General features: G+C 42.2%; 3 protein-coding genes, 1 long non-coding RNA gene and 6 other non-coding genes across 12 annotated transcripts; 6 read left to right on the top strand and 4 right to left on the bottom strand.

The window, feature by feature from the left end:
• The first annotated feature begins 33,802 nt into the window (after positions 1–33,802).
• On the top strand, positions 33,803–42,075 carry ctps1a (CTP synthase 1a). Of its 2 annotated transcripts, none has more exons than XM_062410012.1 (18): positions 33,803–33,937; positions 35,559–35,740; positions 35,848–36,018; positions 36,115–36,215; positions 36,729–36,845; positions 37,332–37,415; positions 38,169–38,249; positions 38,333–38,484; positions 38,627–38,759; positions 39,496–39,584; positions 39,668–39,762; positions 39,869–39,931; positions 40,940–40,983; positions 41,070–41,166; positions 41,247–41,302; positions 41,407–41,503; positions 41,589–41,733; positions 41,821–42,075. In XM_062410012.1, the coding sequence occupies exons 2-18, from the start codon at positions 35,572–35,574 to the stop codon at positions 41,903–41,905; spliced, it is 1,779 nt and encodes a 592-aa protein (XP_062265996.1). In that variant the 5' UTR covers positions 33,803–33,937; positions 35,559–35,571; the 3' UTR covers positions 41,906–42,075. The 2 variants fall into 2 exon arrangements, with proteins under 2 accessions (XP_062265996.1, XP_062265995.1); XM_062410011.1 differs by having other exon boundaries at positions 33,809–33,992.
• A 198-nt stretch (positions 42,076–42,273) lies between these two features.
• On the bottom strand, positions 42,274–44,050 carry LOC133972512 (uncharacterized). Its single transcript, XR_009924460.1, has 6 exons — positions 43,954–44,050; positions 43,380–43,436; positions 43,089–43,137; positions 42,864–42,914; positions 42,585–42,659; positions 42,274–42,414 (listed from the first exon to the last, which is right to left on the bottom strand). It is a non-coding gene; the product is annotated as an uncharacterized LOC133972512 (long non-coding RNA).
• Positions 42,477–42,551, bottom strand: LOC133973031 (small nucleolar RNA SNORD99). The gene has a single exon (XR_009924520.1). It is a non-coding gene; the product is annotated as a small nucleolar RNA SNORD99 (small nucleolar RNA).
• Positions 42,697–42,827, bottom strand: LOC133973016 (small nucleolar RNA SNORA44). The gene has a single exon (XR_009924507.1). It is a non-coding gene; the product is annotated as a small nucleolar RNA SNORA44 (small nucleolar RNA).
• Positions 43,214–43,349, bottom strand: LOC133973032 (small nucleolar RNA SNORA16B/SNORA16A family). Its single transcript, XR_009924521.1, has one exon. It is a non-coding gene; the product is annotated as a small nucleolar RNA SNORA16B/SNORA16A family (small nucleolar RNA).
• Positions 44,051–44,608: 558 nt separating the features above from the next.
• rab42a (RAB42, member RAS oncogene family a) lies at positions 44,609–54,637 on the top strand. The gene is made up of 2 exons (XM_062410494.1): positions 44,609–44,994; positions 50,727–54,637. Exons 1-2 carry the CDS (start codon positions 44,780–44,782, stop codon positions 51,166–51,168), a joined length of 657 nt encoding a protein of 218 aa, XP_062266478.1. The 5' UTR covers positions 44,609–44,779; the 3' UTR covers positions 51,169–54,637.
• Positions 54,638–55,729: 1,092 nt separating this feature from the next.
• Positions 55,730–55,864, top strand: LOC133973026 (U11 spliceosomal RNA). Its single transcript, XR_009924515.1, has one exon. It is a non-coding gene; the product is annotated as a U11 spliceosomal RNA (small nuclear RNA).
• A 438-nt stretch (positions 55,865–56,302) lies between these two features.
• On the top strand, positions 56,303–56,437 carry LOC133973027 (U11 spliceosomal RNA). Its single transcript, XR_009924516.1, has one exon. It is a non-coding gene; the product is annotated as a U11 spliceosomal RNA (small nuclear RNA).
• A 441-nt stretch (positions 56,438–56,878) lies between these two features.
• Positions 56,879–57,013, top strand: LOC133973028 (U11 spliceosomal RNA). Its single transcript, XR_009924517.1, has one exon. It is a non-coding gene; the product is annotated as a U11 spliceosomal RNA (small nuclear RNA).
• Positions 57,014–60,002: 2,989 nt separating this feature from the next.
• Positions 60,003–70,381, top strand: gmeb1 (glucocorticoid modulatory element binding protein 1). Of its 2 annotated transcripts, none has more exons than XM_062410380.1 (10): positions 60,003–60,288; positions 62,215–62,407; positions 62,731–62,783; positions 62,891–63,006; positions 64,453–64,556; positions 65,680–65,828; positions 67,018–67,137; positions 67,224–67,361; positions 67,635–67,757; positions 69,249–70,381. In XM_062410380.1, exons 2-10 carry the CDS (start codon positions 62,277–62,279, stop codon positions 70,100–70,102), a joined length of 1,788 nt encoding a protein of 595 aa, XP_062266364.1. In that variant the 5' UTR covers positions 60,003–60,288; positions 62,215–62,276; the 3' UTR covers positions 70,103–70,381. The 2 variants fall into 2 exon arrangements, with proteins under 2 accessions (XP_062266364.1, XP_062266363.1); XM_062410379.1 differs by having other exon boundaries at positions 67,620–67,757.
• The last annotated feature ends 606 nt before the right edge of the window (positions 70,382–70,987 follow it).

Below are 70,987 nucleotides of genomic sequence, written 5' to 3'. Positions count from 1 at the left end.
CCAAACATCACAGCTCCCTTAGTTCTCTGTTCATGTTCTTTTCTTATTTCATGCCTCAGCAACTTAATGGCCAGCAGCTGATCTGCTGCAGGTTACAAAAACACTGGGTAAGTGGTTTTAGTTCAAATGTGACCTGCTGCATTTTAATAGAGGAAGAGACCAGCAGAGGAGAGTGTCAGAGCAGTCTCTTCACTTGCCACCATTCTACGTTTCCTCCCGTGCAGAAGGCCCCCAGTAAATGACCTCCCACCGCTCTGCAGGCCACCGTCAGCCTGGCCGTGGGTTTAGGCAATCTGTCGCTTGTTTTGCTGGTGACATCTGATCCCGCAGGGACCTGGGATTGTTTCTCCTTTCTTTTTTCCGAGCTACTGAATATAAACCTGTGCTTTGTTGTATGTGGGAGGGGATGTATTTGCTTGTTTCAATGAGGATGTGGTCTGTTACTGACAGTAATACTTTCAATTGATTACTAATATTGCATTCACCACCAGTAGTTGAGGCTGATGCCATTTATTTCTTCTGGAAAAGGATCACGTGATAGAAGTGTGAGGAATCAGGGAAGGAAACCTTGTGACTGATAAGTCAGGAAGCGAACATGGGTGTCAGCTTCATCGTCTCCATGCCTGCTCAGATTAAAACCGTTCCACCCTCAAATGGAGCCAGCACCATCCCTGTCAGTCTCTATTTAGGGGCTTGGAAACTCAAATGTAGTGTGGAAACCAGGTGTGGACATAGAAATAGTGATGTTGAAAAGATTAGCATATTACTGTAGATGTAGGCCTTCAAGAAAGCAAGTATTTCCTACGGCATTGGCAGGCTCTAGCTTTATTATAAGAATGGGACACTGGGGTCAAAGATGGAAGATAATAGTTTAACAGGAAAGTATTTTACCAGTATGTGGCACTTTTATCATGATAGGATATGTTATGATATGATATGATATGATATAATATGATAGACTTGCGTGTACAGACTACCCACCCACAGCTCTGTTTGTAATCGACATTATCCACTTATTCCTACATTTTAGACACATTTTTAAGCTACACATCTGAATTATTAGGTGTTTTAATAGTAATGTTAAATAACCTCAAACTTGATTCAAGATTCTCATCTCCAGACCAGTTCCCTCACATGGCCTGGGAATGGGGCGTTTCATCAGGCTAATTAGCCTGAACACCTGGCTGTCCTCAGCCTTTGCCGCTCGCCTTTCGTGGACAATTCTAATATCTTCTGTAAACGGGCGGAACTTTTTGGTCCAAATGGTTTTCATCCGGACAGAGCAGAAGCTCGGATGCTGTCTGCTAATTTGTCGTATGGACTCACCTGCCCGAACACACAACACAGAATTACACAATCATGCCACCCCTTAACTTAAGTGCCTGCAAATGACCAGCCCATCAGCGACTGTTGTCCGTCAGGTCCCTCTCCCTATCGGATGGATCCACATCAAATATAGTAAATTTTCCTTCCAGAATTGGACCAGACAAGGATAACTCCAAAATACCCCTAATAATCACTGCTAGCTGATGAAAGGGCTTTAGAAAAAACAATCTGGCGCCTGTCACGAAAATCTCATCTCTATTAAAACCCTCCCCTCAACTCTTCTAAACATGTCTAGTCCCATGATCACCATCCTTAGACCTTACAGACCCTCGGCCGCAAGCTCAAAATCACAGCCCTCTTGTGCAGTTTATAACTAATTAATTCAAGTACCTGCCTACACGCTGCCTTACATCCTCAGGTGGAGCCCTGCTTGCTGTTCCAAAGTCAAGGCTGAAAACTAAAGGTGGCTGTGCTTCTGCCGACAGGGCGCCTCAGCTTTGGAACAACCTACCCGAGGATCTAACGCTCACAGAGTCAGTGACTTCTTTTAAATCACTTCCTAAAACCCATTTTTATAGACTTGCTCTCATGCGATGATGTGTTTTTACTGTATTTTTTATCGTTTTCTTTTCACCTTTTATTTTAATTGTTCATTTTTTTATCTGTCAATGAGTAGCAAAGGTTCAGGATTAAATAAAGCTGCCGCCGTCATAAAAACGTCCTCAGGCAACGGTTTTATATAAGATCAATCCTCCCATTATGAATCAGTTCCCATGCTCAAATTAAGCTATATGAACCTGGTAATAAGCTTGAGTATCCTTGAGCTGCTCCCCCCGCGACCCGACCCCGGATAAGCGGATGAAAATGAGATGAGATCCTTTATATATTTTATTCTTATTGTATTATTTGTGTGAAGCCTAACTTCAGGTTAAGTCCTCAGTAGCCCTCTTGTCTTCTCTTGTTAATGTGCAGAGCAGCGGAGCAAGCACAAGTTAATGTAGACTGTTCACTGTATGTTCAACATTACTCTTACCTTCACATTTACAAACATCTCTTATCTTTGGCGTCAATTTGACCCCAGCAGTTTAAACAGCTAGAGAGTATTTTGAATTGTTACCCAAGTGTGTTGGGTACTTGATGTAGCTTTGTTGACAAAATAGCCCTCTCACTAAAGCATGCTTAGGTTTTGGTAAATGGTTACGAGTCTCCATAAATGATTGTCAATATCAATGTAATGTCCTCTGTAGTCATGGAGACACAGCAGAGTGATGCTACATACAGTAGCACCACAGAATTGTTGACTGGTATTTTTATGACCACAACAAAAGCTCCCTGAACTGGATTATGACTGAAAATGCAGTACACTAGAGGAAGTGGAGGCAAACACAGTGACTTACAATGTCCCATGGGCTGTGAAACAGAAAATTGTGTGTTACGTATTCCTTGTGTGATGAAACCGCGGTGCTCTGAACCCAACTTACTCTCAGACAGGATTCCAAAAATCTGACTGCTCCCTGTACAGCAGATCCAAGCCAAGGAGCCTCTGTGGATCAAAACAATTATGTGTGATCATTACCACAAATGGAGACAGAAAGGAGGGAGGAGGAGAGGCTGGCGATGGAAGGGAGAAAAGAGCATGTTATGGCATCATTTCAGATAATGGCATTTAGGAGTGATGTAGTATTTAATTAAAGGTGGGTAAAACATGACCTCTGGTCAGTTATTATATTTGCATTACTGACATTTGTCAACACCCCCCTTTTCCTCCACAGGTGTGTCATAGCCATAGGTCATAGCCGAAGTTTTCGGTTTCAAGGTACAACGTGATAACAGCATGAAGTATCCAGCCCCCAAGGAAACACAGGATCAAATCCCTGTTTTCTAGATGCTTCTCTCTCAACTCTTAAGGGAAAAGGAACAGTTTTTGATTTTAATTTGTTTATCTCACTGTTTCATAAAATAGTCAAAAAGTCATGATCTGTCCCTCTAAAGTGATTCCCGTCTGATTCTTTATCGATATCACTTCCCTGGTGGTTGTTGGTTGTGTTAATTCCTGTGTTTGTCTAGTTCTCCTGCTTTAATGATAGTCTGTCCCACCCTGATGTCTTTCACCAGGGTCCAATTATCCCTGCCTCCCCTGTGTACTCTGTCTCCGTGCTCCCAGTCCTCCATGTCAGGTCGTCTGTTCAGCTCCCGTGCGTTACCTCGCGCTTCTGTTCTTTTCCCCATGGCTCCCTTGTGTTGTTGCTCTTTTGTGTTCCTCAATGTTCCTGAGTTTGATTCACTGTTTGCATCTGCCTGCCTGTCTGCCAACCAGACGCCTGTTCATTTCACAATAGAGGAATGGATTCGCTTGAGTGGAGCAGCAGTGGCGCGCAAACGCAGATGTGTGTGGGACGTCAGGCTGTAGATTTTGCCAAATCAGAATCGTCTATGCTGAAGACGCAAAAAAAACGCCACAGTTTTATGGACAAGTCATTTCGGTTTTCAAAGAGGTATCAAGCAAGAGATGGCAGGAGGGGGAGAGGGAAAGCGAGAAGCCATTGTAAACTGCTTAGCTAAAGTAGCACGTCTGAATAGCTTTTAAATAGAACATGTAGGAATAGTAAGAAATTTGATCAAAGAGGAATATAGCTATTATATTAGTTCTAATAGTAAAATTAACAGGGTTGAGATAAGAGTAACAAAACACACAAACAGCAGCACAGTACCCAGCACATAAATGACGACTTAATGTTACGTAAAAGGATTTTTACTGAATTCAAATTTGTCGTGTAAGTATGCTCTGATCAAAGTACAAAGTAAGTCATTCCAAGTAGATTATGTAGTATATGTTACTGTATTTTAGGCCAGTGACTTCAAGTTTTATTGTAATTAACTACAATCCGTTGTCTTGTCAGTTTATTAGGCATGATTGTAATATTCAGGTTTTATCAAAACAGGTAGAGAGTTGTTCGATCAACTGTTTGAACATGGATTTGGATGGATTTGTATTTATATAGCGCTTTTCTAGTCTTGATGACCACTCAAAGCGCTTTACACTACAGTTTCACATTCACCCAATCACACACACTTTGTTATTCTATGGGGGGCCATTCAGGGTTCAGCATCTTGCCCAAGGACACTTCGGCATGCAGATTGTTCAGACTGGGGATCGAACCGCCGACCTTCAGGTTGGAGGACGACCACTCTACCCCTCAGCCACAGCCGCCCATACATGTGAAAGGTTGTGGTGTGTGGTTCTGTTGAGATGTATTGTACTACCCAGAGAGAGAGATGTCCTGTATCTTACCTTCATTGATATAAAAGGGAATGATGAAAGAATAGAAAGTACCTCAACACCACAGCCGGTGTGTGTTATGTAGCAGTAGTATTCTGTAGGAGTAAATGTTGTTGTCATATTTTTGACTACAACATCTCGTCTTTTTTTAGCCATTAGCCTCTTGACGACGCCAGTGTCATAACTGTTGTTCTTAGTCAAGGGCAGGTAAACCAACTTAGATTATTGTTTGCATGGCAACTTTATAAAATTATAAAACTGCATGTCAGTGTTCTGCCCCCAATTCACCAAAACAATCCATCGATGCAACTTTTACACCACACAAAGACATCAATTGGTTTAGGACAATTTTCCTATAAAAAAAATAAAAATAAGACAAGTGTTATACAAAAATATAATACAAGGTCAAAAGGTTTCCTCAGGCAGCGCCACGTGAGAGTGTTTCCGCTCTGCTGAGTTTGCTATGCAGTTTACTTTCCATTTGTTCTGCTATGATGATACACAGTTTTCAGTAATGTGTGCTGGAGTTAGAGGAGTAATAGACCAGAGTAATGAGTGTTTTTACACACAGACCCAAAGACTTAGCAGCGGGCTGCATGTGCGAGACATTGTGTTCTCCAGTGTCGTGCTGGTAGAAACATTTTCTCACACTTTTGGTGCACAAACAAGGTGGAGTCAGACCATAAATGGGCTCAACTGATATACTGCTAATACAGCAGATTGGTATTGGTTTTAAATAAAACATTCAGATAATTTACCACCCAGCCAGGGATTTTTATGCTATATTGCTGAGTTGCGGAGACAGGGTTACACATTTTTGGGAGAGAAGGAGGGAGGGAGAGGTGTCGCACAGTTTTAAAGAGGGCGCCTCTGTACAGTGAGTTTAAAATGTGCTGAGTCTCACAGTTAAAGCCTGTAAATTTAAGCTATAACAAATAGTCAGAAAGGTACATTGTTAATTGTTCCAGATTTTTATCTGGGTTATAAATGGGTCCCATATGAGCTACTTCAAACATTTAAATATTTTAAATAGTTAGCTGTTATTTAAAAAGTCTAGAGCTTGGGACAAATTCAAAGACAAACTGATGACAAACGTGTGGTAACATAATTTCTAGTAATTTAGTCTTTTTCATTTTATGTATGTTTTTAGTTATATTGCACTACCAGTATTGCATAAAGTCTGAAAGTCCAGACCATGGTTAGAACCAAGGTTTATGCCTGTTTATATTTTATCAAGTTAGTTTTGGTTTCACACTGTCATTTAGGGAGCAGACTAAAGACCTTTGTATGACATATGTATGTCACAAGTCTACCTATACTTGACAGGGACAGTTTTCTAGACAGGCCTGGATTTGACTTGTTTTCAGTTCTGCAGTTTCAGCAATTGCATGGAAGCTCGATCCATTACGTCACATCTACAATCTGTGGGTGGTATACACAATCTGTGTATCAAACATATACCAAGTCTGAACCCTTACTATAGAGCTTGAAACTACATATGACTGTGATCTATAACACAAGCTGAGTCAGAAACCAGCCAGTGATGAGTTGAATCGGCCCTCCATCCAGTGGCTTACCACAAATTACATCTATGTAGGACTCTTATTTAACACCACTGGCCAATCAGTTTCTTAATCTAATGAGGAAAATACTGGCTCTTCATTCAACACAGTATTCTTGAGAATTACATTTTATAATTCTGTCATTTAAAAACAATGCCGACATTTGCTGCCAAAGTAGGAAAGAGTAGGTCCTTTATGTTACGATGCTAGAAAATAACTGGTCAACATGTTTCGTTGGCTCACCACGTTTATTGTGACGGTTCCTGCTTTGTTTCACTTCAGTGGAGTCACCTGACTTTCCCTGGCCGTGTGCACACCTGTTCTCTGCAGATCACCCAACCCTGACAGCCACGGCCATCTCACCTGCTTGTCATCTGCAGTCATCTGTATATCTACATTTGTGCCTGGTCACTCCTCGGTCATTTGCTTGTCTCAGTCCTGACTCATATGTTTCTCCGATTTTTCATGACCTTGGCGTTATCTATTCCTGCCTGTTTCACTTCAGTTCAAGTACTAACTGCTTTCCTGTTCGCCTGGCTCCTTAGTACCTGCATTTGGGTCACAGGCATCACAGTACCAACTGATCGTTGTGGTCCCAGTGGAACCAGTTTCTTTGAAGGAGTATGTTGGTATCATGGAGACTTGTTTTGGAAGAACTGTCAAAGCTCTGAACTCAACAGATCAGGTCCCTCATTCTGTAGTTAAAAAGTCTTCAACCTCATGGCTAATAACTATGATGTGATGACTAAACCCATTGTCAGACATGACCTGTGGATAAAGTCCGGAGAACTGAGTCCGGACCATACCTGGAGTTTGCCTTTCACACATGCAAAATGCAGCAGGAGGTTCTCTGCACAGATTCAGGCGAGGGGTGGTGCAGCCAGGTGCAGCAGGCAGAGGCAGGAAGTAATGTATTTATTCAGCTGCAGTGATCACGTGATTTCCTTGACAACATACAGACACCGGTGTTGGCTCGAATTGCCACAAACTCTCAAAACATCTTTGTTTGTGTCTTCTACGTGTATGACACCTGTTTTTACCAGGACATATATATTATTGTTTTTTGCTTTGTTTTTCTCACTTTTGCGTTCCCCCCCCCCCCCCCCCCTTTTGGATATATCATGTGGGGGAACTCCCGTTGTGTTCTCACATCGGATTCTGTGTAGCTTGAGTTCAATGCATGTCTGAAAGCAGCTTTAGTTGGCTGTTTGTAAGGTGATCTTGCAGGCCGCACCGCTTTCTTCCAGAAGCCCCCAAGCTTAAAACCTGGCATAGGACCTGCATGCTTTCAATTAGATAGATACCAGCCTTTTTCTCAGGAAGCTAGGCAATTGTCTCATCCTGACATGGAAAATTCCATGGACCTCCTTTCAGGAAAAACCCCACAAGAAAAACTTGGCTTTGAATGACATTGGTCTTCTCTATTTGTGAAGCACTAGAGAGTTCCCACTGCCCAATGATTAACGTCTAGTCTGAGTTTGGGGGCTCCAATCCAATGTCTTGCCTGCTCCCTTCCAACAATGAGCAGCATACTCCCAAGTTCATCGTCCCTATTGACATACATGCTATTCCTTACGCATTGCCAGCTCCTGAGGCTGTATTCCCAGGACATCCCACCATAATTTCAGGCTGTTCTCATTCATTGCTGCAGCACCTAATTCTCAACTGTATCTGTTAAACTGTCCAAACTGCCTATCTGGACCCCAGAGCCCTACCTTCCCTCCTGAGAGGATCCACCTTAGCCAACAGCCTCCTACCCAATCCTGAGGGGACTAAATGTGTCCCTGCCTTCACCGACGCCCGCTGGCACCCATCTGTTTGTCCTGCTACGAGGCCAACGTTCTGAGGTCCGCAGCTCTCCAGCCACCAGGCCAGTACCCTGAAGCTCTGAAGCTCTGACCATCCAACAAGCAGTTCTGATGCAATGTACTGGCTCCTTAACAAGTGACTCCGACAGCTTGCCAAAAAAAGAGGGAGATTTGAGAATGAAAGTAGTTCTTGTTCAGGCACGTCCCAGCTCTGTGCTTGTTGGACTATATATATTTTATGTAGAACAGAAACACTCCCTCACTCAGATGTCTTTCTGCTCTCTTGCTTTAGAGCACTGTGTGCTCATTTCACAGGTCTGTACATGCTAAATGTATGAGACTAAATAAACGCTTGTCTTCTACCATACAAGATGACATCACTGTGGTCCTTGCCTCTGTAATCTTCAAGAAAACAGAAACAGTATGATAATTTAACTCAAATTAGATATGCCTTTTTTGACAGAACCTACACCAATTGAAGCTGATTGGGATCTCCCTCCCTGCATTTGTTGACAGTGATTATTTATTATCTTGTGATCTGTGAATGATTAAATAACAAAATTATTTCAAAAGGCTCACTTGTTTTTCTTTCCACAAGGTTACATCTATCACTGGTTGTTGAGGTTGTTGTCCACAGCAGAGATGTATTTTAAAAAAAGGGATTTTGTTGTATTCACATATTGCTTCCTGTTTATTTATCTGACTCTCATTTATATAAATTGGCTCAAAAAAAGAAAAGAAACATTTGTCGGTATGTTTGTGACTCAAATGACGAGAATTAAATCAACATCTCTTTACAACAAAAAACTGAACATTATGACCTTCTTTGAGGGAGAATATATTGCACAGTTGTATAAGTCTGCATTAGTGTTGTAGCTGGTACCTATCTTGCATGCAGACATTTCTGTCTGAATGTTTCAATATGATATTGTCATACAGTACTGGGATTCGCCAAAATGATTGAACACAAGCATAATTTATACCAGCAGCTCAGAAACGACTAAATCAGTGTCAGCTAAAGAGGGTAATCTTTATTTTAATCTTTCCTTCACACCTTCTCCAGGTCAAGCAGCTGTCTGTCTCTCGTGCAGCTGTGGAAATGAAACTCTCTGCATTCGTGACTCTCAGCTCCATCGAGGTCACTGCATAGGCCCCTGGGCTCATTCAACTTCCAGCAACAGCATCACAATCATCATTACTTCCCCAACCAGGCAGCAGGAAATAGGACAGATGAGTCAACATATCTAATATATCCGAGCTGCTTAACACATCTACACAGGCCTTAATTGTTCTGTGGCATGTTTTTGGAGCAATCAACACATTTTAGTAGGCTGAAACAATCTCTTTATTCATTAGGCTGTACCTCTCTACTGAGCTGAGTTATATGACAAAAACCTATCCATGGTCCTGATTAGACTGTGGAGAGCACTTTACTGATTTTCCACCATGTCCTTGCAATCAGTGTAGCATCAGGATGAAACAGACCAACTCTCCCCTGACAACTCCCACATCGGTAAATTGCAGCTAAAATCCTCTCACCACTTTGTGTCTCCTGAAAAGTTCTAATTAAGGGGGAAAATAGCAGATGGTAGTGGTTTTGGGTTCATATTCATAGAAAAAAATACTACAGTACAGCACTGTGTCCAAGATTAAATATTCAGTATTCAAAACTACAAAATACCAACAAATCCCCTCAAATTTTACAAATAAATATTGTTGTTGTTGTTGTGGTTGTTGTCCAAAACAAAACATGCAGCCATTTTTTTAACTGAAGACACTGACTAGAGAATATCACTGTTTCTTATATTAAACATTGTATTTGGCACCATGATGGTCAAGATGTGGTTAGATTAAGGCCCAGGAACTAGATTCGGAAAAGATCCTTGTTTGGTTTACTTGGGGACTTTCAACGTCATGGTTACAGGAAGCATTTAGTTATGGTCACGGTAAGACTGATGCTTTGGTTAAAACAAACCAGTGTTTATTTTCCATAGCAAACAGGAAATGAACAATGGTCTCCCGTATTTATGACTAATGCTCATGTCATTTCTACAGTAAACATTCCTTTAGTTTCCATCTCTCATAAACACATACGTATCTCTGCAACCTTTCTAGGACTTATTAATAATTACCAAATCTTAAATAAAGCTTCAAGTTGCTATAGCTCTATTCAGGCTTGCTCTCTTCAAACTCTGGAGATCCTCTGGACTTTCTCCATCTGGCCCCCAAGTAAAAGGTCTGCGCAAATTCCTAAGGAGCAAAATGTGAGAACACATCAAGAGGTCTTCTTCTGGATTCACCCCCAGCGAGTGGGTGGTGTTTCTCACACCCGATAGACGCAAAAGGAAAACAAATATCTCCTAATGTAGAAGCCACAGACAAAGATGTAAATGGAAGATGCTGTTAACAAAAGCATGGGTTCTCTGCAGCAGAATTCATTTGTTTTATTCTGCCTCAGGATGCTGCACCCCCCTCACCTGAACAGTCAGAGCTTGCTGTGTTGCTCTGAACACGTCTGAGCGGAGAATCTCCCGCTCCATTGTTCATGTGGGAAAGGAAAACTCCAGATAAAGTCCGAATCCAATTCTCCCCACATCCTCCGGAGGTCACGTCTGAAGACACCTTGATTCAAGCTTGTTAACATGTGCGTAATACCATTTAAAACATGTAGTTTAAATAATATCAAAATATTTACCCAAAGAAAAATATTAATAATAATAGTAGCAAATTAAATGACTCTTACAAACCATGTAAGCAGCAGCAAGGGTCCAATCATTGTGGTATATGCATGCTGCCATTGTTACTGTTCTATGTGAGTTGTTTGTGAACATGTAAATGAAAGCAGCTCTGTAGCCTGGTGGCTTGCTGGTTAAAGCTGTGCCTGTACCACCTGCCAGGTAGTGGCAGACTGTAGCCGTCCTGGATGGCTGGCGGCTAAGTCTTGGTGTTATACTGATCTGACCACTCTCCACAGAGCTTTGTGGTCAAATACGCTCAAGTCCACGCTGAGCCTCTTCAGCCGCCAGATAAGAGCCATTGTCTCACTGTTTTCAAAACCACACCTGTGTGGCTTGATGTTAATCCCCAGGAATCTGAAGCAGCTCACTCTCAACACTTCTGCTCCCTCAATGTGGATGTGCAATGCCCCTTCCTGTAGCCTCCGGAACTCTCCCTTCAGCTCCTTGGTCCTGCTGATGCAGAGCGGGAAGTTGCTCTTAGTATTTCTGTGGAGGCAGGTTCTCTATAGTCTGTGATGCTGCCAAAGATGGTGATGTCGTCAGTGACATTTTATATTTGCTACATATTATGAGAGCACAAAATTTTATAATTTCACAAGCTTTGTGAGTTGCAACATTTTTAAAGGCTTCCCAATATACTGTATGTAAACAAGCAGCTGTTCTGCTTACCATAAACTCTGGCTTGGTGTTGTTCTGAGAGTGAGCATAGGAATTCAGCTCCCCTGGAGGAGAAGCAGGCACTTCCCCCACACCACAGCCATCTTCTTTGTATTCCATGATGCCCATTAGCCACATGTGCCTGGTGTTGAAGTCATTGTAACATGACTCATTTTACCTGTATTTTCTGGGTCTACGGAGTGGATTGCACCTATCTGAGCACTGAGCAGACCCTCTGTTCACCCAGAGATTTTATTCAGGATAAGAGCATATAGCCTTCCACTGTACAATGTGTCAATACTTCTCAGTGTTATCATCTTCATATGTTAAAAAAAGGGTCTGCACCCCTGGTGTCTCACAGGCATCCAGCAGGTATTCAATTCTAATCCGATGCTTGAACAACCATATTTTTTCAGTGCAAAGTAGAGGCATTTCAATATTAAGTTCCGTCTGGATGTCCCTAAGAGTGATGCTCAGAGTATTATGTAAGGGAAATTAATTTTGGTTGATTGCATCTGCAACTACCTCTGTCACGTCCCAAAGTTCATGACCAGTAAATCAAGAGCTTAATTTGTATCCCTACAACTTCCTCTCCACCTCGGCCTCTGCCCACATTAATGTAGACTGTGATTAGAGGGTGCATATGAAATCATCTACTAGCCTCTGAAAATCCCTCCCGGAAACCAACGATCAGAAAGGCCTGTTTACTTCATGCAATAACTGACCAAGTGTGAAGATGGGAAAAAGTAAGAATGTTGCCCAATCTCTACATCTATCTTTTTCTCACTCCACAACCATTGTTTTTTTTGTGTGTGCACCCAGCCACATAATTCAAGGAGGGACTATGAGAGTGTTCAGAGATATAATTAATCTTGTCCCTGCCCCTCACTAGGACAGCAGGCTTCCAGTGTGGCTCATTGCTCGGACAAGCAAAAGATGAAAACGTCTTATTTAAATATACAATATGTTTTTAGAATTAGTGGGCTATTATTATAAGCCTGCTCTAAATAAAGGTATAACTTCCCCGGAATCCCTTTGCTTTATCACCCGCAGATCCAGGGCCTCTGTGGCCACACCATGGATTGCGGTTTGTTGAACGCGCGCAGGGGGTCACGGTGGTGGATCCAGTGTGGCGGATTCTGTGTCGTGTGGGCTGATCGTGGTGGTGGTGGCGGACCCTGTGTGGCGGATTCTGTGTCGTGTGGGCTGATCGTGGTGGTGGTGGCGGACCCTGTGTCGCGTTGGCATCGGGTACGGGCATTGGACCAGGACCGCGGCGGCGGCTCGTGGTGGGTGGCGGTGGACGGTGACTGAGGACTAGAGTGGCGTTCTGGTCTGGATGGTGGATCGTGGTCCTATTGGTTGCTGCAATCAATGGTACTGCTTTGCATGTCATGTTTGGATTGTCCTTCGGGATGCTTACCCTCATCAAATGCTGCTAGAGACTTTAATCTTTAATCTTGAAGACTTTAATCTAGATGATGTTTTCCTTCACGTGGCATCTTTTGCACTTCTGTCCGTCCTGGGAGAGGGATCCCTTAAATGTGTCTCTCTCTGAGGTTTCTACGTATTTTTACCCTGTTAAAAGGGTTTTTAGTAGTTTTTCCTTACTCTTGCTGAGGGTTAAGGACAGAGGATGTCACACCCTGTTAAAGCCCTATGAGATGAATTGTAATTTGTGAATATGGGCTATACAAATACAATTTGATTGATTGATTGATTGATTGAAGCTAAGGCAAAGAAAGAATTGAGAATTTACAATATATATATGTATATATTTATTACATCATAGTAAAACAACATAACCATTATTCAGTATTTTCAACATTTGCTCAAGGTTAATTTCATGGGGTTTAGAATAATCAATTCTGATATTTGACATGATGAAACCGTAACATATCTTTTTTTACTAAATGTTCAACAAAAACAGAATCGAGAGTGGATGCAGGGTAAATTTCTCCATCCCAAACGCTCATGCTGTGTTGCCATAGGAGCCTGATTCAATGTGTAATTGCTAATGGGCTAATTAGTCAGGGGGAGAGATGTGTGGAGGGCAAAGGGAAATGCCGATGTTGTGATGCAGCTTCTGTCTGATAGAAATGGAATAGCCGGTTTGTGAATAATGGAGGACATGAGGGTAAACATGTTTTTTTATGCTAACCATATTCAATACAAACATACAAAAACTGATTATTAGGTTCACTTTTCCCGATTTTTTTTTTTTATCGAGAATTGTATCTGAGCTTTAATCTCATCTGTGCTATGACAGATACAGTACAGTATAGAATACAGTATAAAAACAACAGCAGCAGTGTCAAGCCTGAGTATCACTTGTTTCCTCATTACTGGAGAAAGATAACACACCAAGCACCTCGGCTTCCGAGGATCCAGGTACCGAAGGAGCAAACAAAGAACACAGTGTGAAGCACTGCGGGCAAATGTGTGGACCCTGTACACAAGTGTGTTGACTGTGGATCAGAGGAATATGTGAAAAGAAGGTGCACATAAAAAATACATTCCAAGAAGGATTTTGTTGGCTGAGCTTGTGTTGACTACTTTTCATAGGACATAGAGCATTCATAATCATAATAGGCTACTAGTGGGAAGAAGAGGTCAAGGGAGACACACTGAACTAAAAAAACATGCCAAATCTGTGCAGTGAATAAATAATGACAAGATATGTTTTTGTCATGTTTTATACACACTATAGATTCTGCTTGACTTGGGAAAATATACTATAATTGTAAGAGTATATAGAAAAAGGGTCATTGGTTAATTACTTGCCATTTAGACCACCAGATCTAGATTGTAAATAAAATACATATCCAGGAGAAAACTATTTAAAGGTCACTCACCAACGAATCTCATTCAGTGCCTCTCACTGTATTTCTAATAGATTTCATTTCAGCTCAGCTCAACCAGTGTTAGTAATTTCTGCAGCAGGTGAACTGGTCCCAGAACTTATGAACTCTCCCAAAAACTGGTGGAGAAAGGTCAAACCAAAACACCAAATAGATGGAGAATTTAAGAAATAATTGAAAAGGCGGTACTGACAGGTTTTACTTGACTGCGTCGCCACGCTGATCTACTTGCTGGCACATCAGGGACTCAGACCTCCATGAGCAATTTATTTATAGAAACACAGCAAATTCATGTATGTAGTTTTTTCTACCTGTAATAGTTTTTCAGCTTTTATACTGTAATTTCAATCCACTCCAATGTCTGCATTCAAATATAATATTTTCAGATCACAGCCCTGTGCCCAAGAGGTCCACAAAAATCAAGAAATGATTATTTAATCTTTATGTCATATTTCAACAGCTTTGATCTCACTGATTTCTATGTTAAAAAAATTGACCAAAAATCCTTGAAAGGATTTAATGAAATGCTCAATAGGATGTCTCAATCAAATGTGACAGGGCAAATAGCTGGTGTGGAATTTATTACTCGTTATTCACCGACATTTAAATGGTCTAGTTCAGTGATTCTTAAATGGGGGTACGCGTACCCCTGGGGGTACTTGAAGGTACTCCAGGGGGTACTTGAGATTTTTTTTAAATATATTTAAAATTAGCATCCATTCAAAAATCCTTGAAAAATTGTCATTTAACAAATATTCCATAAAATATAAGTGTAAGTTCATGAACTAAATTTTATATTCAGTAGGCTTTTCAATTTAATTATCCTAAAAAAACAGAGTCTCCCCCATACCGATGGTTTGATCCAACCTTGCACACGCCACCTGTCATCACCTGTCATCACCTGCCTTGAAAACTTCAACAATGGAGTCGAGTTGAAGTGCAGCAGCAATGCTGCTGAAACACGGAGGGACAAGTACCAAAGATGGCGAAACCAGAGCAGAGAGCCTTCCCTAAACAACACCGTGAGAGCTTGTGCCTCTTCGGAGGCTCGCTAAAATGGAAAAGTTTTCCGTTGTGAAGTTAATGATTCATAACAATAAGTCCGCGTCTCTACCGGTACCCTTTCAAAATAAAAGCATGTAATACAAAAGCGGAAATTAAACTGTATGACCCTAAAGCGAGCAAATATGTCACAATAAAATAACAGAAAACCAACTTCAATAATATTAACAATAACATAGATTGGGTTATTTACACTTTATGTTTTTTCTGTGGGGAGAGATTAGCCAGCAGTGGCATTAAGCCACCACATCTTCAGCGGTATCTCCAGACAAAACATGAAAGTCATGTTGGTAAGCCACCTGAGTTTTTTAAGAGGAAACTTTCTGAATTCAGGTCATCTCAAGACACGATGCGAAAAGCCTCCCCAAAGCAAACGGAAACAAGCAACCTGTCTGTATTCTTTTCGATCCTTAAAGGAGATATTTTAAGATGATGAATATTAAAAAAATATGTTTTGAGCTAATCTTTTATTTAAAACTAAGTTAATGATTTATTTTTTGGGAAGAAGTGTTTAGCTATAATTAAGTTCATGAGTTCAGTTTGAGAACATATCTTTATTATGATCCCAAGAGAGGTCACTTTAAGTTGATAATTATTTTGAGGTGCACAAATCTTTATTTATATTGAGATAATAATAAAAGTCTTTAGTTATTTTATATCTTTCTATTTCGTAATAGTTCAAGGGAGACCACTACAAATGAGCAATGTTATGGACATTGATGGAGTTTTAAATTTGAATGTGTCTAGTTACAAGGCTTAATAAATCACATTACATCTTTCTTTCAACCAAAAATGCTTTGCGCTGGTTAGGGGGTACTCGGCAGAATTTTTTCTTCGAAGGGGGTACTTCACTGAAAAAAGGTTGAGAACCACTGAAGTAGAGGTTAACAATTCCTGTGTCTGTATTAAGTCTACATTAAAGTCTGTATAAGAGCCTGTTTACAAAACCATAGCCTGACCAGGCTGGGGACCCACACGGCTCCTTTGCATCAAAAGGAGCAAGTTAAAATGGAGTGAGAAGAGATGCGTAAACAGAGACTTGATCCTTATTTTACTATCCAGAATAAAACTGATCAAACTAAGTGTCACAAAATGATCAAGTTATCGTACATCACAAAAATGTTGCGATTATTGATCAAACATCATACAGAGGGCTAAATGATGATATGATAACTATCGTACATGTGACAACACTGACAAAGGCAAACTTCAATTCCAGAGAAACATTTTACAGTTGTAAACTTAATAAAAATGTTTATTGCTTCTGTAAACAGTTTACCAGGCAAAGCTTGCCTACAGCAGGTTTACAGGAGGGGGCTCTTAGAATGCAGGCCACATGCCAGTCAGCTAAGTTGAGATGACTCATGCTGTTACACCATGTCTATGCATCTATCCCTCTACTGCACACCGGCTCGATCTGCTTCTGCCTCCAATTCCATCCCTCGCTGCTATTGTCTCTCACAGACAAACATTTGTCTTTCTGTAGTTGTAAAGACTCTTATCGACAAAGTGCATTTTACGTGCTGCTTTTTTTAACCTTAACCTTAGTGCCTAACCCCAAGTCCTATCCTAACCTCAACCGAATTCTATAAATTGAAACTGCAAACAAAGTCTTAAAGCTCATACAGGCCTTCCACTTCAAGGAAAGACAAGACCCAATAATAATGGGTAGAGATGTAGGTCCCCACAACATGAGTAATACCTGGACCACACACACACACACCGCTCACACACCGCTCACACACACACACACACACACACACACACACACACACACACACACACACACACACACACACACACACACACACACACACACACACACACACACACACACACACACACACACACACACACACACACACACACACACACACACACACACAAACTCTCCACCCCCTTTATTTTTGCCAGAACACAGTATTCTTCACTGCCACCAATCCAGGCCCTCATTTTAAACATATCTCCTGCCTAATTCACTCAGTTACGTAACACAGAATTATGCAACCAATTCAGTGCACTCCTCAAAGACAGGCCTCACATGGGCACTCCAAGCACTGGTAAGCAGGGCCGTGGTGATAAGGGGGAAGAGGAGGAAATGTGTAAGTAGTTTTAATAAAGAGATGGAATATTGTTAAGAGGCATCATGGACTAATGATTGGAAATGAATAACGGGGGGAAGGAAGGAGCCGGTGTGAAATTGTCAATTAGGATTTTCTTCCTGTGGCTACTAGAAGGAATTCAATAAGCCAGAGGCAATAGCCGACTCCTTCTATAAGGAGATCACAGGGACCTGCTTCTCCCTCCCTGTGAGATGAAGCTCTACAAGTTATAGGAAAACTGCAGATTATAAGATCAGGTTTAATGAACGCAGTGAAGTTATGTCCATGTTCTTACACTAAGGAAGAGGTGTTTGGTTTGTTTTCAGTTAATATGCCTTAAAAACCCACTGCACCTGCCAAATAGCAGACAGACAAAGTCCGACAACTACTTAATGGACCTCGTAATGGGATTGTTTTCTCTGCCGCGGCACCCACTTTAAAGAAAGAGCCTTGAACCTCAGCACGTAGGCAACAGCAAACAACCCATTTGGCCTGACAAAATAATCTTGACTCAGTTTTTTTTCACTAATGGAGTTTGCTCAGTTGTGATGATGGGACTGAAATATTTGTTTATATGGTTGAGGACAACATTTTTTAAGTCTTGCTTTTCCTTTGAGCTTCAGAAATTCTGATGTAATGGATAAACACATTTAGCTGCACCCATAAGCAACATAACAAATCCTGAAACATTTCCTGTTCCATCCTGAGCTCAACCGAGCTCCTCCACTGTTTCATGCTGCCGGCCACGAGCTTCCCAGTGCTCACCCACAACAGAGCCTAACATTCCTGGGATCATGTGATCTACCCAAGCACGCGCAACCCCCCCAGTGCTACAGCCACTGTTGCTGTTATCATAGAGCTCTATCACCACAAGGAAAACGTCATAGATGATGAGGTAACAGTGATTTTGCCACTTTTGTGTCATAGTTTATTGAAACTGAAATGAAACACAACAATAATTGGATGCCATACATCCAGATGTTTGGAGGAATAGGTGGAGAGGTTTGGACGACAACCATCATACCCGGCCAAAATTAAACAGCTGTGGTTCACTACACTCAAATCATGTGCTAACCCCTGTATCAAAGATGGTCGCCAGGCCAAATGATAAAATGTAGCCACACACGGTATAATATTTTAAAAGTACAGAAAGTGAGCATCTTGGTGATTTAGTTAAGACTATAATGTGATTTTTTTCAGGGTATGCCCAGCTCTGATTTCCATGGACAGGCGAGTCCCAATGGGATAAAAAAAACATCCATCACCACAAATGAAACCAACACAGACAATTCTCTTACAAAGATTATGACAGGAATAATCCAATCAGTGAGCAGCGAGTCTCTCTTTCCCTGCTTATGTGAAGGTAGAGGAGAGAGGACTTTGATTGGTCTTTGATTTAAGGTCCTGAGGATCTGTGCTCCAGGAACGACCCCAGCTGTTCCACTGTTACGGCTGAGGCCTGGGGAGAGATGAGTGATGTAATTAACCAACGAATGAGAAGGGGAAGATGGAGAGATCGTTCTGCATCGGGAGGCGAGGCATGGGGGCCCACTGATGTTCCCAATTGACAAAGCCATATCTCAGCATGTTCAAACGCCCTGCTCTGATGTCGTCCTCTCAGCATAATTAAATGAGATAAAAGTTGCCTTGGAAGAGTGAGCCTTGAAAGACTGATGACTGCTTGGGTGTTGCACTGCTACAGAGCGTCAGTTCTTGTTCTTGTGATATAAACATGCTCTGTTACATCTGGGGCAGCTCAACAGCTACTGCACATGCAGCAGCATTAACACATGGGACGTGAGTAGAAAGCAGAGGAGGTGTAAGTGTAAACCGATACAGGTTAATACCAAAACAAAGATGTTAGCTTAAATCGCCGATATTCTCTGATCAAATATTCAATAAAGTGTTGCACAGAAAATACATCCTCTGATAAAGTCAGAGTTAAGAAGCCTGCTCCTCCCTGATGGGTGAGTCTACAGAACTCAAAGAATGAGCTAACCAATAACAGCAATTTTTCTGGAAATCTGCCTTGAAAACTTGGTGTGACACCTACACACATTCACAGTCCGCTGCACATATTTAAAGTGTATTTTACTTGTTTCTTTAATACAATATAAAATGGAATATTTAAAAATGGAGAGGAACCGTGACCTTATCGTGGTGGAGAGGTTTGCGTGTCCCTGTGAACCTGAGGGCTGTGTTGTCTGGAGCCTTGTGCTCCTGGTAGGGTCTCTCATGGCAGAGTGGTCTCAGGTGAGGGGCCAGACTAAGAATGGTTCCAAAAGCCTCAATGAATATCGAAAAAAGAGGAGATGGGACCCGGCCCGGAGGAAGCCCGAGCGTCTGTTGGCCGGGTTTGCCACGGAGCCCGGTCGGGCATAGCCCGAACAAACTACGTGGCACACCCCCTCTCTTCATCTCATGGGCCCACCACCTGTGGGAAGACCCGTTGGGGTCGGGTGCGCAGCCACATGGGTGGCAGCGAAGGTCAGGGGTCTCGACGGACCAGACCTGGGCGGCAGAAGCTGGCTCTGGGGACGTGGAACGTCACCTCGCTGTGGGGAAAGGAACCGGAGCTTGTGAGGGAGGTGGAGCGCTACCAGTTAGATCTGGTGGGGCTTACCTCCACGCACAGTCTCAGCTCTGGTACCGTACTCCTGGATAAGGGTTGGACTCTATTCTTCTCCGGAGTTGCCAAGGGCGTGAGGCGCCGGGCGGGTGTGGGGATACTCATAAATCCCCGGCTGAGCGCTGCGGTGTTGGAGTTTACCCCGGTACACGAGAGGGTCGCCTCCCTGCGCCTAAGGGTTGTAGGGGGGAAAACTCTGACTGTTGTTTGTGCGTATGCACCAAACAGCAGCTCAGAGTACTCGGCCTTCTTGGAGACCCTGAATGGAGTCCTGTATGGGGCTCCAGTAGGGGACTCCGTAGTTCTGCTGGGTGACTTCAACGCCCACGTGGGCAACGATGGAGACACCTGGAGAGGCGTGGTGGGGAGGAACGGCCTCCCTGATCTGAACCCGAGCGGTCGTTTGTTATTGGACTTCTGTGCTAGTCATGGATTATCCATAACAAACACCATGTTCGAACATAAGGGTGCTCATAAGTGTACCTGGTACCAGAGTACCCTAGGCCGAAGATCAATGATCGATTTTGTGATCGTGTCATCTGATCTGAGGCCGCATGTTTTGGACACTCGGGTAAAGAGAGGGGCGGTGAGTTGGATCAGGGAATGGGGGAAATTTCCGGATAGACCTGGTAAGCCCAAACGAGTAGTGCGGGTGAACTGGGAACGTCTGGAGGAGGCCCCCGTCCTAGGTATCTTCAACTCACACCTCCGGCTGAGTTTTTCTGGCATTCCTGTGGAGGTTGGGGGCATTGAGCCGGAGTGGGCGGTGTTCAAAGCCTCCATTGCTGAAGCTGCGGCGGCTAGCTGTGGCCTCAGGGTCTTAGGCTCCTCAAGGGGCGGTAACCCTCGGACACCGTGGTGGACACCGGTGGTCAGGGAAGCCGTCCGATTGAAGAAGGAGGCCTTCCGGGATATGATATCCTGGAGGACTCCTGACTCGGTTGCAGGGTACCGACAGGCCCGAAGGGCTGCAGCTTCTGCCGTGTCGGAGGCTAAGCAGCGGGTGTTGGAGAAGTTCGGAGAGGCCATGGAGAAGGACTTTCGGTCGGCACCAAAGTGTTTCTGGAAAACTATCCGGCACCTCAGGAGGGGGAAACGGGGAACCATCCAAGCTGTAAGGATGGGACTCTGTTGACCTCAACTGAGGAGGTCGTCGGACGTTGGAAGGAACACTTTGAGGAACGCCTGAATCGAATAACACGCCCTCTATGTTGGAGGAAGAGCTTGAGGTTGATGGTGTTTCATCGTCAATTTCCCTGGTGGAGGTCACTGAGGTGGTCAAACATCTCCGCAGTGGCAAGGCCCCAGGGATTGATGAGATCCAGCCAGAAATGCTAAAGGCTCTGGGTGTTGAGGGGCTGTCATGGTTGACACGCCTATTCAACATCGCGTGGGAGTCGGGTACAGTGCCAAAGGAGTGGCAAACCGGGGTGATGGTTCCCCTGTCCAAAAAGGGGGACCAGAGAGTGTGTGCCAATAACCGGGGCATCACGTTTCTCAGCCTCCCTGGTAAAGTCTACTCCAAGGTGCTGGAAAGGAGGGTTCGGCCGATCGTCAAACCTCAGATTGAAGAGGAACAATGCGGTTTTCACCCCGGACGTGGAACTACGGACCAGCTCTTCACTCTTGCAAGGATCCTGGAGGGGGCCTGGGAGTATGCCTATCCGGTCTACATGTGTTTTGTGGATCTGGAGAAGACGTATGACCGGGTCCCCCGGGAGAAACTGTGGGAGGTGCTGCGGGAGTATGGGGTAAGGGGGTCTATCCTGAGGGCCATCCAATCCCTGTACTCCCAAAGCGAGAGCTGTGTTCGCGTCCTCGGCAGCCAGTCAGTTTCGTTCTCAGTGGATGCTGGTCTCCGCCAGGGCTGCGCCTTGTCACCAATCCTGTTTGTGATATACATGGACAGGATATCGAGGCGTAGTCGTGGTGGGGAGGGGTTGCAGTATGGTGGTCTGAGGATCTCGTCACTGCTTTTTGTAGATGACGTGGTCCTCATTGGATCATCGGCCTGTGACCTTCAGCACTCACTGGATCGGCTGGCGGCCGAGTGTGAAGCGGCTGGGATGAGGATCAGCACCGCTAAATCTGAGGCCATGACTCTCAGCAGGAAACCGATGGATTGCTTACTCCGGGTAGGAAATGAGTCCTTAGCCCAAGTGAAGGAGTTCAAGTACCTTGGGGTCTTGTTCGCGAGTGAGGGTACTATGGAGCGTGAGATTGGCCGGAAAATCTGAGCAGCGGGGGCGGTATTGCGTTCGCTTTACCGCACCGTTGTAACGAAAAGAGAGCTGAGCCGCAAGGCAAAGCTCTCGATCTACCGGTCGATCTTCGTTCCTATCCTCACCTATGGTCATGAGGGCTGGGTGATGACCGAAAGGACGAGATCGCGGGTACAAGCGGCCGAGATGAGTTTTCTCAGAAGGGTGGCTGGCGTCTCCCTTAGGGATAGGGTGAGAAGCTCAGCCATCCGGGAGGAACTCGGATTAGAGCCGCTGCTCCTTTACCTAGAAAGGAGTCAGCTGAGGTGGTTCGGGCATCTGGTAAGGATGCCTACTGGGCGCCTTCCTTGGGAGGTGTTTCAGGCACGTCCAGTGGGGAGGAGACCTCGGGGAAGACCCAGGACTAGGTGGAGAGATTATATCTCAACACTGGCCTGGGAACGCCTCGGGATCCCCCCGTCAGAGTTGGTCAATGTGGCCCGGGAAAGGGAAGTCTGGGGCCCCCTGCTTGAGCTGCTCCCCCCGCGACCCGACCCCGGATAAGCGGACGAAAATGAGATGATGAGATGAGAGGAGAATGATTACTGGATCAAATAGAATGCAGGAAAATCCAAGCCATTTAATTTACATGTCTGGTAAAAGAAAAAAGAAAAAATGAATGAAGAAATCGCAGATGGCCTGTTGCTTATAGGATTTACAATTATAAGCCACAGCCTATACGATTACAACCTGAAGGACAGCAACCCATGCAGATACATAATACAGAATTTACCTCACATCAACAATTCTTTCCTGTGCCAGCAGAAAAAAAATCAGAATATATATACAGTTCCATGATTGAGATTCTTTCACCAATATCTCTCTCGCGCGCGCTCTCGCTCTCCCTCTCCCTCTCCCTCTCCCTCTCTCTCCAAAGACACTTCGGAATGCAGATGGGGAATCTGTTCGTATTTGAAGAATAAATTAAGCCTTGGACACTGGGATGAGCTTGAAGAGGTTTTGTGATGTTGATGCGCTTCATCTCAGCACACCCCAGCACCCTGCCATCGCTTTTCTGTGGTTGGATCAATTGACTCTTTTCAATAAAAAATTGCCAAGGCCTCAGAATTTGTAACAGCTTCCCCGCAGTCACTACATCCTGGTGCCTGGCTTGAAAGGGTGAAATAGTTAACTAAAGATATCTTTATTTAAAACAGATAAAAAGTGATGACAGTATTGGTAATCTACCTGCCAGGTCTCTGCCATCTGCAACAGTGTGGGCTCCAGTGGACATGAGGTTGGGGCAGTTCAACAGATGGCAGCGCTGTGGCTCTCTACCTCTGTTTCATGCTGAGGCTCAGCTGAACTAACATGAGCGGCAGATGTCACGTTACTGTCCTTATCGTCTTCTCCAGGCTTTCTGCTAAAAACATTTAGATCAATGGTACGTTTCGCTCCAAAATGTTTTACCTTATTAGAGTTTAGAAGTTGCTTTCTCAAACAGCCATTTGGTTCTGCTGTTAAATTCCCACAGTAACACCTGATCCAACTAATGCTCTTAATGACACTGACCTTACACAGACAAAACTGATCAATGAAATATGCTTTAGTTTGTATTTCAACACACATACACAACCACACACACACATAGACACTTTTGTCTTGATTTAAATCAATATTATGGATAGGGGAGAGCGGGTAATGTGAGAAATGTTTTACATTTGCTCCACTCTAGGGGAGCTAAAATGATTTATCAGTAAAATGTACGCATTTCCCATTAATTCAGGATGTTTCCTAGCAATGGAAATGATCAGAATGTCTTCAGAACAAAAGGCAATGAAAATATGATTGTTTTTTAAAAAGTGGTCTTGTGTCTCACTTTACCCAATCAAGGGGGTAAAGTGATCCACTTACTTTTTCCACTTTAAAACTACCATAACAACACATGTTGTAATAGTTAAAATCCTGACAGCTAGATTGACAATCACGAATATCAGACTAGTAACAGAATCATCGGGATTGGTCAATTAATCACATTTATGATTATTATGATTCATGTGATCTCTTGCACACGCTAGTTTACCTGCACATTGTGTCTCTGTCCAATTGGCAGGGACAGGGATATTGTTTTTCTCTGCGTATTCAAATGCCAGTTCACGGCACTTAACTGGAGCAAGGCCATGGAACTGGTCAGCTAGTTGTTTCTTAGTGTTTGGCAAGCTCCTCCTCCATCTCATCTGTGACTATTCTCTTTGCCTCAGCTACTGCACCCCAGGCTACTGATTTTACTTTCCCTTTCTCTTTTTCTTTATGAATCTTTTAAGGGTTGTCTTAACAATATTTCTATCCCTTCAGCTTTTCTTCAAGACTTCTTTCCTTGCATGACCTCAGCAGCTGCACTCTCCATCTCTGCAAGGGTAGTTTGGCCCCAGGTTTTCTTCCTGGTGTAGTTTCTTGGCATGATGGCTTTTCTACAATGTTTATGACATTACAAATAAAACATATGTAATGTAATATTACACTAAAATGTGTTTAAGACTAAACTTAACTTGTGCTTAATGGTGGGGTAAAGTGAGACAGTGTCTCACTTTACCCCACACCATTTGTCCCACAGCCACCGTTTTAGAAAAAACATCTCTTAGCAATTCAGGCTAATCTTCAGCTAGCATCAATCACATGGTTTTATATGTTGGAAGTTCATCAACATGTATGATATAAGTTTTTCTACCTGAATCAATTTGTTTTGACACAGCAGTTGATGAAGTTCAAAGCAAGAAAAATTACTTTTACATGCAAAAAACACATTTTTGTGAAAAAACATAATTACCACAGCACCTGCACCAACTTCTCCTTCATGGCAAGGGGGGAATGGGAGGGGCTTGAAAACCTAATGGTCACATGACCACAAATGTGTACCGTTGCCTAGATACAGGGGGTGTCTCACATTACCCGATGTCTTACATTACCCAGCTCTCCCCTAACCCAAACTATTATCTTTGTGAAACTGAAACTGAGAGGAGGTAGATAAAGATAGTTTGAATAATTTAGGATTTGGGCTATAAGGGCACATTTGAACATTTCAAGCTCCTTGAGGGAGTTCTAGTCATTTTTTCCACATTTTCTAAGGTAATACGCCATATTTTTCACTTGGGCAAATCTTGGCAAAAGTTATGCCTTTTAATCTAAAATGCTAAGGAGTTCGAGTGTCTGCTTTTCACATTCCCCTGAATTTCAACTGACTTTCCACTAGGAGGCCAGGCGTGAAAAGTCCCCAGAAACTGCGGCGTGTCTCACTCGGAGATTTACGTTTACACATGCACCTCCTCTGGAGAAAATATGAAGGATCTGCAGAGTTCAGTGCAGGGCTGAATGCAGCTTATGTTGGTTCTAAATGAAGAGGTTAAGAGACAGTGAGTATTAGAGTGAGGTGGGGGTGATGCATCATCACCATGGTGTAAAACAAAGTAATCTGCCAATCCCCCATCACAGCTCCACTCCACTCTGCTGTGGGCTCACACTTTCTCATGCAAAGGCAGTCCTCAGCACTTAACAGCAAACCCCCACGTCATTACTAAAGCTTCAGTAAAACAGATCTAGATTTTTCTTGGTGGATGCGTGGGATTAGGATCACCACGCATGTGAAATATGATGTATTACACAGCATGATGAGACAGAGCCATGACTTTGCCAATATAAACTGTAACTGAGCTGTACCAGCTACTAGATCATTATGAACTGTCACTTTTACATTTTTCTCAGGAGTGAAGCGAAATGAACTTTGTGATCTTTCAAGTTGTTGGCAGATTTAATTGAGCATTGAAGAGAGCTATGCTGTTACTCAATTTCACATTCTTTTATCAAGCTATATGGTTGGGAAAAACACATCAGAATTCTATAGATTTTGCATTTATGAACTCAAACAAGCATATAAGAATCTTTCGCAAAATGGTCATGCAAGCAATACACCAAGCTCCTGCAGGTGAGTAGGCAATTTTTGTATTTTTACCTTCGGGGCATGGTCCCAAAGCCCCACTCAAAAACACATTGACAGATTGTCACCAACTCTGGTATTTATATTATTTCATTTAGCTGACAAGGAGAAGTTAAATTTTTTTTCAAGAGAGCCAAACCAAAAGTGCTATATGTAAGGGCCATATAACTGCTACTACAAGCTACCTTTTTTTTACTGGACCCGATCAAATCAAAGTTTATTATCACAGGCACCAATGACAGCGTCATCGGAGCAGTGAAATTCTTATGACATGGCAGGCAAACATCTACGCAGTAGGAGACTTTACAAAATTAACAAAAATAACATAACATAACATTGTAACATAATGTTCGAAGCATGATACACAAGTATTAGTGTTTTGAAAACGGATGCAGGCAGCCGCTGGTAACCAGTGAAGGGAGCGGAGGAGTGGAGTGGTGTGAGTGAATTTAGGTAGGTTGAAGACCAGTCGAGGCGCTGCCTTCTGGATGAGCTGCAGAGGTCGGATGGCAGTAGCTGGTAGACCTGCCAGGAGGGAGGTGCTATAGTCTAGGCTTGAGATGACCAGGGCCTGCGCTGCCTTCTGAGTGAGAAGGGGGCGTATTCTCCTGTTGTATTTACAGGAACGTGTTGTTGCAGTAATGTTGGCAGTAAGGGAGAGTTGACTGTTGAGTGTCACACCCAGGATCCTAGCAGTCTGGTTGCGGGCTAACACAGAGTTGTCAAAGGTAATAGTCAGGTCGTGGATTGGAGAGTCTTTCCCTGGAAGGAAAAGAAGTTCAGTCTTTTCAAGGATGATTTTCAGGTGGTGTGCAGACATCCACTGAGAGATGTCAGTCAGAGAGGCAGAGATTCCTGCTGCCACCTGTGTTTAAGATTGGCGAAAAGAGAGGATTAGTTGGGTGTCATCAACATAGCTGTAGTAGGAAAAGCCATGTAAGTGAATGACAGAGCCGAGAGAGTTGGTGTACAGAATGCAAAGGAGAGGACCAAGGACGGAACCTTGAGGGACCCAAGTAGTGAGAGGACAAGGTTAAGACACAGATCCTCTCCAAGTTACCTGGTAAGTGCGGTTGTTGAGGTAGGAAGAGAGCAGGGAGAGAGCAGAGCCTGAGGCACCCAGATCCTGAAGGGAGGAAATAAGGATCTGGTGGTTCACTGTTTCAAATGCTTGGAAGATTATCTCTAGAACAGCTGTGCCCACACTCTATAGGCTTGTGAGCTACTTTTGAAATTACCAGCTCAATGTCGGTATCTGCCGTAATTCCCCCCGCCATGAGTATAAAAGTAACCGCAGGCATGGTCAGCGCTCACCCTCACTGAGACGAAACCCTGCAGCGTTTTTGCGATTGCTCTTGTTCCTCTATCATTCAGATATTCATTGCTTCATAAACAGTCTTTTTAAGACTCACTCCTTACTTAGTAATACCTTCCTTTACTTGCAGTAGGCCTATTCATAGCCTAATCTAAGAGTAATTTGCTCCACTGTCAGGCCTGGACTAGAATGAGGACTCTGATGCAGAGGGTTCACGTGCCAGCACACTTTATTGAAATTGGTTCCTCTATGCAGATTGACAAAAGATCAGGCTATGAAAAAACTCTCACTAGGAAAAAGAGGTCTTAAAACATAAAATTGCTCACGATGGAGGTCAAACAAAAGGCTAGGGCAGGAAATCAAAAACGCTCCCGAAGTAGGAAAACCAAACTATGAAAACGGGACAAAAGAAAAGGCTCACCTAAAAAGGAGGCTCAATAAACTAACTAAATCCCTCTAAACATAAAACACTCCAAAAGCGAGGAAGAAAAACAGATTACCAAAACACACAAAGAAGCTAAACTAGAAAACTTTAACAAACCAAAAATCACTCGCATGGAGGAAACAGAAAATAACTTACGTGGCGTAGCACAGATCAAGGTAAATACGACCATGGCTGAGGAAGGGCTTAGGTGCACGAACAAGAACGAAGCACTTCGGCACAAGACAAAGGGGAGACGCAGACTATAAGCACATGAGGGTGAAGGGAACAGGTGGAAACAATCTGGAATCAGTGACACATGAGGAAGTGCAAGTGACCTGAAACGAGAGGAGAGTTAGGATTTCAAAATAAAACAGGAAGTTACGAGACAGAAACCCCAAGACAAGACAAACCTCACCTCGGTGTGACGTCCACAGTCTTTTTAGAAAGCTTGAAGCCCCAGAAGCTAGACTTCTAGCTAGCTAACTTCTTCCAACTGCAGCTACCCCGTTTCTCTTAAACACCTAACTTTACAATTTCAATCATCCACGTGTTTCAACAAATAAAACACCAGCACTTGAATACTATTCTGTGCTGTGCCTGTCTACATTGTGTACTGTTCGTTTTCTTAGGAACCATTGCCTAGCACAGCCTTATTCATTATTCGTGTGCAAGTCGCTCACAGCCACACATACAAACACACTCACAAGATCAAAACGTTGCAATTAGAACTTTATTAACTTCACACACACTGTATCAGCAAACAAACACAACTATGGTAAAGTTTCTGATTCGTAAAAGTCAGGCAATCGATGCGCCAGTTGCGAAGAAGCCAAAGCTTCGCTATTTGTGCGAGGCAGGCTTTTCAAGACTGACTGCACTCAAAACTAAATATCGCAACCGCGCACAGATCGAGGATGACCTGAGGATATGTTTGTCAAACATTGCCCCAAGATTTGAGGCCCAACTACCCCTAACCAGCTTTTTTTTTGGGGGGGGGGGGGGCAGCTTGCAAACGTTTGAGAACCCCTGCTCTAGAGGATTAACGTTTGGAGCTGGTCGGTTGAGGTGGAGGTAAAATTCCATGAATTGTCTGGAGTTTACCTAGAGTTTGCCTTTCACTAATGCAGTGGGAAGTTCTCTGCACAGACACGTTCACAACAGCAACAAATCCTCTGCATTGTTCAGTCGAGAAGTGAAGCAGCCATCATTGTGGCTTTGAAATCGAGTCTCTCTTTATCGTTATAAAATTGTTATTTGTTGCTAAATGTTTTCACTGTTGATCAAGGTTCAGGTTTGGCGGGTTTAGCCGCAAAACCTCTTACTGAGGTTTTAGGAAAGATCATAATTTCAGTTAATCTAAATACTTTCTTTGGTTTGGGAGCAATTGTGGTCATGGTTGAAAGAGACCGATGTTGACTGCAGGTAGAAAACAGCAGTGTCACATGACAAAGTCTGACATTTTATTGACCCATCAACTGACCCCAAACTCCTCCCAATGTGGACACTGTGGCTCCTTAACAATCTCACACTACTTCCTGCTAGACAAGAGACACAATTCCTTTAGCAGGTACAAAGCTTAGTCATAATACAAATACTTGTCATTTTGAGGCACCTCCTGAAACGTTGTTTTGCTTGGGAGGACATTGGTTGAGAGATTATAATCTGATCAGACGATACAACAGCCACTTACTTACCATGAAAACCATACAATCACTTGGTTTCATTTTTGCTGCTAAGCACATGTTACAGGAGTCTTCCTGTGCACTAATGTTCCTTCAGCACGTAAGTACAATTGTTTTGTAAATGTGAGACAACTGACATGGTTCACCATTTAACTTAAATATACAGTAGACTGCACATACAAACCCACACTTACAGTCTATAAACACAAAACAATTATAAAGTTCTTAACTTGGGCCAGCTGTGTCTGAGGGGTAAAGCGGTCGTCCGCCAATCAGAAAGTAAGCAGTTCGATCCCAGTCTTCCCCATCTGCATGCTGAAGTGACCTTTGGAAAAATGCTGAACTCCGAATTTCCCCTCATAGATGAATGGGTGTGTGAATGGGTGAATGGCAAACTGTACTGCCAAGCTCTTGGAGTGGTCATCAGGACTAGAAAAGTGCTATATAAATACATACCATTGACTATTTAACTTCCTTTGCCAATGTGCATTTGTTCCAAATCAAGACAGCAATAAATAGGTTGTACATCGTAACAATGGTTTGCTTGACAGGTCAGTATGAGTCACAGACAGACAAAAGTGATATGGAAATTAACTTCCAGGAAAATGTCGAGGACTACTACTCAGTTCTACTAACAGTTCTGTTAAGGCCAATAAAAGACAGCCACCATCAAAGAGGTAGAACTGTGATGTATATATTATGCATAATGGCACCACAACCTTGAGAAACTTTTTAGTTTGAAGCCCAATGGGAAGTTCAACTCACAGAGCAATAAATCCTTTAACTAAAGTGTGCAATTGAGTGAATTTGTATTGAAGGACATTAAATTTCTAGACCCAAGGCCCCTGGCATACTTCAGGGGCTTTTAAAAGTCAACTACTACTTCTTCTCATTTTCTTTTAGATGAACGCAATGAGAGAATTAATAGTATCACTGATATCATCACACATCTGCACAAAAGGTATGAAGTTGATGTGTTCAGCCTAACATAGATTAAAGAAATGATCATGGTACGCTGATTACCTTATCTCACAAAACGTTGCTTGAACAGAGACAGATGCTGTGGAAGTTACTGAGAGAGGTGACAAACCCCATAGTACCGTGACATTTAAAAAGATTGTGTGTGTCCATCCGGGTGTTAGGTTTCCAAAACTGTAAAGAAAGAAAATAAATACCTGTGACTCATGCAGAGTTATTTGAAATAGGCTAAGGAAGCCACACAGTCACTGTGTCACATCTTTGCAAGGATTGAGTCGCAAAAATTCGACTGGCTAGCTGTTTTTGTCTGCCCTCAAGCTCCAAGCAAAGCTAAAGTCTTGTCATGTTGAGACTCCTGCTCCGTGTTAGGAGATACAACATGTATAGTATACAGAAGGCAGAGCAATAAAATATTAAAACAAATAAAATAAATAAGAACTTTTTATTTAATCAGAATAAGCTGTTTATATTGCTTTTCTCACAGATGGTTTGTGTCATTTTAGGTTGTTCTTATTACACTTAGGTATTTTAGCTTAATTTCTGGAAAGTAAAGTGGCATTGTCCATTACAGTCAATGCTCCATTCTATGCGACACAACACTGTTAATAAGACAGTACAGTAGTGCAAGTTAAATTATTAAGACAATTGTCTTATTTTTCTTTAAACAGAACCATTCTGCCTCTGGTCTGTTTTATGCTAAGCTAGGCTAAATGTATCCTGACTCCAGATTTATGCTGAGACGTAAGATTGGCATCGATCTTCTCGCCAAACTCCCATGAGGAAAACATTACAAGATGTGTATCACCCGAAATGATGATCCATTTCTTCACAAGTGTACTGTGAGCAGAGTGCAGCTGTGGCGTAGCATTAGCAGACCACATGATACACCAAAAGCAGATGCATGAGGTCTGTAAGAAAACAGTAAATGTTTGCATAAAATGAAGGAAGAACAGAGAGTCACCTGCCTCCCTGCCTGCTGCTACTGTTACATCTCTAATCGGAGGAAATGGCTTGTGGTGAGGAGATGTTCCAGCCCTTCTGTGGGGGTTTAATTCAATCACAACTCCGGTCAAAAATGAATTAAAACTCTCATTAGGCCCCCCCGCTCCTGTGTTCCAGAAACGAAGACTGCTGCTCCGGCTCACATGTACCGATTTTGGTGTTACACAGAAGCATCAATCAGCTCTGCAGTTATCTCTCTGTGAGTCAGCCATCAGTCACTCACGCCATCATTTTGTTATTTTAATTTGCAGTGCTCACCCACACACAGAGCCCAACGCAGCCAGTTACAGATGATCCAAACAACAGCGGGCTATGTGGACATTTTGTTGTTTATTCTGAACGAGTCACAGTTTGACCAAAAATGAGAGCGCAGTGCTCCCTGCCTGGACTTCATATCTCACTGAGCACAATGAGGATAATACACTGCGATCCACATCACAGGACCATTGACCTTTCCACAGTACACTGTAACTAACCACTTTGGACTGTGGCCATGAAGCAGAGCAGCAGAATGTGTTAAATGTGTGAGAAAGAGGAACTTGTGCGTTGTAAACCCACAAGAAAAGCTCTCCACTGTTGTGATATTACATCTAAAATCTAGATACAATGGCACTTGCATTTAAGCGTATTATACTCCTGGGATCAGATTAATGTGTTGTAGTTATTATTTATGTTTTGTTTAAAGAGGCAAAGGTGTGAACAGATTCATTTTCTCAGTTAATTTGGGTAAGACTTGTGACATCTTGATTCGCTGCCACTTGAAAATACGAGATAAAATACACTGAGCATTAAGGAAAATAACTCACTGCTGATAAAAGCCATGTATAATCTGTAAAGCGAAACCAAACATGGAGTTGTCTTTATCAGCCGCCTAAAAGACTTTATACAAGAACAAGGCTATTTTCTTTTTCTTTCTGTTGCTCACCATTGAGCCTTTAAATGTGAAACACGAGCTCCCCCTAATGGTTAAAAATGATAAATGTGCTGCCTTCAGGTGCTCATCATAATAAACAACCAGGAAAAGAAAGATTGCATGTGAGGAACTTTTGGGTAGTTCTTGTTTAATTTGACTTTTCTTACATTATCAAACACATGTTCATGCTTAAATCATATAAATAATAATATATCACTTGTTCTAATTGGAACCTTTTATACATTTAGTAACTTAAGCTTAAGTATACTTTGCTCTAGTAGATGCATGTTATATTACTTTATACTTTTCGTCGTCAGCGTCTGATATTTAATGTCTGATATTTTACTGAACCATCCAGTGACACCAACCTCCTTCCTATGTGGACTTTCTGACGTGTCATCAAACCACTAATTCCACACTCTTTTTGGACAAGAGTCATGATTCATTCGGCGGGAAGAGAGCTTTGACGGAACGCACACAAGTTGTTTTAGGCATGTGCGGAGGGCCTCTGAAGACTACGATTTTGAATTTATATAAAAATAAAACGATTTAATGAATTCTACCTATCTATACTGATACTAACTCAATGGTTTCTGTCATACATTTCCTCCATTATATTATGATTGCCCATTTACCTTTAAATGTATATAGCACAATATATAATATTTGTTTTCTTACGTGTGTCAAATTGTATGGTGCAATTTAACTAACAGTTTAATAGTAGACATAATAATAGCAATATAGAGTAATAATAACACAATAGGGTAATTGAATCAATTGCATATTTTTGCACTGTTCTATTGTACTGTAGTGTTATTGTTCATTTTATTTGCTGAATTCTGCCAAGTTTAATCTTTAGTAAATCGAGCAATAGTACTTGATATAGATGTTTATTATTCAGGCTTTAGACTTTATTAAACTTTGTGCATACTCAATTCTTCCCGTGTTAAGTGACTGTTTGCAAACACTGTGTCTCAAGTTGATCTATACCATTACAAACACTTTTTTTTTTCACAGAGCATCTGAGAAATAATAGTAATGAATACCCTTCATCCTAATGTTTAGATGTTAAAAGGTTTCTGCCAGAATTGCACTTTTTGTAGAGAGGCTCAATGGTGCTGATTTAAGATGATAAAATAATGACGTTGAAGATAATTTCATAACCACTGACTGTGATTGTGTATCTTTGTATCTCTCACTGGGAGCATCAAAAACATGCAATAGCTTCCAGTATGCTTGTGAGGGTTGGACGCACGATGGGTCCGAGATGCACGTGAAGGCAGCACAGTTGTGATGAATGGTGTCCTCCTCTGTGGTGTCGTGCTGCACACACGTGTAGAGTCAACCTGAGAACACTCGGTCTGTAGGGAAGCTAACAGGAGCTACAGGAGCCAACAACCTTCTGGGTGGGTCCAGATCAAGTCCCTGAAGAAGGAGCCGGGGTGTTTGCTGATCATCTTGGTCAGTTGAAATGTGATGCTGTTGTAAGAAAGGCTTTGTGAGCTAGTTAGCAAACGCAGCCAAGACACATGGTAGATACAGTGAGTACGAGTGGTTTCCGGTATGATAACTAAACTTCCATGCTGTTGAAAACACTTCATGCTGGACGATAGCGGTGTTGTGCAGCGATTGGTCATTTAGCAGATAGCTAAATCTTTTTTATTTACACGTAGGATGCTGTTCTGTTTTTCACATTCAAATTAGTAAATCAACCTCTCTTGCTTTTATTTTGAAAGCGATGCTGGCCACACTGAGCACGTGTGCTTGGGTTAGCTTGATGCGATGGTAACAGAGGTTAGCGCCGCTGTTAGCAGCTTCACACGACATTGCCGTGTTTAAATGTACCCGTCGGCCCCGGCACGGTCAGAGGAGGGCATGCTTCTAAAGGCGTCAGACTACAGCTAACAGTTAGCTTAATGCTAAACACACTGGCGGGTTTACTTTGGTGTCGCCTACTTTGTTGACGGGGGTAACTTGGATGGGCGGTCCGCACGCTTGTCCTGTTCTTGCCCAGCAGAGCTAGGAATTTCCCGCCCGCACGGGCCGCCTTGTGTTGGTTATCGAACGTGCCATGTTCTGTGGCGTGAAGCTGTAAAAGTGTCAGGAATTTAAACATTTCATCTTTGCTCTTGTCTGCAATACATCGAGAACATCATGAAGCTTCGATTAAAGTTTTGGTTTCATGTTGTAAAAATGTATTTAGATGAGTGACATTGACAATACGTACGTGGTAGAACAAGGACGTGGGGGGGGGGGTCACCCATTGTTTAGGTTGATTAAACAGCCCCATTTTACAGGATCTTACTCTTCCCATATTCTAAGCTCCAAAAATGTATTTTCACCATCCTGTGGAGGCCGTAACCTGTTAGTTAAGCACAGGCTGAAGAAAAATGATTCAAAGTATTATGGTTTATTTAAAACACATTTGCTTTACTTGGGGCGGTGTGGCGGTAGAGTGGTGTTTATTCAACAAGAAGGTTGCCGGTTCAAATCCCACTCTTCCCCATCTGCATGCAGAAGTGTCCTTAGCAAGATACTGAACACCTAAATGGCCCGTGTAATGTGATACATAGCAAATGTAATATTAACTCCTCAAATAATGGAATCTATAACAATACCTCTGCACAACATACTGTACTTTTGAAATATACAATTAAGTGTTCCTGAAACTAAAGATGCGCTCAGACCATTTGAAATGAGTGTCAGAACATTTGCTAAAACCAGGTAATAATCAGGTGTTAAAGGGCTGCCCTGTTAAAGATGTTTTTAAGCCTTTCAAGAGCTTTGGGTCCTAATGGCAAACGTTTTTGTTGGAAGACACATGATACCTGACTACCTGTCTGGCACTTGGTCCCTTTGTTTTAAACTCATCTTTTTAAGATTTGACTTCCTTGAATGTAGTTTTAGTTTTTTAATTTGTTGTTTTAGATGTGATATGTGAAATTTCCCAAAGCATGAGACGGTGACAATGTCCTGGATGAACTGCTTTGCACTGTGTAGAGTTTGATTTTGACCCTCATCTTTTAGATACCAGAGTGCAATGATGAAGTACATCCTGGTAACCGGAGGAGTCATCTCCGGCATCGGCAAAGGCATCATCGCAAGCAGCGTGGGCACGATCCTGAAGTCCTGTGGCCTACACGTGACCGCCATCAAGATCGACCCTTATATCAACATAGATGCTGGCACATTTTCGCCCTATGAGCACGGTACGTCAGAGGAGAGGAACATTCCTATACAACCCATTCATTCAATTAACGAATGATGATGTCATGTAAATGTAAATAATGATTTTTGTCGTGCTCCCTCTGCTCAGGTGAAGTGTTCGTGCTGGATGATGGGGGTGAGGTGGACTTGGATCTGGGGAACTACGAACGCTTCCTGGACATCCGGCTGACAAAAGACAACAACCTGACCACGGGCAAGATCTATCAGTCTGTTATCAACAAGGAGAGGAGGGGAGACTACCTGGGCAAAACCGTGCAGGGTAACAAGCTTCTGCTCATGTTTGAAACACGGAAATCGTGCTGTAGAGAAACAGTCAACTAAGAATAATGTTGAAATGTCCCCTTTGTCCATCCAGTCGTGCCACACATCACAGATGCCATCCAGGAATGGGTTGTGAAACAAGCCAAAGTACCAGTTGAAGAAGATAATGTACAACCTCAAGTGTGTGTGATAGAGGTGAGTTGCTCTGTACATGTTCCATCTGAGTTTGTATCAGATTAAAGGAAACATACTAAACTTATTCAGTTGCATAACTGTAACAGTTTATGTGCAGAGAAAACACCACTTTGCTCAAACTGTTCATTGCTGCCGCTCCTCTTTTCAGCGTCCGTCTGAAATGTTCTCTTTAACCTCTTCAACTCCATAAAGACGCCATCGTTATTGTTATGGTCTTGATTACCATGAGTCTCCAAGTCTCCTTCTAGGACCTCCAACTGGATTGTGTCATGAAAAAACCCTGTAGAATGGCTAACTGGTATCATGATGTCACAATGATGCGGGTGTATCGGTTAGTCAAAAGATGAAGCGTTTCAGGAGCAGTGTTTTCCGTGGAGGAGAGGAACTCTTTAAGAAAAAACGAAAACGCTTATGTCTCCTTTCACGATGTGTTGTACAGGATCACGTTCTCTTTCCAGCCTCTGCTGAAGCTGCTAACATTGTCTCTGATCATGTGTGTGTGTGTGTTTGCAGTTAGGAGGAACCGTGGGGGACATTGAGAGCATGCCTTTCATCGAGGCCTTCAGGCAGTTCCAGTTTAAAGTGAAGAGGGAGAACTTCTGTAACATTCACGTCAGTCTGATACCACAGGTAAGAGTGCCACACCCTCACAAACCCCCCTGCTTTTATCTAGAGCCCATTCAGATGTGATATTACCATCCATCACGGGTGGTCCGATCATAAGTGGTAAGCTACAGTTCAGATGGGAACAGCCGCCCACTCAACACAGTAGGGACACTTTGGAGATCCGACCCCTCAGACCACATTCAGAGGTCATTTGGGGCCCAGTACACATCTGGTTGTAACATCTGTCCCGACAGCATTCCCTTTGTCTGTTCATACCTGGTATTAAAATGCGTCCTTAATGTGTCTTCTGTGACCACTTGCGATCGGATCACTGCGGACATATGTTAATGCCATGAAATGCATCAGCTATCCATTTTTTTTTTTTACATTTCTACTATATCTCAACATCGACTTGAATTACATGTTGAATATGCCAGGTTCTTAGTTGGTTTGCACGCAGGTTGTTTGCTTCCAGTTAAATACATATGCTGTATCCATCGTTCTGTCCAGCCCAGTGCAACAGGAGAGCAAAAGACCAAACCAACACAGAACAGCGTCAGGGAGCTGAGAGGACTGGGCTTGTCCCCTGATCTGGTGAGTCACTTATTGTCGCACATCCGAATATTTCACAAGGCATTTGTGTAAAAAATGTCCAAATAGAGAACAGGAGCAGATCGGGCCTGATTGTTAAAGCATGAATTTAACAAAGGGTGTAAAAGCTCCACGGTGACGCATCGTTCTAACCCTTGATCTTTTCAAATTGTTTCATTGTTTACTCTGTAAAATAAAGATTTGATATCGGTTCATATCTGAAAACATAGATTCAAATACAGATGTGGCTGTCAAAAGCTCATATTTATCAGCCAACCGTTAAATTGGTCAGGCTCAAGTATGTTATGTTTTAAGTTTGAGAAACAATTGCTGCTGACGGAATATAGTATCTACACTTTCTCCTTCTTATCTCTGCCAAGAAGGTTAGTTCGAAAGATTGAGCAAAAAGTACCACAAGTCGTGGTGGAAGGATGCCAAGGGTCAATTATATTATGGTGCAGATCTTGATTAAGGGGTGGATTCGAGATCCTTTTTTCTTTAACATTGTGAGATAGGACGTTTTCATTATTTCTCTGATTTTTGTTTGGATCTCGATGACATATTTAGGGGACTGATATTTTCGAGTGTTTGCAATTTGGTGCAGATCCAAATAAAAACTTGGATGTAGTGAATTTAATGTGGTCTCATAAGAGGTATGAGCTCCACTGAGTGACATTCTAGTCTCTGTGGTGTTTTGCTGTGTGAAGTCATTTGTGTTGTGACCATAATGACGTTTCTTCTCATCTTTATCAACAGATCATGTGTCGCTGTTCCACTGCTCTGGAGAACTCTGTCAAAGAAAAGATCTCAATGTTCTGCCACGTAGAACCAGAGCAGGTATGTCACTGACACCCGTTTATTGTGGGATGTCCGATGAGCCCAGACTCCGAGCAGCTCTAAACCCTTATGTGTGCTTCCAGGTCATCTGTGTGCAGGACGTGTCGTCCATCTACAGGGTGCCGCTACTGCTGGAGGATCAGGGTGTGGTGAGCTACCTGAGCAAGAGACTGAATATGCCCATAGAAACTCAGCCTAGGAAAATGCTGATAAAATGGAAGGAGATGTCTGACAGGTGAGTCTTTAGCAGAAGTCTGAAATTTCTTAAAGAGTTATTGTACCCTGAACTGCTCCTCTGGTGATTTACTTTTTCCTGTGTGATGTGATGGCTTTGTCTGAAACAGTCTATTAATGTACAGCACATGTTGTCCTCACAGGTCAGACAGACTGTTGGAGCACTGCTCTATAGCACTGGTCGGGAAGTACACCAAGTTCTCAGACTCTTACGCTTCTGTCATCAAGGCACTGGAGCACTCAGCCCTGGCCATCAGTCACAAATTGGAGGTTAAGGTACGCTCACAATGTTCTGAACACATATTCATCTTAATTACATCTTTATTAAAGGCCTACTCCACTTAATGTGTATTCATACATGTGAGCTGGTTAGTAATACGTAGGATTTAAGGAAGCATTATCATTAGACAGGGTACTTATTTAACGGTGCCAACACTTACTGTCAATACACTTTCACCTCCTTGTCGATGCGAGAAAATAAATCCCCATTCTTTCTTTTCAATGTTTCTTTTCCTCGTCTGTGTTTTTTTTTTTATGTAGCTAACCAACCAAGTGTAGAGTAGATCTGCTTCCCGTTTACGCCGGTACACATGACTAGTGTCCTTGAACAGTCACGTGATTGACAGGTGTGTTAACATGGATGGGGAAGATAACTGATACGGTGCTTAAACACTGAACAGAGAATGTTTCAGTTTTAAAACGGAAACGTATTTGTGTGGTTGTAGCCACTGATGGTTATCATCACATGAACCATCACACACAAACAGGAACATGCACTACTTTGATGAGGTGTGCAGCAGAAGTACTACAGAATAAAATGAGCCCAGTGCAGCTGAGCATTTTGCACATACAAGAGTGGGCTGGAGAGTGCTGGATCTGCTTTATCGATCATTCAGTGGCAGCATGACATCGAATTAAAGAGGGACAGATGAGGAGGAAATTTGAGATTGAATATATACGTTTCTCTTCAGAGCTGCCACCTATGTCTATTGTGTATGTCTCCTCTCCTCAGTACATAGACTCGGCATATTTGGAGCCAAACACTCTGCAGGAGGATCCAGTAAAATACCACGAGGCGTGGCAGAAACTCTGCAGTGCTGAGTGAGTCCTGAGGCCTCATTTTTTAAAGTAACCCCGGAATTTAGATTTATAGTTTCCGTAACTATTTTTCTTCTTCTCCTCAGTGGAATCCTGGTTCCAGGAGGTTTCGGCGTCAGAGGAACTGAAGGAAAGATTCGCGCAATCAACTGGGCCAGAATACAGAAGAAACCTTTTCTAGGTACAGAAGAGTTGCATGAGACTGAGTGGCCTTAAATACCATGGAGGTTAAATGTACAAATGTCAAGTAACATTGATAAGGACAAACATGCTACATGTTTCTGCAGGCGTGTGTCTCGGAATGCAGCTGGCAGTATGTGAATTTGCCAGGAACATGCTTGACTGGAAAGGTGAGGCTCCCACGTAGCAGGCACACTGCTGCAGGATTATCTATTTACATGTTAAAGAGCAGCTGAAGAGATAAATGCTCCAGGTTTGTTACCGTCTTGATTTTAATTTAATCGCAGAACCTGTGATCAGAGGGTTTGTTGACAAACCTGTGCTAAAGACAATTATTGAGCATAAGGTTTTGTTTAAATCAAATTTTAGCTGCTGCGCATATGAACTCATCAAAACAGAATTAGTTCTGCACTGAACAAGAAATTAGACAAACTGAGAATTGAAGCGATCCATTTCAATTCCATAATTAATCTGCCCGACTGCCACCTTCGCCTGTAATTTTACCGTTGAATCGGACTGTGCAGGTTACCTAACAGGTTAAAACATTATCAACAAACAAAATTTAGAGCAGGATGAGTCGTTAAAAAGTTGAAACGAATTGAGATAGATACAGGATTAAAACTAGGGGTATTATTTTTTCAGTGCATGGAGCCTTTAGTTACTGATATGAACTTGTAGCTTAACTGTAACTCGTCAGTTATTTATCTCCTCGGACATCTCTGCTCTTTTCTCTCTCATCACGGTCTTAACACAGTGTCGACACTGTCTGTGCAGTGCAAATGGAGCAGCACCATCTTCAGTAATGTGTCAGGATGTGTTCAGGCACAGTGTTAAGTGTAGGCCGCACATATTTTTGCCAGACTCATTCACATATTAGAGTAAAGGAACACTCTATACTCAAACTGAGACAGACTTGTTCTGTCAGATTAAGATGGATCACTGAAACAAATCTTGTGTAAACCACAGAGGAGAGATATGAATATCAAAATTTGTTGAATTTTGGCGCAGCCGGTGTCAATGTTGTCAGCTCCATTAGATTTATTCATCAGCTACTTATCAGCAGTGATTTAAAATCCCCCGTTCCACCCACACTACTCTAGTGTATTACTTTTATCATCCAAAGGATTGGTAGCAGTGATCAGTGAAAACACTCTAACACTTGTCTGTTTTGCACTTAGATGCCAACTCAACAGAATTTGACCCTGACACAACACATCCTGTGGTGAGATGCTTACTATAAACACAGAAATAATGTCGATGTGATTTGAACTGAAAAGTGCGTAAAGATTCGAACATGAACCGTTGCAGGTGATCGATATGCCGGAGCACAACCCTGGGCAGATGGGCGGCACAATGAGGCTAGGCAAGAGACGGACCATTTTCAAGACCAACACCAGTGTATTGCGTAAGAAACTTTCAATTCACCTTCAGCCAGTTGACGAGCTGTGGCACCTGCTCTGTGATTATAGCTGTTTTGTATTGCAGGCAAGCTTTATGGAGACGCAGACTACGTGGATGAAAGGCACAGACATCGCTTTGAGGTGTGTTGACCTCGAAGTTAGTTAGCAGCTTTAGAAACTTTGTTTGTTCAAAAGAACTTGTGAAGTGGTGTATTTATTTAAAATGTGGGGTTGTCATTGTGCAGGTCAATCCTGAGCTGAAGAGTCACTTTGAAGGAAAGGGCTTCCGCTTTGTAGGTCAAGACGTGGAAGGAGAAAGAATGGAGGTCATAGAACTTGATGGTATGGACAATAATACTTACTTATTGTGGGTAACTACAACCATCTACCATGTTGCATTTATTTGAAGATGCTATCCTGTTTTCAGATCATCCATACTTCGTTGGAGTACAGTACCACCCAGAGTTCACCTCACGCCCCATAAAGCCATCACCCCCTTATCTTGGTTTGTTGCTGGCCGCTGCAGGGAAGCTGCAGAGCTACTTACAGAAGAGCTGCCGCCTATCTCCACGGTAAACATCACATCTCAAATTATACACAATTCAAGTTTAGGACTCACCCCAAGAAGGAAAACTAAGCTTATTTTTTCTTTGGCACAGGGACACATACAGCGATCGGAGTGGCAGCAGCTCCCCGGACAGTGAAATATCAGAGCTTAAATTACCTTCCATTTCAAGCGAATGATGTAAAGATCCTGAGGCACTCATTTCTTCTGTTTCAGTATGATTCAAATTTATACCTGACCTCCAGAGGTCAGCAATGCATGTGGCTTTTACTGACTGTAAATGCCCTCACAATATATTTTGTTTCTGTCAAGTGATGGTCCCTCTCAATAAACATGAACTGGATTGTGACCATTTGAATATGATTTAATGCATGAGAAGTAATGATCAGCATTCAGATGAATGTGCTCTTGCGCAGATTGTACACGTTACCTCTAAATGGCGCAAAAAGATTTATCCAGCACATCAGGTTTACTACTGTGGCCTTATTGCAATTATGTTCTGTTACATCTTCCTTTGTGAAAAGATTAACTTAAACAGATTCCAGTATTAGTTTGCAGTTTTTTTTATTGCCAACAAACAATTTCACACAGTTCAATTATTGTGCATGAACGTCATGGCAGTTAAACATGATGCCTAAGTTGTTGTCCTTTGGGACGGCCTGCAGCAGTTCCCCAGATGTCACTGTCTCTGAAAATGAAAAAATAAAAATAAGCACAATTCATGAGCCTTCTCTCAACACAATATTGTAGGGCTGATCTCAGTCCCATATCCGCTACGTTCATCCAGCAGTCCGCATAATTGTAAGTTCGTCATCATAGATCAGAGCAACACAAGCTAAATACACACATTTTTATTACCTTGATAAGCAGGAAGGGTTGGGAGCCCACACAGCCCAGCGATGCGAGACCTGAGGCCATGAGTCCGAGTGATGCCTGTAGAAAGAACGTGTAGTTAGAAATAATACTTCACATCTGTAGGACAGTAGAGTGGCTGTTAATGGCAAAAATGGCCAGCACAGTCAAAGACCATCCTGTACTCTTGCATACTATTGGAGCACCTTGGACTACATACAAGCCCCAGGTCATTAGAATAGCATGCTTCAATTTAGACTTAAGGGGAAATGAGAAACAACTTACCAAGACATGAGCAGTCTTTATCCAGTCACTATAGAGGTCAGCCATGGTCACCTTGGGAAAGCAGAATAAAATACTATCAAATTTGTGATTCTGATGCCATTACCACCTCCTAAAGAGATGTTAACAGAAGTGGCTCAGTAAATATTGTCTCAGTCAGACAGAGTCAGTGAGGGCAAGTTTGTAATCACAGCCAAGAAATTTAGGTAATGTGGCTAGAGAGCTTACCAGCAAGTGAGGTAGTTGCTGTGGCTAGTCTTCTCACTCTCAGCAGTACCTGCAGACAGAAGGAAGTGTTAACATGTGTAACTTTTAGGTGCTCTGATTGGTCATTACTCCGACACGTTGAGACCGAATGTCCTTCCCCTTAATGTTGCTGTAACAGTTACTTCAAACTGAACAGCGACCGTCGGTGAAAGTCTTCTTCTAGGCTTCCTGATGACCGTTCACTGCTACATGAGAACACGAACGGCTTCGATAGGAGCCCGTCATATGATAGAATAGTGTGGAAAATCATACCTGAAATGTATTCAGACGGCCAGGGTCGAAACTTTGTGCGGCCATTACTGTTCCAGTCTGTAGAGGAGAAAATGAGGATCCACTTTAAGCAACTAAATCAAGTCAAAATTATAAAACAGCAGCTTTAAACAAAATAGTTTCATCAATTGGTCGATTGCTAAAAATAATTGTTAACCATAGGCCAAGTTAGTGCACAGCTAAAGCAATGTTAAGTTTAACTTGTATTCTGAATAGTCATGAGTAGAAAAATCAGACAAGGACCGAGCCACGTGGTCCACACGCAGTGAAAGCACTCGTGCTAACATTTAGCCTAGCCAAATCACATCAAGGCCTAAATTCCATGGCGTGTTAACAATAATGATTAGATTTTACACTTATGTTAATACTGCAGCTTGATTATGAAACCATTACCAGTGCCCCACCAACAACACGTGCTAGCAGTAAGCTAGGCCGCATAAGCACTTAACATCACTGGGAGCTAGTCAGCTACATATTACATCATTGTTTAAAGCAAGAGGTATTAAGAGCAAAGTACTAAAGTTTAGTTAGAATAAGAAGCTGGTCGAGGCCTCACCATGGTTAGAAGTCTGTCGTGTCTTCATCTCGAGGAGAGCAGGAAGAGAGAGAAATAGTAGGGAGGCTCCCGTTGCCTTTATACACGCTAGCGCCTTCTGATTGGCTCACACAGCTCACGTGGACCGCTTGCATGACGGGATATGTATTCCTACAACTTTTTCATTTTTTGGACGTACGCTTGTTGTCTTTCATGTTTGTTGACACTTTCTAAATCAGCGCAAAACATTTGTTTGTACGTTTCCTTCGACAGTTGTTTTTCTGGGAGTAAGACAGAATGTGACGTATTGTGTACAAAGACAGAAACACGAACACATCAGTGGGAGGTTATATTTGTGGAAATGGAGGCTGTGTGTCTTCAGAACCACGGACAGCACCAACCTCCACCTCGTGTAGTTTCCATTAAATAACAATAAAGTGAGCCATGTGACGTTTGTGCTCCGTTGCTTTGATCGTGTTAATATTCCACAGACTGCACGTGCTGCACAATCCACACAAAGGGTTTCCCTGTGTGCAACAACGAACACCTGCATTTCCCATGACTACAAAATCCAGCTAATCTCAGACCCTGTTCATTAAAACACACAATCGCCTGATTCATGGCTGCAGCAGGTTTACGGTGGTGGATCGTAGGTAAACCCGTCACATGACCGGCCGTGCCCCGCGTCTCCTCCCGAGCAGAAGGCGGCGGCAGCAGCAGCAGCAGCAACGGGAGCCGCATCGGCAGCAGTAGCCGGGGCTTCATGTAAACACAGCGCTCAGGGCTTTGTTCAACACCCACACACACACCGAGACTCTCCGCTGGTTCAGTCCCCGCTCGTCATGCCATGGATATTTTGTGGCAATACCAGTTCAGAATCATCCTGCTCGGGGACTCCACCGTGGGCAAGTCGTCGCTGCTGAAGCGCTTTTCGGACGGCATCTACAGCGATGTGGCGGATCCCACGGTCGGGGTAGATTTCTACGCCCGCTCGATGGACATCGAGCCCGGGGTGAAGATAAAGCTGCAGCTCTGGGACACGGCTGGTCAGGAGCGGTTCAGGTAGGACCGAGTGGGGTTTGAGGGGGAAATCCAGATTTGATTAAACAATCGTGATTTGAAATATATGGACGACGACTATCCTCTATAATGGACAGGCCTTGGTTTGCTGTCGTATTTTTATTTTTTTAAACACGAAGCCCTGTATTTGAAATAAAGGCCGTTCAGTTTAACATTGTGATGTAATGTGGGCATTGGTGAGAAGGGTCAGGAGATTATAAAGGCCTGGATCTTCTGATGTCCTGTGAAAATCGAGTCGCATCACTGCATGCATTCACGGATGATGGGCATCCTCCTCGCATCTAGGCCCCAGTTTGATTCCCTGGTACAGTGCCACAGTCTCCAGGGCAACACCAAGATGACAGCTCTGTATCCTCATCTGTTTTTTTTTTCTTATTGCATTCATCCGCCCTGTTGCTTGTTGTGTTTCATGTGTCTCTGCTGTCACGGATAATTTCCTGTAAAGCACTTCTGTCTGGAGCAGCAGCCTCAGTTCTCAGATCTGTTTCCTCTTTTGAAACCGGGGCTTCTGAGGGTGTTTTCCTAAAGGCTTCACCACTCTCCAGTCTTTCACTTCTGTTTCAACAGGTCTGACTGTGAGAAGTGCTTGTGAAATAAACTGATGATTAGATAATCAGTGTATGAATAAGACATGTGTGGCCATGTTTTCCAGCCCCAGCTGCCCAATAGTCCAAGACTCTTTTGAGGGACCCAAAGATCCTTTACAGTCTGGTTTGTAGTATTTGATTAACATCACTAATGGAATGGCAGTTTTACACCCACCAGGGCAATTCAAATCTACTATAGATGTGAATTATTGTTCTTGATTAACCTATTGCCCATATCGCCCATATATGGTGCATCTCTTTTGAATGGAAACAGACACATGCCCCTCTGTATTGGGGTACAGCATTGGGTGACTTGTAAGTTATGGGAGCTCTGGGAAAAACCAAATAAAGCTGCACTATTTGTGGTTAGAGGCATTAAAATAGATGCCCCAGATCTGAAATGTTGATTTGGTCCCGGATTGGACCCAACTCCCTAGACCAATGATCCTGGAACAATAAAAATGATTATAACAAATGGAAATATTAACATGATATTCCCTGTATGCTGTCATCTGCAGTAACACCTCAGATGACAGAAGTGGCTATTGAACATGTGACTTTATCTGGACAGACTCAAAACTTAAGTTGCACTTCAACAGGAGCTGAGTTGAGCCTTTGAATGCTGTTGACCGACTTGAGACTGGTCCAAAAATCATAAAACCCATTATCAATCAATCAATCAAATTTTGTTTGTATAGCCCATATTCACAAATTACAATTCATCTCATAGGGCTTTAACAGGGTGTGACATCCTCTGTCCTTAACCCTCAGCAAGAGTAAGGAAAAACTACTAAAAACCCTTTTAACAGGGTAAAAATACGTAGAAACCTCAGGGAGAGCCACATGTGAGGGATCCCTCTCCCAGGACGGACAGAAGTGCAATAGATGCCACGTGCAGGAGAAAATCATCAATAATCAAAGTCTCTAGCAGCATTTGATGAGGGTAGACATCCCGAAGGACAACCCCAACATGACATGCCAAGCAGTCCCGCTGCAAGCACAGTCCATGCTCAGCAACCATCTAGACCACGATCCACCATCCAGACCAGACGCCACTCCAGTCCTCAGTCACCGTCCACCGCCGCCCACCAGGACCCATCACAAGCAACCACCGCGGTCCTGGTCCACCGCCCGTGCCCAATGCCAACGCGACACAGGGTCCGCCACCAGCACCATGATCAGCCCACATGACTCAGAATCCGCCACACTGGATCCAACACTGCGACCCCCGGTGCGCGATTCACTAACCGCAATCCATGGTGCGGCCACTGAGGCCCTGGATCTGCGGGTGATAAAGCAAAGGGATTCCGGGGAAGGGGGATATGGATGGAGAAGAGGAAGGAGAAGCTGGAAAGAGAAGCTCCGTGTGTCATGTGTCATAAAATAGAACAAGTAACGTTCTGGCGCACTAATTAGCTCTAACTATAAGCTTTATCAAAAAGGAAGGTTTTGAGCCTACTTTTAAACGAACAGATGGTGACTGCCTCCCGAACTGAAAGTGGTAGATTATTCCACAGCCGAGGGGCTTGATGGCTAAAAGCTCTGGCTCCTACTCTACTTTTAGAGAATTTAGGGACGACAAGTAGGCTTGAATTCTGGGAGCGGAGTGCTCTAGTGGGTTTATAAGGTATTAACAGCTCTTTAAGGTATAAAGGCGCTATATTATTAAGGGCCTTGAAGGTGAGGAGGAGAATTTTAAATTCTATTCTAGATTTAACTGGAAGCCAGTGTAGCGATGCTAATATTGGAGAAATGTGCTCTCTTCTCTTTGTTCTCGGCAGGACACGTGCAGCGGCATTTTGGACAAGCTGTAGAGTCTTTAACGACTTCCTGCTGGAGCCTGATAATAATGAATTACAATAGTCCAGTCTCGATGTAACAAAGGCGTGGACTAGTTTTTCTGCATCTTTTTTTGAAAGGACATGTCTAATTTTTGAAATATTACGCAAGTGGGAAAAAAGTGGTCCTAGAAATTTGTTTTAAGTGACTATTAAAGGATAAATCAGGATCGAAGATCACTCCCAAGTTCCTGACTGTTTCATTGGAAGCAAGGGCAATGTCGTCTAGCGCAGCTATATCATTAGATAATGCGTCTCTAAGGTGTTTGGGGCCAAGTATTATAACCTCTGTTTTGTCTGAGTTTAATAAGAGAAAATTGTGGGTCATCCAGGTTTTTATGTCCTTGAGACATGTTCGAAGTTTAGTTAATTGATTACTTTGTTCAGGTTTTATTGACAAATATAACTGGTTGTCATCCGCATAGCAGTGGAAATTTACCGAGTGTGTCCTGATAATGTTTCCTAGTGGAAGCATATATAATGAGAATAAAATTGGGCCTAGCACAGAGCCCTGTGGAACACCATGGTTAACTTTGGTGCGCACAGATGACTCATCATTAATTTGCACAAATTGGGAGCGATCAGAAAAATACGATTTAAACCAGTTAAGGGCGGTTCCATTAATGTTAATTAACTGTTTGAGTCTTTGTAATAAAATTTGATGGTCAATTGTGTCGAATGCTGCACTGAGATCTAACATAACGAGGACAGACACAAGTCCCTGATCTGAGGCTATTAGAAGGTCATTAGTGACTTTTGCCAAGGCTGTCTCTGTACTGTGATTGGCTCTAAACCCCGATTGAAAGTCTTCATATATATTATTTTCCTGGAGAAACTCACACAGCTGATTGGCAACAACTTTTTCTAAGATTTTAGACATGAAGGGGAGATTAGATATTGGTCTGTAATTGGCTAAAACCTCTGGGTCTAGGGTGGGTTTTTTGAGTAGGGGTTTGATGACAGCTATTTTAAAAGACTGTGGTACATAACCTGATGATAATGACAGATTGATAATGTTAAGTAACGAACTATCAATTAGGGGCAGAATTTCTTTAAGTAATTTGGTAGGAATGGGATCTAAGATACAGGTTGTTGGTTTAGAACCTGAGATTAATTTGGTAAACTGATCACGGGTGATCAGAGAGAGGCTGTCTAAGTAATGGGTAGGATTCTCAGCCGTTTCTGAGATCTCTGTTGTTGGGAGGGTATTAGTGCCAATTGAGGGCAGGAGATGGTTGATTTTATTTCTAATAGTTTGAATTCTATCATTAAAAAAGGTCATAAAGATATTGCTATTTAGGGATCGGGAGAAACTAGGTTCGGTGGAGGTGTGACTCTGTCAGCCTGGCTACAGTGCTGAAGAGAAACCTGGGGTTGTTTTTATTCTCTTCTATTAGTTTTGAATAGTAGGCGGCTCTTGCTTTGTGGAGAGCCTTTTTAAATTCTTTAACACTATTCTTCCAGTCTATGAGGTTTTCAACATTGTTGCTGGAGCGCCACTTCCTTTCTAGTTTTCTTGATAATTGTTTTAACTCATTTGTCTGGGAATTATACCACGGAGCTAATTTACTATGTTTGACATTTTTCTTTTTTAGAGGCGCTATTGAGTCTAATGTTAATCATAATGAGTCTGCAGAGCTATCGACGAGGTGGTCGATCTCAATGGAGCTCAGGGTTTTAAAGAATTTGTTGTTTATATCTACTGCTAATACGGGTTTAAATGTAATTGGGATTATTTCCTTAAATTTAGCTTCAGCACTATCAGGTAGACATCTAGAAAATGAATCGTTTATTAGTGGCATATATTCAGTTATTGAAAAATCAAAGGTTATTAAATTATGTTCTGATAGAACTGGATTGTGCGGAAGTACTGTTAAATTTTCAATTGCGACACCGTACGATAATACAAGGTCAAGTGTGTGGTTACCACAATGAGTAGGTTTGTGCACACACTGACTGAAACCAATAGAGTCTAGTATTGAAATAAATGCTACGCTAAGGCAATCTTTATTATTATCAACATGAATATTAAAGTCACCAACAATAATAATTTTATCTGTCTTTAGGACTAAGTTTGATAAAAACTCAGGGAATTCCTTTAAAAATTCAGTATAAGCCCTGGGAGCACGGTAAACTACGGCAAATATGATTGGCTGTTGGTGTTTCCTGGATTGGCGTGGAAGACTAAGAACCAGACATTCAAATGATTTGTAGCTGAGTTTAGGTTTAGGATTAATTGATAGACTGGAGTTAAAAATAGCAGCAACTCCACCTCCTCGCCCAATTTCTCTAGGAACCTGTGAATTGATATGACTTGGGGGAGTAGATTCATTTAGACTGACATAATCATCAGGATGCAGCCACGTCTCAGTGAGGGACAATAAATCTATGTTGTAATCGGAGACTATTTCATTAACTAAAAGAGCCTTTTTTTCCAGTGATCTAATGTTTAAAAGACCACATCTAAAAGTCTGGGTTTCCTGTATTGTTTCAGAGGTTGTTTTAATTTGTATTAAATTTTTGTGTGGAGTTATCGCTCTGTTATTGTTTAATTTCAATAATTTAATCGGACGGTGAACAGACACAATCTCTATGGGGTTTTGTGACTGATCCAGAGGGAGCGCAGAGAAGTGTTTAGCACTGCAGCTCTGCTTCCTGGTCCCAACTATGGGTTGTCATGTTATAGACTTAGTAATATTCCTAGATAAGAGAGCTGCTCCATCCCAAGTGGGATGAACGCCGTCTCTCCTAACAAGACCAGGTTTTCTCAAAAAAGTTAGCCAATTATCTATAAAGCCCACGCCGTTTACAGGACACCACCTCGACAGCCAGCGGTTAAAAGACAACATGCGGCTAAACATGTCATCACCTGTTGTATTAGGGAGCGGGCCAGAGAAAACTACTTTGTCCGACATCGTTTTAGCAAACGCACACACCGACTCAACATTCAATTTAGTGACCTCCGACATATGAAGCCGGGAGTCGCTGCTGCCGACGTGAATTACGATTTTATTGTATTTACCGTTTTTAGTTTTAGCCATTAACTTAAGTATAGATTCGACGTCGCCGGCTCTGGCCCCTGGGATACAATTAACTATAGTCGCTGGTGTCGCTAACCTGACGTTTCTCAGAACCGAGTCGCCAACAATCAGAGTTTGTTTATTATGGAACTTGTAATGGAGGATGCTCATCAATATTATACAACATTTCGAAGTGACATAGCCAAGATTTCAATTGTTTTCAGAGATGATTTTGCTTTCACCTAATAACGTGTCTGTCTTGCCGACAGGTCCATTACGACTTCATATTACCGCAACTCTGTGGGTGGGCTGCTGGTTTTCGATCTCACCAATCGCAAAACCTTTGAGCATGTGAGGGAGTGGCACAAGGAGGTGAGTGAGCACATCCTACCTCACCACATGGTCTACATCCTCATCGGCCACAAGAGTGACCTCAACAAGGACCGCAAGGTGAGCCGGGACGAGGCAGAGCAGCTGGCGGGCGCCCTAGGCATCCGCTACGTGGAGACCTCGGCCAAGTGCAACAGCAACGTGGACCGGGCCTTTGAGCTGCTGACCAGAGACATCTACGAGCTGATGAAGATGGGTGAGATCGTCACCCGCGATGGATGGGATGGTGTGAAGAGCGGCCTCACCGCTAAGGTCCTCTACCCGGCCGATGAAGAAGAGGAACTGGCCAGGGCGTCCGCTGAAAAGGGCTGCCACTGCTGACTGAGATCTCTGTGTGTCCAAACACTGTACTGTCACACCCGGAGCTCGCCCTCGCCTCACAGCGGTCCATCGAGGCTCAGCACCCCATGATAACCATCATCCATCACTTCCTACCCTTGTGCTTCATGCCCTCTCTGTATGTGGGACGACTGAGATTCTTTTCAGACAGAGGGGGGGGTCAGTGAACATCCTGGCGTGTATTCTATAAACAAGTTTTGTGTCTAAATTCATATGGTGTAGCCCAAACCAAGCTGTTTCACCCTTTTAGGCCAAAAAACAGAGAAAGCGTGTAGAGGTGATCAGGTGTTTGGGCTGAGGGTGTAGTCAATACTCCTTTTCATAGCACTGGAGATAATGTTCTACTGAGCATACTGACGATACTATGGTCGGGCATCACTCCACCTTCATGCGGCACAAGTGTTTGGTTTCTACCTGTCAAAGTCTGTGCAACGCTTTGCCTGCAATCCTATGTGTCTGTAATATTGTAAATAATAGTGAAATCTGTGGAGATGAAAGCTGAAAGGTCACTAAAAGCTATTTATTTAATATCGTGAACAGACACAGTGAACTCTAACAATAAGTGTCACCATATGACATCAATGTGCTCCCCCCGCTCATGTAAGCTGTACGTGCACTCACGCCAAATTGACCTAAAATTGGGATCATTCTGTGAATACTGGAGTAATGTTTTGTAAAGAATAATAGAGATTATTTCTAGTTAAGTTGTACACATAAAGATAGGTCATTGTAATTAGGATAGATGGTCCTATTTAGGTATTTGTATTATAGCATCAACAGCAGCAAGACATCAACATCCAAATAAGTGATCTCGCAGACCTTTTAATGTGTCATCAGTATAAGTGAAGACGTGTTTGATTAAGAACCAAAAGGAGTTTTCATTTCACCAACTGTCGTTTGTAGCTTCAACAAACAACCACTTCTTTTATTCTGAGCTCATTCAGGCCTGAGGTGGTGATGAACTCATTAAATCGGTGGATGGATGTGTTGCTCCCGTTATGTTGTGTTCCAGAGTTTGTCAGAGAGCAGGAAATGTGGGTTCAAGTCTAGAGAAATGTCTCATCTCCATGTCAAAGAAAATAATGACAAACTGCCGAAGCTAATAATGTCTGGGGGTTGAGCCATGCAGCAAATATGCAGAATCATGGCTCCTGGTATGGCATTTAGCAAGGGACCTTTGTCACATGTTGTTGCCCCTCTCACTTGTCATCAGGGCCTTCACATAATAGCTCAACATTTTCAGAATGACGCTCATCAAAATTCTCTCTGAGAGGTAACCGAGAAGTTGATGTGTTGCCTCATGTCTGTGTGTGAGGTAAGAATCTTGAACCATTAGCGTAGCTTAGCTTGAAATAGGGGTAAACAGCAAGCCTAGCTGTCTCCAGCCATTAGAATAGTTAGCCGCAGTGACAGTTGCCATGTGTGGTAAATTGTGCCTGAAAAGACATAGAAAAACTACACCGGCATCAATAAATATCTAAAGAAATGCAACTGTTTCTAAAATATATAGATTTTTATGAATCTGCTTGGGTCCATATTAAACAACTGAGATGATGTGTTACCTTAGAACTGTCTGAAGGTGTATATTTGTCTAGCTTCTGCTGGGAGCAGTTCCCCCTGCTTCAGCCTCTATGCTAAGCTTGTTATCAAAATGTTTGTTCTCAATCATGGAAATGTGACAAAATCATCCATCACATCATCACAAATACAAATGTGGAAAAGTGCTGTTTACGTTCCTGAAATTATTTTGATAAGCAAGTAATGGATGAAGAAGCATTCAGGCCATATTTGACCTCATTGTTTTTTCGACAATGAGGTCATATTATTTCAATTAGTACACCTAATATTGCAGGAATAAAGTCAAAATATTATTCGGGAATACTAAACTCTAAGTGTAATTAGAAAAAAGTTGTACAATTTTATGAAAAAGAAAGACACATGGATTCTTAGCCTATCTTTTTAAAGTCTGGATACTTATGATAACCTGGTGCTGATGTTGAAAGTATTTCATTATTTGCGAAACCTATACTAGAGTATAACTTAACGTGGTCCACATTCCACACAGGAGATTATGACTTTATTCTTGTAACATGACTTTAATCTCAAAATCTCCGATTCCTTTGACGGTCAACTTGCTGATGAGAGCATGTCTATACACGATTTAATCGTGCACATGACAGCAATAACTTCCTTTAACACAGACGATGGTGTACGCTCTCAAGTCTCTAGAGTCTCTTTACTGCATCATTAAGCTGGTGTTTACGAGCCGACAATAGACCACAGTCTACTTGGCCTGGGCACTCACCTCTCCTCACACACTTTAATCACCTTTCACCGGCATCTTGTGAAAACACCTGTCCACAAACACACTGCAACCAGCAAGAGATTATGCATTCTGTTCGTACTTTGCGTTCATGTGATCAAGCTTATGTTTTTGTCTTGAGTTAATAAATGTTGTGTTGGGGGACAGAGTACATGTATGACCACTCGTTGGTTGCCGCCTAGTTTTCATTAAGGAATGTATTGTAAAATATTTGCACCATCCCTTTATTTGATTTAACTTTTCTGTACAGATCCACGCTGTATTCTCTGTTGTCATGTTATAGTCAGGTTTAAATACAATGTAACCATATGTGATACATGTTTCTTTGTTTGTTTGACAATCAGACGTTAATATCTTGTGTTCACGGAGAAGCTGAGGACTCGTCTGTCTAAAATCTCCATGTAACAGCCAGTCTGACTGTGTTTAATACTACAACTACCTTCCTCACTTTGCTCTCTCATGTAAACAGGGTTACATTGTATGATATTGTTTACATTTGTATGTTGAGACTCAGCAAACTATTCTCCGATGAGCATGATTCCCATTCCTGCAGCACTCAGTGATCAGACTGAAGACAGCGACATGGTTAGATTTAAAAGTCCACTCTGCAAACACAATTTGCTTAATTCCCATCAACCAGTAGTGGGAGCCTCAGTACCCAACAAGGATTAAATATTTATACAACATTTGTAAATGTACAATTACTAATATTTTCCGTCCACTTTCACAGTACTCTCTTACTGAAAGCTAAAGGGGAGCATTTAAACTTTTCTTGAAATATGCCTTTTCCTGTTCTTTTTGATGGCAAGATGATTTTTTCCGCTACTGATCTTCTCATCTCACTCACAGAGAGTGTAATTTCCCCCAAAATATTGAACTGTCCCTTTAATGATTTTTTACGTTATCCACTGGAATCAAACCACCCCGCTGATAGGGTGTCTGTACCACAGAACTTCAGCAGCCGGAAGGCCCACAGGATGGTACATGGTACATAACTATACAGCACCCGAGCCCATTGCTCACATTTCACAGCTTTACTGAATAAATGTTATTTATTTTATATATTATGTATAAGAGATTCATTTATTTGATGTGATTTTATTGATTGGTTAAAAAACAATAAATGGATGCCCAATAAGTGATGTTTGGCCTTGTCTGTATCCTTTTTCTTTTTCTTTTTACGAGGTTTGGCGCCCTCTCCTGACAGATGGAAGGAGGGTCACCATGACCTAGATTTATTATTATTTGCTTATGTATTGTGGTCAAGATAAAGAATTAGAAAAGGCCATGTAATTACAAAGAGTAAGATAAGTCTATTCTGCCACCTTTTATCCAAACAACGTTAGATAAGTTCAGGTTTGATTAAATAACTAGGGGTGAGAAATTGCGACAATCAGGTCCAGAGGGAAAAAAGAGTACACAGTATTAGCTGGGAGCTCTAGAGTGGATGTCCTGTAAGTTGAAACTGTTTTATTGGTGAAAGTGACTCATGTCCTCCAAAAAATACATTTTACCCATTCATTTGAATTTTTGTTTCCTGTTTCTGAAAAAAATTAAAATAATAATAATTTTATATCAACACCTCTTAATAGACCAAATGGACCTTATATATTTCACTTCCAAATAATTAAACTGTGCAATGATCATATAAGTGCAATACTGTTACACTGTTCAAAACTGTTACTTTGTTCATATTACTCATAATTACTTAGTACTTCATGTGTATTTCACTGTCCCCTTCCATCTGTAACTCGGCAAATATCCAAATAGTAAAACTCAAAGGATTCTCTTATCTTACACACATTATTTCGGGAAAAAGGATTCTCTAATATACAGATTATAAACACAATGTAGTTTATAATGCTCACGTAATCATGTCCTTTATGTATCAGGCAATTCTCAGAAATGTTTGCAGTCGGTCAAAAGAGAGTTGTTTTTCTGGTTCCTGCCCACATGGCCTGAACGCAGCAGTAATTTATAAACTCCGCCCATTTTACCCATCATGCAATTGGGTTGTGAAAGCCGCACAGACAGTTGTTCTCAATTTTCAATAATCTAAATTAAAATTAATACAGTTGGGATCATATATGTAGACTTACATTCAAACTGTATGAAGAACCAGAGAAAACGTGTGAATTTAAAATAAGCAGTAAATGACGAGCCTCTGACTGAAGAGCATGTTGCCCACGGACAGACGGTGCTATGTTCAGGTACCCTGTTAAAAAGGGCTTCTGCTATGTTTGGCACAGGAGATGTGGCGAGTGTCTCGTCTCTTGCGGAATCTATATCAAGAGATTTCGGAAGCACAATTTTTGATACACGGGGCTGCTGGTGATCGTTTGTCCTGGCGCCCCATAAATCACTGTTCAACGTTAAAGAAGATGGCAATCTTTAAGTCAGTTCTTGTAAATGCCATACAGTCTATGATTTTTACATTCCCTATCCAATTTACTATTGATAGCAAATTCTTTTATCCCATTTTGTCAGGGTTTTTCTGCTCTTTTCTTCTGTCAAAGTGTAATTTTGAAATGTGATTGGATGGATGCAAAAATCTACCTAAGGGTACAAATAAAGTAAGATATGGACAAAAATAAAGCTTAACATATAGTTGTTCTCAAATATCATAGTATAAATTAAAATTAACACATTTGGGATCATATTTGTAGACTTACATTCAAACTGTATGAAGCACCAGTCTAAACATGTGAATTTAAAATAGGCAGCAGATGACGAGCCTCTAACTGAGGAGCATGTTGCCCATAGAGAGACGGCACTGTGTTCAGGTACTCTGTTAAAAAGGGCTTCTGCTATGTTTGGCACAGAAGATGTGGCGAGTGTCTCGTCTCTTGCGGAATCTATATCAAGAGATTTCGGAAGCACAATTTTTGATACACGGGGCTGCTGGTGATCGTTTGTCCTGGCGCCCCATAAATCAGTGTTCAAGGTTAAAGAAGATGTCAATCTTTAAGTCAGTTCTTGTAAATGCCATACAGTCTATGATTTTTACATTTGTCCTTATCCAATTTACTATTGATAGCAAATTCTTTTATCCCATTTTGTCAGGGTTTTTCTGCTCTTTTCTTCTGTCGAAGTGTAATTTTGAAATGTGATTGGATGGATGCACAAATCTACCTAAGGGTACAAATAAAGTAAGATATGGACAAAAATAAAGCTTAACATACAGTTGTTCTCAAATATCCTATTATAAATTAAAATTAACACATTTGGGATCATATTTGTAGACTTACATTCAAACTGTATGAAGCACCAGTCTAAACATGTGAATTTAAAATAGGCAGCAGATGACGAGCCTCTAACTGAGGAGCATGTTGCCCATAGAGAGACGGCACTGTGTTCAGGTACTCTGTTAAAAAGGGCTTCTGCTATGTTTGGCACAGGAGATGGGGCGAGTGTCTCGTCTCTTGCGGAATCTATATCAAGAGATTTTGGAAGCACAATTCTTGCTACACGGGGCTGCTGGTGATTGTTTGTCCTGGCGCCTCAAACATCACTGTTCAATGTTAAAGAAGTTATCAATATTTAAGTCTGTGTTGGTAAAATATGTATTTGCAGCCATACAGTCTATTTTACATTTGTTCTCATCCAATTCACTATTGATAGCAAAGTCTTTTATTCCTTTTAGTCAGGGTTTTTCTGGTCTTTTCTTCTGTCAGAATGAATTTTGAAATGTTATTGGATGGATGCACAAATCCACCTAAGGGTACAAATATAGTCAGAGATGGGCACATATACATACAAATGTATTTTGATACATAACACCCCTTAAATAAATGTTTTTACAATATAATACAATATACTGGTGCCAGAAAATGTAATAACATTCTTGAACATCATCTTGCTGAGACATGTTGTCCACCTGGCCAACTGTAAAATATATTAATTAATACAACTAAGAATACTTTCATAATATGCCTTTTAAATAAAATAAATTGGATTCTGATTGCTAGCTTGATATTATAACCATCACCATGTTTATAAATAGTAAAGTATTTACCTTGACAGACAATCTGTTGAACTTGAAGATCTGAAGACTGAACTCATGAACTATTTTTTGATTCGTGGAGAAAGTATTTTAAATGCAAAATGTATCCACTATGAAGTATTTTGTAACAAATTAGGTTAGATTTTTTATCGGCCCTATCAAATACAAATTACAAAATACTCAAAAGTAATTGAAATACATATTTCAAATAAAAGTAATAGAATGACTGCCCATCTCTGAATATAGTAACCTAACCTAAATTTCTGATATCCACTTCTAGGAAGATGATATCACGACTGTTTGCAAACTAAAAACACACCTCTTCCTACTATACCTTGATTAAAATGATAAAACTAACAATTTAGTAGCACTTAAATGGCACTTGCTTATAGCGCTTTTTTGAAGAAATAGTACTTTCGTGACTCTTGTTGTTTAGTACCCTCATGGTTGAATGCACTTAGTGTAAGTCGCTTTGGATAAAAGCGTCAGCTAAATGAAATGTAATGTAATGTAATGATATGACACAGTAGTGTTGGAATTATGACTTTTTGAAAGTAGACGGTTCTCATAGCTACATTCTTTCCTGAGAGCCATTCACAAATAAGCTTATCGTTTTTTTCTCTTGTCTGAAAAGGGGACGGGAGTTACTCAGTTCATCTGCAGAATAAGCACTAGGATTATGATGATATGATAGATTTAGAAAAGACTCAAACTACATATCCCACAGATTGAGTTTCTTGTTGCATGTGTGCAAGTTCTTCTAGCAGCACTACAGCACTGGTACTGCCAGACCTACTGTCATTAATGTGGTGACGCCACATCCCTCTGCTTTGTCAGATTGACTTCACTTTGAATTTACCCTCAGTATGAAATGTGTTATGCAAACAAATTGCTTTGAATGCAATTTATGCACGTCTGTCTATTTGACTACAGGTAAGGCTAAGAGACTCACACATACACACATTTGTCTCTTTAAAGTTGTGTGGACACTCATTGACATAAGGCATTTCTTAGCCCCTTACCCTAACCTCAACAATCACAACTAAATGACTAACCCTTACCCTAACGCAGGGGTGTCCAAACTACGGCCCGCGGGCCATCTGCGGCCCGACATCCATTTTAAATTGGCCCGCCTCAAAAAAAATAAAAAAAATAACTATATATATTTTTTTAAACTAACAATTTAGTAGCAATTAAATGGCACTTACTTATAGATCTTTGTAGTTTTGCTCTATTTTTAAAGAATTTGTAAAGCATCAGTTAAATGAATTGTAATGTTATGGACTCTGGCCCATTGTATTGTACTTCTCAGTTTAGACACCCAACTCACCCCTGTGAGTGGCCCAGACCTTCACATTTTTTCTGTATGTGGCCCTCAGGATAAAAAGTTTGGACACCCTGCCCTAACGCAAACCTCAACCTATTTCTAACCCCAACCCTAAAGAAAAGTGTTAATCCTGAAACAGCCCATCAATAGTGAGTCAGAATGTCCTCACTTTCCCCAAATGTCCTCACTTTGTAAGGGCTCAAAATGGTCCCCACAAAGATATTTGTCAACACACACATACACAATGTTACTGTGGCTCAGGAGGACACATGATATTATTAACACATTAACACATCGTCACCACTGTTATCACAGCAAACTCTTGACAACTTTGTTGGTGTCATATACGTTAATGACAACGCTTTTTCACTGGCACAGAGCTGGTTTCTGCTGTTCTCACATCGACTTCTGCAGACCTCATACTAGTCGTCAGTCGGAGAATCGCAGGAACTCCTGAGGCTCTCACTTGGACATTTGCGTTCACACATAGATCTCCATCAGAGATTCGGATTGTCTGAAAGCAGCAATAGTGGAAAACTGCACATATCTAACCCTATTGTGAATGAACGTCTCCAGTCCCCAAGCCAGCCAAAGGGCCTGAAGTGACCAATCGTAGAGAGTTCCCTATTAGTGGACTAATTGGTGTGAGTGGACAGAAAATGTCATCGACCAACCTAATGCAGTGGACAGAGGACACATTGAATGAGATGTCATGGAAGTATTCATAGAGGCCATCAGTCCAGGGCTGAAACTATGTGATATGCAGGAAATAATCTCTCTCTAAAAGCTACAGACTCTGAAGGAGGAAGATCCATCGGACCTGTATCAGAGGCTCAGGAGCATATCTCAGGAACCAGGGGGAATTGAATAAGGGAGAAATGGGACTTTATAAAGCCTTATTTTTAAGACTTTATGTAAACACCTTTTTAGAAGAGTAATTTTTCATTGATATAATAAATACACAAGTACATATATATATATATATATATATTCTTTAATTTGTATGGCTTTTTCCTGATACCAGGCTTCTGTAACACAGGAATATTCCAAGTTTGGGATCATATGATCAGTCTGTCTGTTTGAGTATCTATCTATCTGTCTGTCTGAGTATCTATCGAACTGTCTAACGGTCTGTTGACATGTTTTCCATCCCTGATCAGACAGATAGGAACAAACCCGACCGAGAGACAGCTGTACATAAGATACAACTCATCGAACTACGCGTGTTAGATTATAATCGGTCTCCACGTTTTAAACACACTCGGATCGCGCTGAAATCGGTGATGCTCCTGGATTTCGGTGCGAAATGTGTGAGTTTTATCAACATCGTGTTCACGGGAGCGTGGAAATAAGTCGAGCGCTGTGCAGCAGGAAGTCAGGCTGCATGAGCGGAGTGCGCATGCGCCGCGTCTCTGCACTTTCTGGGGATGTGTTTGTCTGCATTTAACGGTAAGAACGAGCTAATTCTGCTTCACGGGCTTTTAAATGCACGCGCAGGTTAAACGCGGCCGCTCCTACGACACCGGCGACGGGTTCCGGCGGCGGGACTCGGCCGTGCGGCGGAGGGGCTCGGCGAGGCAGCCTCGCACAGAATGGAGGAGCAGCGCCGTCGCCGCGCCGTTGTTTGCCGTACGTGCCGCCGCACAGGGAGACGTCATTTTGAGGGGGAGCGGAGAGTTAAAATGCAGAGTTACGAAGGGACGTACGGTTCATAGACGGGCGGCACGTAACCGCCACACGGGAAACGCAAAGCTTTCCCCGTCTCGGGCAGTTTGCTGTGGCGTAGAGCTGCACATTCCCGCGCATCGAGTTACGCCCTTGCGTCGGCTGTAATGGCCACCGCCGAGTGGAGCTGTGTGCGAATCCCAGCAGCTAGAAGCAGCCCGCTGCCCACCGCCATTCACACACTTTATTCTATACAAGTGTCCCTGTGTGCAGGGAGAAGCTAAGCCCCGGGTTTGCTAGCATCCTCCTCCTGCCGCCTCGCACTGTGGTGTCAGCGTTAACCTCCATGTTCATGTTGTGTTTTCTTCATGAATAAGAGGCAGTGTTAGACCAGCAACACACAGCTAACCAGACCGAACAGGGCTGGTTTCATTCTACCGCCTGTGATTAATGGGAACTCCACCGTTAATTGTAAATAATTTAAATTAAGCAAGAAATATTTCTCACATTTCTCATTGGCTCACAAACATACAGAAAGTCTAGGTGTATACAAATATTTCTAAAGTATAATATATTTTTGTTAAATGACTGTTACTGTTGTATTGATGATTGTAAAGTTTAACGTGTGAGTGTATACAACAGTAACAGTCATTTAACAAAAATATATTATACTTTATATATATACATATACATACATACAGATTGGGTATTTTTTATTCCCTTTACCTCTTCGAATCTCTTTACCACTATTATTATTTATTGCAGAATTGATTCTGAATCTGCAATAAATACATTCTGATTATACTTTATTTAATCTCTTATTGTACTTAACAAATTATTTAAACTGTGCCTTTGCATTTTAGATAGATTTATTTTTTTCTTTCTCTTCGTTGTTTTTACATCATCTTGAATTTGAGAATGCAAATGGCAGATTCAGGGCCTGCAGACTTTCTCCAGAGTTTCTACTGCCAGCCCCTTAGTATAAACTCTGGAGAATGTCCAAGTGAGCTCTTGTGAGAACGCAGCAGGAGAACATCCGCAGGATTCACAGTCAGGGAGTGTGTATGTTGATGATGTGTGTAATGCACAACGGACACCAAAATGAAAAAAACAACAAGAATACAAATATTTTCCGGATGAAAAAGCAGTGCCGTGCATGTAGAAGTCTCTGCCGTGGATCTAATACAGTACGTCATGCAGCTGCCCAGCATCACCCATTACCCTTAACTCTCCGGATGTGAATGTGTCTGAGCGGAGAATGTCCTGCTTCGTTCTTCATATGTGAATATGTACCCCATTGTGCTGAAAACCGTGTCAGTGATGTGTCTCCTGTTTCCGGCTGTGGCTGATGGGTAGAGTGGTTGTCGTCTAACCAGAAGGTCTGCGGCTCAATCCCAGTTTTTTCCATCTGCACGCCGAAGTGTCCTTGAACCCCGAATTGCCCCTCACTGGAAAAATTGCTGACCATAGATGCTCTTTATGAATGTGTGTGTGTGTGTGTGTGTGTGTGAGAATGGTCTTTAAGACTAGAAAAGTGATATATAAATACAGACCATTTCCCAAACCACATAGGATCTAAATTGAACCTTATTAGTTTTATTTTTAACTTTAAAGCAACTTTACCTAAACCGTTTTTTATGCTTCTTAATCATGTGATTTAAAATATCATACTTCATTTTGTGTGTTTTTTTTCTATCTCTCCTCCTTCAGATGAATAAACTCCTGGACAGCTGTTCTGTGAAAGCGGCCCATCTCTCAAGTCTGTTGTGAGCATGATGGCGACCACCGAGGAGGTCGCAGTGTCCATGGGGGAGGTGGTAATGCTAAAAGCTGAGGAGGAGGGTGACCCCGACGACCCTAATAAGACTCAGGTCATCCTCCAGCTCCAACCCATCCCCACTGGGTATGTACTGAAGCAAGGGGTAAACTAATTAAACAACTAGAGCTGTACTCAGTAGAGCACACACCTCCAAAGGAAGGCCCAACAGTCTCCTTATGAACACACTGTCCCCTAAGTCCCCTAAACGCCCCTGATCTATTTGAACAAGATCCTTGAATTACTCTCTGTGAAAATCAAGGAAAATGTTGACAGATGCCCCATCTCACAATGATGAGATGAGCCACTAACAGGCAAAGAGCACGACTATGCCTAGATATAACGTAGATAAACAGCCCTGTCTGTGCTACCTAGACAACATGTTAAAATCTGAACTGTTGTCTTTTCAGCGATGAATCTGCTGAAACAGATGCAGCTGTCATGGCTGTTGAAGCACCTCCAGGTGAGAGATTGTTGTTTGGACAAAGGGATTTATTGAGTGATTCATTGGTTTTGCAGATTACACCAGCTCCTCACGTTTGAAAGTCTTGCATCTTTTCATTCTTCCAGAACAAACGGAGGGAGATGAGGTGGAAATCGGCTGTGCCATAACCTGCGGCGACTGCAAAGCCATGCTGCTCTTGAAGAAATTTGTGTGTCCAGGAATCAACGTGAAATGCGTGAAGGTTGGTTCATTCTTTATGGTTTTCACTCGAAAAAGAGGCACCTGCAGCAGGGTTTTATTATTAGTATTTTGAGAGAGGTGTCTGAATGTAGTCACTCAGCAGGAAACAAGCGTTTTCAGTGATCATCACGACTGGAAAAGTGCTTCTAATTACAGACCATTTACAGACTATTTATACTGCTGACATGTGTCCCAGAATAACTGCACCCATTTCTTTGACATCACTGTAAACTTGAAAAGCTTCTGGTGTCCTTGTACGTTTTGGAAATGAAAATAGATGAATGGGTTGAATGATTTATGTTGTATTTGCTGTTTAAGAAAATAAATGACTATTTTACGGGATATTAATGAGTGTCATTGAATAACTGGTCTAATTGAACCTGTGCTCAGTGCAACAAATGGTGGATCAAAAGAAAATGCAGATATTTATTGTGCTGCTAGTACCAACAGAAGAAGATGTAAACTGGCATCACAACTGCATGCTTACAGTAGTAATCTAACGAAAATTATACAGAATATTAACACAACATAATATGTATTTTGTGTTTTTTTTCAAAGTGACAGTAGAAGTACAGCTTTAGTCAGTATAATCGAACCTTACTCTCGCTAGCTACAAAATTTAAGATTTAAATGAATAAATCATTTTAAATGACTAATCCCTCCGTTGACTTTCTGTCCCCTCTCATATAAGTAAAGTAAATGTATTACATCATTAGAAATTATTGTTTAACACTGCTGTAAATTCAAGTACACTCTATTTAGTATTAATTATTCAGAAGAAGATAAAAAAAAACACGTTGCGTCATAATCTTTGGGAAGAACTTCTCTTCTGTCTGCAGGAGTGCGAGTGTCTGCTCGTCTCTGTCGCTTACAAAAACAATCACATTTATTTAGTTATTGACTGATGGTGTCGAATCCTGAATACAGATTAATTCCAGCAACTTTAACCCTGATGTCCTAGCTGTGCATGCATTGTCTTGTCTCTTGTGTAGAAGGTGGACTGTCCGCAAATTTTTTTTCTATGTCTCATAAACTGCAAACAAAGTAAACTTCAGTACTGTTCAGCTCCTAATAATTTGAGATATCTGTTGGTGTTTACTGTTAACGTGTGAGGGGGGATGACATGCGGTAGAGTAATACGGTACAGTACAAGGATACTGGTTTCCTAATGTCTGTATGATCTGATCTTGAATTGTAAAAAACATTGTTTCTCTATCCAAACTCTGTGATCATTAATATGTTAAAAAGCATTTAAAGCAGCAACACATAGTATCTGTTTCACACACAGCATCACCTCAACATAGAATAACATTAACGACTCTCTGGGCATAATGGTATTGGAAAAAAACCTGCATGTGATTTTAAAACAACAACAGTAATGATATTCATGTTTAAAGTCCTGTATTTGATCTCATCAATGTGACCTAACCAACACTCTCTCCACTAGTACGAAGACCAGCTGATCAGCCCCAAGCAGTTTGTGCACATCTCTGGAAAAGCCACTCTGAAAGACTGGAAGAGAGCCATCAGGATGGGTGGAGTCATGCTCAGGTCAGGAGACTTGCACCAAAGGCCACGTTTCAATATCCTTAGTGCTGGTTGTTTTGATCATACGTTATAATCAGACAACAACACAGTCTGCACTCAGGCTTTTACTGATGTATTGCTGCTGACATAACAGGCACAGATGAGTTTGCAATGAGCTGAACTCAGCATTTAGCAGCAAGAATATATTTTTTCACAGGAGTGGGTTGTATCCATATCCAAATGAATGCTAATGTTGATCCACATCCAAATGAATGCTAATGTTGATCCACGTGTAATGGATAGTGTATACAGCTTTTGATTATCGAGTCGGACATCGAAAGAGATCTAGAAATTAATAGTTTTTTCGAAGCATCGTGATTCGGACGGGGACGACTACATCGATGCAGAGACAGAACTTAATCGATTCATGTTTTCTGCCACGTTCATATTTAAGTCATGTCCAACCGCTGCTTCAGGACACATTCAAGGTCCGGTCGCCTTTTATCGTGTCAGAGTCTCCTGTCTGAGTGTGCTCCCTCCACTCTCCTTACCTGCGCTCTTTTTATACTTTAACAAAAAACAGTGAAGTTAATCAGAAGTTATTAGGACTTGAACAGGACCGAGGTTTATTTTGTGTTTGTTGATTTGCTTTAGAGTTTGAGGCATGTATTTAAACATGTGGGCACGTAGTTCATCTGCTACTCACATTTTGAGACACGCACAGCCAGGACATCAGGGTTAAAGACCGGAACAATCACGATTACATGATCCGACACTATCGATTTGTTGGTGTGTTTAGTGATATTTTCACCTCATGACCGACGTTCCAAACAACATGCATTTGACACCAGAATATGGCTCCTATCTGGGATGCTTGAACTGTATGTGTTTATCTTCATCTCACTGTGTAAATTGTTAGTGTGGAAAAGTCCTGCAGGAATCAGTTCACTTCACGCAGTATACTGGCAGCACAGACTAGAAAAGGCATGTGTATTAAAACAATGAGAAGCCTCTGCTTGTAACAAATAATATTTTTAAATATATCCACATGTTGTGAATACAGAACGAGTGAGTGTTGCCTCAAATCAAACAAATCGTTTCTCTGTTGTATTACGGTCTGATAACATTTTTAGTTTCTGCTCTCCAGAAAAATGATGGATTCAGGTCAGCTGGACTTCTACCAGCACAGCACGCTGTGCACCAACACGTGCCGCAGCACCAAGTTTGACCTTCTCATCAACAACACACGGTTTCCTCCGGATGGCACTGGACTTGGCATGCCCACATCCTCTCAAGGTGAGAACATACCACGATTTAACACAATCTATCAACCAGCAGGATATCTGTTATTCAGATTTTCCTCCATCAACCATTTAACAGTTTTATGTATTATGCACTTCAACAACTGCGGCACCCAGTGGCTGGAGGCAATGTGTTTTTAAATTTTATTTTCACCCACTCTTAACCGTATTGTTAACATTTGACAGTTTACTGTGAATAGTAAGTGTATAGTAAGAGATAAGCTGTACAGGCTGTGATTGCACAGAGGCTTAGCTTTGCTCTATACTTTTATGATTCTTATTACATTACATTACATGTCATTTTGTCCAAAGCGACTTACATTTTTATTACACTCAACATTTATGAGGGGCCATTTAGGGGTTCAGTATCTTGCCAAGGACACTTCGGCATGCAGATGGGGAAGAGTGGGGTATGAACCGGCAACATTTATGTTGGAGAACGCCCGCTCTACCCCCCTGGCCACACCCCCTTGGTCAACCAATTGTTTTTCAAAGTATAGGCACCGAGTAGTGAAGAGAAATCTAAAGGTTAAATATCAGGCTTCAACTCAACCGAACCGCTCATGATAAATATGGTAAAAAACTAAGGAGGGTTACAACTTTACTAAGAGAGGGGCAAGTTGGTATCGCTGATCATGGAAATCCTCTGTAGACCGGACGTCTCATATTGGATAGGCCTGCTTGGTCTACGTGTCCCACAAAGCAGGCGGTTTTTGACAGCATCCTCCAAAGGAGGTGACCCCTGAATTGGAAAACAGCTAGAAATGCAGGAAATCCAAACTTAGTTTTGCCCCACAGGAAACAACTATTTCTCATTGATTCTGCTATAGTATTAAAATCAGTTTCCACAGCCTGATTGAGATGAACCTTTCACTGTCTTTATGTTAAAGTCAAAGTTAGCTGTGGCCAAAAGTATGCTGCAAGTTTTTATGTAGCAACAACCACCTGTGTTTGGACTTCTGACCCTCCCAGTTGTAAATACTTCCTTTGCACCATTTGAGTCTTTGAGGCAGGCGTGCCCACTGTCCATCACAGTAGCTCTTCAGTACTCAGACCTTCATCATTAATAGTTCATACAGACAAACCACAGACATATCCCACTGGTTACACCGGCACACACCTGGAGAGTCAGTTCTTATGTTTATTCGTGTCACATCATGTGTGCTCTTCTATATAAATTGCAGCTCAGGTGGTTCTGGGTAATGGCGGGACAGTGGGTGAGGACAGACCTGAAGCTCTATGTGGGAAGTTGGACTGGAGCTCACTGGAGTCTGTGGACAAGAAGGAATCCAACGAGATCTCAGGTCAGAAGAGTTCACGAATCTCATTATAACATAACCTGTGGTGGAATTCAAATAAAAATAAACACAAAGCAACTGTCTACCCACAGAGGACACACTGAACTTCTGGAAGGGTATTGCCGACGTGGGTTTGCTGGGTGAAGTGGTGACCAACATCAGCACTGAGCTGCTGGAGATGCTGAACGGCGTGCAGCAGCTCAGGGATCTGGTTGCCTTACAGGACACAGGTACAAAATCATGCTGATGTACGCTGAGAACTGCATTATAATAACAGCATGCGCAGAACGCTGGGCTCGTGCACAAACAAATGGAAAGAAAGAACAAATTCAGCTGCTGCTGCAAGTTGAAGGAGGAAAAAAACAACATTAAAAACGTATAGGTGGCTACCACTGAATATTAATAATTGATTGTATACCTTGGCTGAATTTGTTCCTCCTTTCTGACTGACCAAGTGACCCTTTGATTGATTGCCGCACTGATCCCAGATTCCTGTCTGGTAGAGGTGGCTGTGCTCAGTAACCTGGCCCAAGTGTTCGGCCTGCTCGACTCAGTAAAGACGATCCTGGACAAGAGGAGGCAGCAGACGGATCCCATCCAGGAGGAGGTCCTCAGCACACTCAGCAGTGAGTACACAACGGAAACAAGGATCTCTGAGTGTGTCTGCTTATGCCATTCCTTACTGGCCACTGTTTTTTCCTGTGTTGAACGTTCTATGTACGTTCAGCAAAATCGTTGTCAGACTTTTAATCTGAAAAATATAACCAGCCAATTTATATGTGACTCCAAAACTTCAACAGCCACTATGAGCCTTTCAGAGAAGTATCAGCATCAGCCCCCACAAATCCACAGTGGTCATGCTCTAATAATAACTACAGCAAAATGCAGCCCGGGGTAAATTTCAGGTCATATCTTGACAGGTACTTCTATAAACACATCCCTTTTGACATTAGTGTTTTCCTGTTCTTCCCTGATCCAATGTGTTGATGTTAAACTACAGTCATTCATTCAAAGTAACCCTAAACCGTCCTGAAACAACAAACAAACCTGCTTGTCAATTACCACAAGTAGTTCATTGAAATTATGAAATGTGTAATGTGTTATGTTCATGGCTTTTTTTTTACTTAATCCAACATCATCAAGAGAAAATGTGACTTTGAAGAGCAACTGTCAAGTGATCACATGTAAGACCAGCTAAGGAATAGCCAATCAGATGACCTCTGCTAGGTTTTACAATCAGTTTATTCAATCGTATGTTATTCTGCAAAAAACAGCTAGTTCGTTTTATATGGGAAGGGAAACAACAATGTTATGCATTCATGATGTATACATATATATTATATAACATATCCATGGGGATGGAATAACAGGCAATTGGCTGAAAGGGGAAAGAAATTCTATCTCGGGATGTTCTGCAGGAGAATACAGTTCCACACTGACACTGAGGTTTACACGGTGATGCTTAATCAAGTCAATACCAGATCACTCTGATGATTATGAGGTCATCATCTGCACAATTCAAGTAGCTATTGGTATCTTTAGGCATGGTGTAGTATTTTAAGCGTACTTATTGCAAAAGTGAGAAAATGCACAATAATTTTGAAATGGCTAGTTTTAACCGTGATGTTTTTGATGTAGAATTCATACTATATCAAATCTGTGGAAAATGTAGCAATGAAATATTTACAAATGCAAACATCATCTGGTGCTATGTGCCAGTGGACTAGGAGATGTTTTGAGAGAAAGACTAGTCCCAATATCCTAATTCCTGCAGAATATTCATATAAAATGTGATGATGATGCATCATTGTGGTCGGCTGTGACCTGAAAAGTCTCGTAAAACAACGAAAAAACACAGTGAAGATGATGAGGAAATGTTTTGGATGGCGTCCTGCTGCAGTCAGGGGTTACTGACATGTTTACTGAGTCGTCAGTGTTGTTGCCTTGATGAGGCAGGCCAACCACCCCTGCTTAATATTGATCTCACATAAATCAATCGGGACACAAAATCTAATCATTATTTAGAATGTTGTCATGAAAATGACTGTGAAAAATTTGTTCATTAGTTTTTGTTACTCAGCCTTAATTTTCCATACTGTGTTGTTTGCTCTGTGTAGACCTGGAGGTGCAGCTGGAGGAACAGAGGAAGCAGCAGCAGGTCCGAGCTCTTCTCTCCTGCCCGCAGCCTGCCAAGAACAAAACTCCCACCAAGCGCCAGACCAAACGGCCTCGTCTGCAGAGGCCCGTCTCCTCAACCACCCTCCTGGCGTCCCCCATTAACCAGCAGGCCACCCTGCAGCCTCAACAGTTCACCATTCTCTCACCCCTCTCTCTGTCCTCTATGGGTCAGCCCTTCACCATGGCAGGCCTACCTATCGCCACCCTAGGCCAGTCCTCTAAAACGGTTACGCTGCTTCCCGCTGGCTCACAGTTCTTCACCCGCTACATGGTTACCGGAGACGGAAAGGCAGACACCATCACCCTGCATCCATCCTCCGGCCTCACACTGGTGGGTACCACCTCTATGCAGGACTCCTGCCAGCTGGGCTCCATGGTGAGCCCATTAGAGCTGGTGCACCTGAGCCAGCAGGGCGGCAGCACAGAGGTGGTGCCCATAGAAGGCCAGATGATAGACGGAACCATGCTGGTGCAGCAGGAGATGATGCAGGGGGAGGTGGACACAGGCCAGGAGCAAACGGTCATCGAGATCAACCCAGCTCCGGTGGAGCAAGCGGTGGGTGTGATGGAGCTACAGCTGACTGGGGAGCAGGGCAGGGACGACGCGTCCATGATTGTCCAAAGTGCGATGGAGGTGACGTTGGCTGGGGAGGGGGTGGGGACGCAGTGCCAAATACAGGAAGGGCAGACTGAGGGGGTTCAAGGGCTGCAGCTGGATGCCAGCGGACAGTTGTCAAATGTACAGATCGTTATGATTGGAGGAAACACTCAGGTAGAAAACCAGGTGAAATGAGACACACCTCCTCTTTTATCCAGCAAAGCAGGTATGAACTGAGCAATCCCAGACTTGAAACTGTAAATACACCAAATTTTCCAAATCCACTGATTGACTTGGCCAAGCACAGGGGGAGTCATTTTCCCTTTTTGGTGCAAGAGTGTGTGTCTGCGTGCGTGCATGTGTGTGTACATTCTCTTCTCAACATGTTGATTTTTATTGAAACACAGCGGCGTCACAACAAAGAACCATGATGTATTCTCCTGATTGTTTTGTATTAAACGGATAGTTGCAGTTTATCATAGCTTGGCTCATGTTTTTCTAGATCAGGCCATAATTTCCATTGGCAATATTAGCTCTGAGATGTGGCTACGTAGACCCCACATAGCAGACGTCAGAACAGTCTGGTGAGTGGGAGAGCGATTGCAAAAAAAAACTCCACGCTGACTAAACTTATTTGAAGGAATAAAAGTCTGCAAACATGGAAATGAAAATCTGCTGCCAACAGACCGACTTTGTGTTTCAACCCCAGCCTGCTATAAATACTGCTGTAGACTCACACAGATCTAAACATGCGCTCACTTTTGCTTTACCTTCAAATAAAGTCCCCAACAATGTATGGTCACATTTTGGACCCCTGGTTTGAATAAAAGGCAAAATATGTCTGTGTTTACAGCCTGTGTGATCATCTCACCATATGTAAACAAAACATATGCTGAGTAAGCAGATCGCAGTAATTACGCTGGTTGGTGCAGTGATATCCTGACTAATAAAAAACTAAGTGAGACGAAACGTCAACAAGCAACAACATTATGAACAGGGAAATCAGGGTCAATGTAAAGTACATGGTGCTGTTGATTGATCCGTTCATGTCATACTGTCTCGGCTGCAGCAGGCTGTTAA

Source organism: Platichthys flesus, chromosome 17 (genome assembly GCF_949316205.1).
Source record: "Platichthys flesus chromosome 17, fPlaFle2.1, whole genome shotgun sequence".
Classification (NCBI taxonomy): Eukaryota; Metazoa; Chordata; class Actinopteri; order Pleuronectiformes; family Pleuronectidae; genus Platichthys; species Platichthys flesus.
Note: the sequence above shows the minus strand (reverse complement) of the source record. Positions and strands in the feature narration are given on the sequence as shown.

Bases quoted from the DNA above. Each gene is read 5' to 3' on its own strand.
- ctps1a (XM_062410012.1), top strand. From the start codon at position 35,572: ATGATGAAGTACATCCTGGTAACCGGAGGAGTCATCTCCGGCATCGGC. The intron at 39,932-40,939 runs GTGAGGCTCCCA...TTTTGCACTTAG, and splicing joins GAACATGCTTGACTGGAAAG to ATGCCAACTCAACAGAATTT. The intron at 41,303-41,406 runs GTGTGTTGACCT...GTCATTGTGCAG, and splicing joins GGCACAGACATCGCTTTGAG to GTCAATCCTGAGCTGAAGAG.
- rab42a (XM_062410494.1), top strand. From the start codon at position 44,780: ATGGATATTTTGTGGCAATACCAGTTCAGAATCATCCTGCTCGGGGAC. The intron at 44,995-50,726 runs GTAGGACCGAGT...TCTTGCCGACAG, and splicing joins GCTGGTCAGGAGCGGTTCAG to GTCCATTACGACTTCATATT.
- gmeb1 (XM_062410379.1), top strand. From the start codon at position 62,277: ATGATGGCGACCACCGAGGAGGTCGCAGTGTCCATGGGGGAGGTGGTA. The intron at 62,784-62,890 runs GTGAGAGATTGT...TCATTCTTCCAG, and splicing joins GGCTGTTGAAGCACCTCCAG to AACAAACGGAGGGAGATGAG. The intron at 63,007-64,452 runs GTTGGTTCATTC...TCTCTCCACTAG, and splicing joins TCAACGTGAAATGCGTGAAG to TACGAAGACCAGCTGATCAG.